Source organism: Ptychodera flava, chromosome 2, assembly GCF_041260155.1.
Source record: "Ptychodera flava strain L36383 chromosome 2, AS_Pfla_20210202, whole genome shotgun sequence".
In the NCBI taxonomy this organism is placed as follows: domain Eukaryota; kingdom Metazoa; phylum Hemichordata; class Enteropneusta; family Ptychoderidae; genus Ptychodera; species Ptychodera flava.
The window spans coordinates 9361149-9433237 of record NC_091929.1 but is presented as its reverse complement, the minus strand read 5'-3'; the positions used below and the strand labels follow the sequence as shown (position 1 = coordinate 9433237).

The 72089-nt window shown below is 37.4% G+C and overlaps 2 protein-coding genes and 1 long non-coding RNA gene across 4 annotated transcripts; 1 reads left to right on the top strand and 2 right to left on the bottom strand.

Annotated features, from left to right (window-relative positions):
- Positions 1 to 33206: 33206 nt before the first annotated feature.
- Positions 33207 to 44573, bottom strand: LOC139147102 (perlucin-like protein). Its single transcript, XM_070718006.1, has 5 exons — positions 44407 to 44573; positions 43916 to 44000; positions 34103 to 34445; positions 33674 to 33747; positions 33207 to 33408 (listed from the first exon to the last, which is right to left on the bottom strand). The coding sequence occupies exons 2-5, from the start codon at positions 43968 to 43970 to the stop codon at positions 33341 to 33343; spliced, it is 540 nt and encodes a 179-aa protein (XP_070574107.1). The 5' UTR covers positions 43971 to 44000; positions 44407 to 44573; the 3' UTR covers positions 33207 to 33340.
- A 2406-nt stretch (positions 44574 to 46979) lies between these two features.
- Positions 46980 to 51013, top strand: LOC139147101 (perlucin-like protein). 2 transcript variants are annotated; one of them, XM_070717984.1, is made up of 5 exons: positions 46980 to 47100; positions 47436 to 47531; positions 49352 to 49691; positions 50465 to 50538; positions 50783 to 51013. In XM_070717984.1, the coding sequence occupies exons 2-5, from the start codon at positions 47474 to 47476 to the stop codon at positions 50857 to 50859; spliced, it is 549 nt and encodes a 182-aa protein (XP_070574085.1). In that variant the 5' UTR covers positions 46980 to 47100; positions 47436 to 47473; the 3' UTR covers positions 50860 to 51013. The 2 variants fall into 2 exon arrangements, with proteins under 2 accessions (XP_070574085.1, XP_070574096.1); XM_070717995.1 differs by having other exon boundaries at positions 46999 to 47100; positions 47421 to 47531.
- A 4520-nt stretch (positions 51014 to 55533) lies between these two features.
- On the bottom strand, positions 55534 to 58983 carry LOC139152819 (uncharacterized). Its single transcript, XR_011556725.1, has 4 exons — positions 58409 to 58983; positions 57584 to 57793; positions 56926 to 57036; positions 55534 to 56493 (listed from the first exon to the last, which is right to left on the bottom strand). It is a non-coding gene; the product is annotated as an uncharacterized lncRNA (long non-coding RNA).
- Between the last annotated feature and the right edge of the window lie 13106 nt (positions 58984 to 72089).

Below are 72089 nucleotides of genomic sequence, written 5' to 3'. Positions count from 1 at the left end.
TTCATACATTTAGTCACTCAAGACACATATCCCAAAATATGCAAATATATGAATATGCAAATGAGCAGTTAACTGTCATGTCCCCCTTTAATATCTTTTATAGCTTATTTATCTTAGTGTGATCAGCATTTGTAGCATATCTCATTAAATCTTGTGCGGCCGAGGTCAATATATATCCGTTTTTTCTTAGTTTATTAATTATACGAATACACAGTGAATACGAAAGCCAAACTCCTTCTAAAAACTACATAGTTCTTGCCATTCCCTATGACAATATATGGACTAGATTTCATTTCGCTTATGTTGGCCTTTCTAGAGATATAGCATCAAAAGTCAGACGCGTAGACACACAGACAGACATCGCTGCGACATCAGCTCACGCTCACGCTCGTTAAGTGTTTGATATCGTACTCCACAGCAACAGCAACATCACATATACGGACAAAAATCAAAGAGGGAAGGCCGATTTGTATTTCACCTAAAAATATTCATTTAGATTTCTTATGGTAGTATACTAGTAAACTTATGAACATTTCCCCCTACAAAATTTGCTATTATCTGTGCATTTATATATATATATATATATATATATATATATATATATATATATATATATATATATATATTATAATATATATATATATAATATATATATATATATATAAATGATCTTGAATGTTGATTGGTAGGTTTTAGTAAGTCTTTGACAAACAATAACAATGTTTTCAAAAACTTGGAATGAAGGTGAACATAAATAATATTTCCCCTTTTGATGTTTGAATAGTCAATGCGATTTTTTACAACGGATTACTTCAAACCTTGCATAAAAGTGATTATATGAGAAGGTTAAAAGTACTTAATGAAAGTTCAAAGGTCAAATTAGAAATTACATGTTAATTAAGATATTATTGATGTGGACTGTGACACACAGGAAAAGCATCGATATTTTTTTTGTGCAGTGTCATATTGAAAAACACCGGCCCTCGTCCCTGTAATTCTGTCCAGTCCCTAAGTGATATATTCTGTTATTTTCTAGAGGACACTAAGATTAGCAGGAGTCGTAGAAGGTTATTGAAAAGTAAAATCCTTAAGATATTGTAGCTCTATGCGTATAACTAAATGAGAAATGACTCGAGCTAGCACGCTGTGGTCTTAAAAGGTTGCTTATGACCTTATCAACTCAATGAGATTCATTACAGTTTGACAACACACAGGGTAAATAGCGATAATTGCAAATTTTGTGCACTACACTCTTTCGTGGAAAAAAAACATATATAAGAGTTTAAATATCAAACAGAATCACAGACACACACATGTCGGGTATTGATGAAGCCCTACAATGTCACTTTGACAAGACTGGTTGTACTGTTTAATGCCTGGCACTCATTAAATTAATTATGGAATACTTAACTCTCCTCTGATAGGAAGGCAAAGGTACGACAGTATATTGCTAGAAAATAGTCTCTTTTATTACCTTCAACAGTTACGGTAAATGAACAATTTGCCATATTGTCAGAAGGATCCGAAGCCTGATAAGACACAACTGTACTGCCTATTGGAAAGTTGCTCCCAGGCTCATGGCTTCCACGTATGTGTACAGTGCCAGAATTATCAGTGGCATCAGGTATAGGCCATGTCACTGGCGTATTAGGGATATCGATGAAGGTCGATGTCGATAGGTCCAAAGGACAGTTGATAACAGGGTGCTCTGTGTCTGTGATTGGAAAAGAAAACCATTGAGGTAAAATTTTCTAAAATCACATTAGTTTAATAATACATTTTGAGGACAGACTGTACATTGTTTCACAGTCATGTAACATCATATGTGATTAATTGCCGTTTAACTGTCGTCATGCCGTTCATTATGTTATTAGTGAGGGAAAAACATTCTCTGAGATTATTACCAGAGTGCTGTCGACAAAATTCTCTTGGAGTCACGACGTAATATATTTTATCATACAACAATGCATCAATGCTGGACAGTATGCAATACCATCATATGTTTCAACTTGACAATTGCCAATGAATGAAAGTACCTATGAAGTTCAATGCGACGCATTGAGTTTCACATTTCATGGCCTAATTACCTAAATTTGTGAGGTGTTTGCTACATTGTGCCCATGAACGCTCGCAATGTTAAGGGGTTCTCAGTAAATTTAGTTCAGTAAGCTGTTATATATTAATTTGAGCAAAAATCTCTAATTTCACATATTTGTTCTAATTCTGTGAGCCATGGCCTCAAGAAAACTGACGCACGTCTTACTATGAACATATTTGATAGCAAAAGATATCAACTTTGACTTAAATGAAATGAGTTATGGATAGAGCTTAATTTTATCATTTACGCACACTACATGGATTTGATCGTCACTGTGAAATCATTAATTTGAAGAACTTTATTTTTTTTTCAAATGGGACATTGATTACTAAGATAATTGAAAAGGAAAATTCATCAAAAAGAAAAATCCGACAGAATAATAGTATGTGATGCGACATTTACATTGACAAATTATGGACAATTTGTCATCATGACCATTTGGCACACAGCATTACAGTAGTATTTTGACCTTGGCTGGTGCCAATGAATCCTACAGCTGGAGCCTCATCACGGTCATTTCACTGACAAGGCTTTCCCGACTTGTCCCTGAAGAACCCCTCTGTGTTTATTTCCGTTTTTCACCAGTGTTAACTATAATTTCTAAATGCAGTATCAGCAAGCAGTTTCAGAAAAAATCCATCAACTTTCCAATGCATTGTACACTAGTGAATGTTTTGCCCTTACTTAATAGCGGCCCTTGCGGGACAACTACTAAAGCCGTCCAAATTATGACTGCTTGACAAACCAAAAGGTAAACAAAACAAATATCTTAATCTTGGGTTAACAAAAAAATTTAAATTGAATGTGAATATTTGCAAAAAAAAAAACAAAAAAAAAAAAACAAAAAAAAAAACGATTTTGAGCAAAACACGCTGTGTTGGTTGCAGCGCCCCTAAAGTAAATTAATGTAGTATGCTGTACGTGACACATAAACTGATTGACGCATTTCTAAAGGGTTATTGCACGTGTTTATTAGCTCTCATTTGTTTATTCTTTCAAGTATTTTACCTATGCCCTACTCGAAGGGGTTTTCCTCAACGAATTCCCGATGATAGAGTATTAGGCTGCTACCAGTTAGATCTGTTTTGCTTTTTCACATTCTTTCACACCCATCTTATCCCAGGTACATTTGTATAGAGAGTAATCTTTGGCGACTACTGTTGTCAGAACCCTCTGAAAGGCAATTTTTAACACAATACAACAAGTAACAAAACATCGGCTACATTGCAAGGGGAGCTATGTCTGCAACACTGTTATTATAGGGCTGTTGCAATAGAAGTATTCATTATATTGGCCACCTTTCAGACATGATATAAGTGAGTTGAAGCGAATCCTCAAAAATGTAACAGAACTTCTAAATGTATTCTTTACCTTGTTTTACTATGTCTCTATTCATAATACTTGAATCAAAATTATACACAAAACCGATTGTCCTATAATATTTTACTTTACTACAAGCATTGATGCCTGAACACTTAATGTATATACTTTTACTACAGTGATAAAATATGGATAATCTATGTTACAATTTAATCAAATCAAATAACACGATGTGATTAAACGTCGGTAAGCGACTTTTGTTTAGAAAACAAACAAATTTTGCACTCAACAGGGAATAGGTCTCAATAACTAACTCATCAGGCAAATAGATCATCTAAGAAACGCTTGTATCTTCAATTTATCTGTATTGTTGCTGTTCGACAAGCGTTGTAATTATTTCACGAAAACTGTGCTCGCCCAAAGATCTTACCTATTTTATGACTTTTTAAAGGCTGTTCATAGTTATGTATTCCATTTTATATTATATTAGTAAATAGGGATCATACTGAATAAAACTGAAAATATTAATGAATAAACGAACACAGAGAGAAACAATTCAGTTGATTTATGTCACCCTTTCAGCAAGGTAGCTGACAACCACATACATAAGCTTACAGATCCATACTGCACACTCCGTACGTGTATGTGAATACAATGAAAGCAAAATGTGCCTTTTTGTTCGCCTTGCAATCTACTTCATGTTCACTACACTTTCAGATCATGAACTTGAGATTTTCCTAACATCACGCATCCTATTTAAGTTTCCTACATTGCAATATCACCTCATAATCGTAACACTGTCTACAATACAACATAAATACCTATCTTGCATCTTGATTCGGCCTTCAAGATTTCCGATGGCGACAATTCTCTGTTGTACACCTGCATACACGATATTATGGCTCCCAAATATCTAGTGTCACCGATACGTACACCCATCCTGACTTCATAATTGGTTGCCAGCTCAATTCTACCGATATCTTTCGATTTTTTCATCCGATCCATTACCCACAACTTGGCATGCCCGGTATTGTTGTTGTAACTTGCTCCGATGAAATTCCACTTGTTCTCCTCCAAAGCGTCTGGTATGAATAGGTGCTCAGTATCTGCTAGAGTGTTTCGTACAGGGAAATGCGCAAAGTGTTCTTTATTACCACCCTGCATGTGGACTCCATAACCGTCTCGTTTAAAGTTGAAAGTTGGCCCTAATGTTCCTTGAGGGTAGGTGTACATCAGCATGTGTATAGAGTATTTTGTGTCGTACGCACCGTTGTTTGGGAATTCAATGTACGAGCTAGCGTTGCCCGTGAACTGATAAGCCCCAGCTAGAGTGCCTTTTGCATCAGAAACAAGAATAGCGCCACCACCATTGGTGCCGTGATTACCGTTACCAGAAGCATCGCTGAGCAAGTCATCCTTGTCGAGTGGCCAAAATGCAACCTCTCCCGGTACTGCTGCAAATGTGACAAAATAAAAAGTCATTAATCGAAGTGTATTTCAAAAGCAAGTATATATCCTACAAAATGCATAAATATACACGCATATACATGCGTTCATATTTATGTGGAAAAGGTACGTACATCCATGTGCACATACATCGTGCACATATATGCATACATACATGCATGCGAGTGTGCAAGGGTGCGTATTTAGTGAGTGCGTACTAAAACGTGCATCCATCCATCCATCTACCGACATACACACAAACGCAAACTATTTAATATTTTCCGTGGCTAAACTTTCCTTATCAGACCATTCATAGGTACATTTTGCTGTAATACGTTTCGTGACAAACAATAGTTAATAATACTTTCCGTAACATTACAAGCCAGAGTATAAATGAAGATTAAAATTACAGGGATTTTCCCTTTTGATTTTAATAGCCAATTGTACTGCAAAACGTTTAATAGAATTATTTATTGTGAAATGCGATCTGTTTTTTAATCGAAATACTTAAAAGCTAAGAAAACCTTATTGGTAAGATTAAAAGTATTCCCTGAAAGTTCAAAGGTTTAATGAGAAATTATATGTCAATGAAAATATTATTGATATGGACGGTGTCACGCTGGGTTGGATCATGGGGTGATTGTGACTCCGAATTTTTAAGCCAATCATACGAAAATAACTGTTTTGAAAGGTAAAAGATCAGGTACAGTGTATTTATTTGTATGATCAGAGAAGGTGCGGCAATCGACACATCCTTTGATGTTGTGAGTTAGAGTATAACGACTTTTACTTCACAGTCAAGAAACCCTTGTGTGCTAAACACTAAAACTCCGAACTCAAACGACATTAAAATTTTACACTGCACCCCTCCGATCGACACGCGTACTATATCGATTTTGGCGTATTGATGTAATACAATATTACAACAATACTCGTCTGTCCCTGCTCATTATATTAGCATGTTGGTATAGCGACTAACAATGACGATAAATGCTATAATTCTTGCCGGCATCCTATAACTTCACTTTTCTTTCCTGTAACCGATTCAGAATTTACGGTACACAAATGTACGAAGTATAGTGCAGCCCTTCATTCTCACGTGTTCAAATTGTCACTTTACTTAAGTAGTCGGACTACATTAATTTGTATACATAATGAATCAAATAGCTATATTGCTGCATGACAAACGCCGATCAATCGCATTACTGTAGAAATCGAGCATGGAGAAATAGCCTACGACATGGATGGCTGACGTTGCGTCTCCACTCACGGAAACTAACACATTATTTCTGATCGAACAGTTTTGCCTGACCTATTGTTAGGTCAATAGCTCTCTGAGTTTGAAAACCTGAAATATAAAACTGCGTCCGAAAAATTAACAAGACATTCAATACTACTAAAAATAAATCGCGAAACGCCAGTTAATGGTACCGTAAAACCTTAAAAGGACTGTCGTAAAGTTTTGGCGACATTGGGACAGACAGCGCTAAACAACATTTTATTTTGCATGTCTGTCGTTAAATTGCACATATCCAAACAATTTGCAGTCCTTCTCTCGGCCTCCGAGAGTATACATGACTATCGACATACCTATTATGACAAGTTCGCTTTGTTTTATGAAATATAAGCTTGTTATCACGTCGATAGATCGCGGTAGCAATCGGCCTTGTGAATTTTGGTCGAAGAACAACGATCAAGCAGGATGTCTGTGGGGCTAGAAACTGCACGTCGACGATTGAGCTGCCGTGTTTTTTATATGTAGTATGTTTTCGATGAACAATATTGGTGCTCTCTGTACTATTTCAAGCCAAAATATTAATGAATATAAACATTACAGCTTTTCCATTTAGAGATCACATACGAAAAGTTTGGAAACAAGATGACTTCCCTCGTCTTTCAGGAAAACTGAACACAATGAAAATGTTTGTAAGGGGGATTTGGTTTAAATTTTGGCAAATCCAGTATGTTTTGTTCTGTGTATTGACTGCAGTTTCTTGTTCTACTCCCCACAACATGCTCGAATAACAAAATTCTGTCTGGCAAATACTCAGCATATACAAGTGCAAAGCCGTAACCATTTTTATTGATGATAAATGGATTTTAGTCCAAAATAGAATTCAATTTTCAACAATAACAATGCTGACTGTACACATATGACTGTGCTAGATTTTTCATCACGCTTCAGGGAGTAAAACAAGTCTGCAGTGGATACACAAAACAAAACCACGCCAAACGTTATAGCTTAAAATTGACAAACGTAACACAGCAGATATTTCATATCAATCAGAGACAGTTTTGTTTCGAGGCCCCTGTTAAGTCCCCACATACTTTCAATCGCCCTCAAAATATCCTTGATATTTTCAAGTACCCCATCAATGCTCTACCCATCAGAGATGATTGTGAATGCAGTCTAAATTATTCAAACAGGTTTGAATATGAATAAAATACGTTTTTGTTGCTTACTTGTAGTTTTATGTTTAGGTTTGTCTATGTGTTGTCATTGTGAAGGTATCATGATGTGCTCTGCTTGTCGAAATCATTGGTAAAAGATCCAAAATAAGAAACATGCGAGCAAATTGTGTTTAATAACATTTCCCTTCATTTATCTTTGCTACAACTGAAAAAAACGCCATTTTAATGTATTTGATAGGCCCTGGCTTTTTTCGATTTTCTGACACGGGCTTCTATTTATGGTCATGTGTACATGTTACATTTTTTCCCAATTTCTAAATTGTCGCCCAGGATTCTTTATCAGAAAAGTGAAACTCCCGTATAAGTTGAAATTCTGAGCACCCGCCTAATACTTTTACACATGGACCATTCCCCTTAGCCTCCGAGTCTATAGTTCTTGACAGAAAACTCCCAGTACCCTACTCATTGGCACCCAACAGCCAAATTCTAATGTAGGCTTAACATGCAAAGTTATTCAAAGTTGACCATTACAACTTCCCCGATGCTAACTTGACACCTATTAACGCCTGTTAATCAGATGCGAAAAGCGCCACCTGTATGCATTTCGCGGCGAAGTGTAAATGAAGTTAGTTTGCTCACAGTATTAGGTAATGAGGGGATTATTGACGATGAATTTTCTGGCCAGCATTATGGCAATGCGGACCATGATAATATGCTCATCCTCAATCCCTCAATCCCTCAACACGATACGGACTATGGCTGACCCTTACCTCCATTGGTTGACCCAGGGAGCTAGAAAAGGACGTCTCTTGCTTGGAGGAGGGACTGTCACGCGTTGATAAATCGATACCGGTTTTGGCCGGCAATGCAATGGTACATTGGCACCTGATTATGTGTACCTAGACGTGTATAAATCATCAGTGGTTTATACAGCGGTACAACGTATCGGTGTAAGCATGGAGCCAGATCCGTTTCTAGCTCCATGGTGTAAGACTACGACTTTATTTTTGGCTGACTGCACCAGCGATGGTCCGCATCAAACAGTACTACAGAAGAAAATTTACACCGCAAATTTCCATGGACTTTTTTTCCATTTTTTTTGAAATCACATTATACCTGCACTTATCGTGAAGGCTCACTTCTCAGCCGTAAAACATTAGTTAAAGCTAGGTTTTCATATCAGTGACGTGTGCATGTGCGCAATTTTACTGTTGCTAAAGAGTGTCGATCGACCTTCTGTGAATGCTAAAACACTTCTCCGAGCCATAGACCCTCGAGGGTCTATGTCCGAGCATAGCATCAATAACTTGCAATGTAGTAAAGTAACATCCCCGGAAGATTTTATTTTCTGACATTTTGATCCTGCATACCCTCTGCTTGTTGACAAGCAATGAAGCTAACGAGCGTCCTACTGTTCACCATATCCTTGCCCTGAAAACGACTACGAGGCAGATTATTTCAATTTTTCAAATTTCCATGGGAGAGAGTGGATGTAATCAGATAATTTTCTGGAACTCCCAGGCTATGATCACCTCATCCAATTATTACCCGTTTTCCGAACGATCATTTGATATTAATTTAGTGTGTGATGATCAAAGTTTCACTTTATTACAATGCTGAACTTCTTTCGAGAAACTTAGAAATAAAGATCGATTATTTTTACCATGTGTACACGCCAACGAGATGCTATTGTTTAGTAGGAGCGGAGATTAAACCCAGTGGGTCATGGATGCCTTCTGATCTGAATAAAACGTTGGGTATCTTTAGAGCGGCAGTGTTTCACCATGAAGTCGCGACTTTGCACAATTTTAAATATCGGATATTTACTATCTAGTATCGAAGTTTGACGATTTTGGGACAAGTATCGATACTAGACGATACTAGAATGAACTGCGGTTGTTCCATGGGAAGCCGCGTCTGTGAAATCGACGATATTTAGGATACCCGATATTTTTTCGGCGATTTGGGGACTCTAATATCGATACTAGAAGATACTAGAATTACTTGCCCTGTGCCTCGGCACGCTGGATCTGTGAAATCTCCGATATTTACCCGATATTTATCGGCGATTTGGGGACTCTAATATCGATACTATACTTGCATGACTTGCCTTGTGCCTCGGCACGCCGGATCTGTGAAATCTCCGATATTTATCCGATATTTTTCGGCGATTTGGGGACTCTAATATCGATACTAGACGATACTAGAATTACTTGCCCTGTGCCTCGGCACACCGGATCTGTGAAATCTCCGATATTTACCCGATATTTCTCGGCGATTTGGGGACTCTAACATCGATACCAGACGATACTAGAATGACTTGCCTCGTGCCTCGGCACGCCGGATCTGTGAAATCTCTGATATGTACCCGATATTTATCGGCGATTTGGTGACTCTAATATCGATACTAGTAACATAGGATGGGGATTACGATATTGGCGTTGGTTGCCTTTCAACGACAACTCGCAGTGAGAGACATCCTTGTTTTCGTGAAAATTGTCTTCCTTCAGTGACTGTCACTCTCACTGTGTTTTTATCTTAGGGGGACTTTTCAAAGTTTACATAATGTGTACCACCGGTAAATTGCAGTTTGTAAGCTCTGTTCAAAAAGGAACGCAGTCCTCGCTTCTAGCGTTTATGCGGCTTATGCTGGCATAATTATGTTTATCTAATTTGAATAGAAAAGGCTAACAACGTAAAAGCGAGTTCTGTAAAAAGCATGCGAATCACTACCAGAGGAATAATTTCGACACCTTTTCATGCTCCATGAATCCATCATGAATGTCCATCAAATGTTGTTTCAACAAATTTTGCAATGTTTTGATGCATTATTTAGACAAAACATGATCTAACCTTTCGCCAAGGGCATTTGGCGAGAGATAAGCAGCATGGACCACGTGATCCACTGCCGTCCGCAGATAGGATTCAAAATTATGGTGAAGTCACCGTGGTTAATGACCAGCTCGTAATTACCGTAGTCATGAGCGTTCATCTTACACTTTGCACACTTTGATGCAGCAAATACTGAGTCCAAATCACCACAAATTCAAGTAAATCAAAGTCCGAATCAAAAACCTTTATCTACGACTGAAACTTAACATCATTCTGTTCGAGGCCCGCGGCCCCCTCATTATCACCGGCATAAAAAAATCGGCGTCATCAAGGGACTCTCAATTTTGTATTTTTATATTTTTTTATTCGGATGTAGCTTTACCTACACTTGGCTATTTAAAAATTGAATTCGTTCTCCACTGCTTGATGCAAATGTTCTGCTGGGAGTGTTTGAAGACTGTGAGACAATCACAATTATCGCCTGTGTTGTTTGCTGAATTAGCAACCTCAAGAATGGTACAAATTTTCATTACGATTTTCTTCTGACGGAAGTCCTTGTCTGATTCAAAACGTTTGATAAAACGATTGTGACTGGCGAGGCTACATCAGGATGCAATGCACTCGAGTCGAATACATAGACAATGTCTCTGTTTTTTCTTGTGAGGTGGGATGAGGTAAGGTATACAGCTGCCGCTATGTCGTCATAAGTACTGACCGAAAGAAAGTAGGAGTTATACTTGTAAATGTGAACTTTAGTAGCAGTCAAGTCTACAAGCTGTAGAAGTCGAGCGAAGTCGGCACGCTACGGTCATTCCACTGGCTTTGTGGAGTGACCGTGCTTACGTCGTTCGACCATTTTCAGCTTTTGTGCTAGGTGTGGTACAATGATGAGTCTTTTCAGTTCTTTTGTACCGATGTCGCATCGCAATTGCCATGTGGTGTCAGAATTCGAAAATACCACGAAACCATAGTCCCTTGTAGAGAGACTGTGACGAAAATAATATTCAATCAAACTTTACAGGAGAAATAGTCGCGGTTTCCACACACTGCCTTGCATGCAAATGCTGTTCGAGTCGTTTGATTTTGGTATTATCGATGTGTACGTGATTCACACCTCCGACCGGCTTAGCATATTAACTAACCCCGAAATTTCGGGGTTGCATACATGGCTAGTTAGCATCGGCGAAGTTGTAATGCACTTAGCCAAAAATATTATACCCGCTACGATGAAAATGCCTTCACCAGGAGAAACCACCTACCAATAGACTTTTGTTTGTGTACAGCTAAGCTATGTTTCTCAATTTACTGTACTTCGTCCTACAGCTCAACGGAAATATAATGTAGCAGCGCATGATATATTTATTGAAAAAGATGATGTCATGTTACTCAGATATTGAATTACCAAGATAGGTAACGTTGTGCTTTTGGCCATAAATCATAAACAGCGTGATGCAAGGAGAAATATAGGATACACTCAATGTATTGTTCTCACATAAACGTTGATTTAATGACATTCTTCCCTAATATATTTCTTCGTACAGTAAAATAAATTACGAAGACGTAAGAACCGTGTCACCTCGAGTCGAAGACGAGAAGTGACTTGGATATTTCCTCACGAGTATTTTCCGAGCTGAACGATGAAAATATTAGGGAATAGTATACTCATCCGACGCATACGCCAATAATTCATTTTTTTTGAAAGTTAAAAGGGTTTTCGTCAACAATTCTGCGTTTAAACTTCAGAACTACTTTTGAATAATATTGATACCCCGGGGGAGTTGTCAATCATATGAACTGTCGTTGGTCGCGTGAGTAATGACAGAGAAACACGGCGCTTATAGAGTGTAAAAGTGTACGGAACAAATGCCTGGTAACCTCACACAACATGTACCCTCTGCAAAGGTATACACCATTTAAAATATATCATAGGCCTAGAAGTTTAACACGGACAAAGATACATCGTTATCGAGAACAAAAATCGACCGAATCTCGGCGTGAATACCGTGTAACGTCGCATGAATACCGTGTAACGTCGCGTCAACCCAACCGACTGTTCCCTGGTTGCAACACGAAACCCACGGCCTTGAGACCAGCTTCGGGTTCATTGTGTTGGAAAATTATTGACGTATTTTCTGTTCCGACACAAGCTTAGCTTGTGGTTAATAAACAAAATTAAATGTGTTTTTGACGTTAAACATACAACATTGTTTCCATATTCAATTTAACCCTGAAATAGGCAATTATTTGTTTTGACTTACTTAGGCAAGGGCTTGGAGATCGATTAAAAGTAAGTGCCTTGGCGGACATGAGTTCTTTTATCTGATTCTGAACGGTAAACTGACGTTTGACGTCGCCCTTTAGGACGGATTGTTCAAGTTGCCATTGCAATACTTTGAACGAAACGAGCCTTGCGAAAAATCAAAATGTAAAATCCCTATATTTCAAAAGCATATAATTTGAACCACACAATCTTTTATTCTGTCAGCCCATCTAAGGAGGTTAACATAAAATAAACCGTTTATCTACTGTGTCATTTCACAATATAGATTTGATTTATTATTTGTTTTACACAAGCTCTAAAAGCAACTTGAAACTGAACGAGGGTCTTTTTGGGAAACCACTTAACCAACTCGTAACAATTAGTTGTCGAATACTTACCTTCATTCGCTTCAACAGAGAAAATCTAAAAGAAAAAAGGAAAAAAATACAATACAAATTTTCCAAGATGACAGACTGAACTTGTTCGATAAAAATAGAGCGAAGATGACTCTTTGTTATGATAGCACCACAAGCGCAGGATAATTTTATTTCGTTAACTTAGGTAGATAGCGCCTGGGACAGACATTCCGATTCTCAAACTTTTACAATATTCGATCTACCACTTGTAGGTGCTCATTTAGAATCTTATGGTGTAAATAATGTAAACAACGAAGAAGGTTAAGGATGATCCGGCAACTTGCAATCAGCAGAATATGGTAATCTAAACAGATTTTTAGACGCAAATATGCTAATATATGGCATAATTGCAAACATCTAGCGGAAACGAAAATAATCCGCCTTAGTTATTGCGCCCTGAAACTGTCAAACTTTCCAGTAAACAGCATTTTAATAGGAAAATACAGTATGGTGAAAAAGCAGTATGGTATTTTTCTACATAGAAACTAAAGAGTATTCTAAGACTATCAATTAGGCACTTTTGTTACAATTTTGTCGATTGATTCCTCTTTGAAGGACTTGACAGTATGAATGATATTCGCATCATGGGAAAATAGTAATGTAAACAATAGTTTCTCTCTTTCTTTTAAAAATATGAAAAAAACCCGATTATTCCAATTGTTGAAATGAGAAAAAACACGGTGTAAGATTGCACATGATGTAAACATTTTTCTATAAATACAGTTTATATCAAATAAACAAATGGTGAAAAGTTCATTTAGGCTTTAGCCTTCAAAACAAGCTTACGAGTAATATAAACACTACAGTATTGGAGCGACCGAAAAAAATATACGCTGAATCGTTCTCCCTTACGTACTTATGTAAATACTCGAGGACAGACTCACTCTTCACTCAGCGTGTTATCTCAACGTATCTTGAGTTATTTTCCTGATCTATCACTGGTTAAGGTCTAAGTACTCTTGGAAGTAAAACTTTCACCGTTTCTTTGCGATGTTATTACATTCCCGATAGTTTAATGTCAAGTTTATGATCCAAAACTCCAAAGTGGTGAATTTACGTCACTGTTTCTTCAATTCCAAGCAAGGTCCAAGTAATGTGACGTGTTTCAAACAACGGTTTTAAAAAACAATTACTGTTCATAATAATTGAACACAGGAATTTTTGACACAATTAAGTTCCTTTACTTTCACCATCTTAGTTAACTGAAAATCGATCATTTAATTTTTCTCCATAGAGTGAACACAGGAATGGTTGCCCTTTCGAATGTCAACTGTCGCTAAATCTCGGCTATTTTGTTTCTCTATACCAGAATGTGCACAGTTATCCCCGATAGTTATTCTTGATTTTGAAAGTGAATGGCTGAAAGATTCCTTGAAGAAAATTTGAGCGAAAGAGTTAAGTCTTTGAATTTCGCGGCGCATACCACCTTGAGACAACGAATGCTGCATCGTACAAAACCAGCGAAGGGATGTATTTCTATACGATGTGCCTAAAAGTTATTTAAAAAGTTCTTGTTTTCTCATTTATCTTTCTGCTCTCCTCACTGTTACCTGGACTGTTACCTTCTAGTCACACATTTTGAGAGCGAATGATGTTCATACATGTAATATAGCACGGCCATTCCGTCAACTATAGTCTATATGTTGACATTAAAACTTTCCAGGCAGTGCAACAGTCAACCATAACCACAGTTCACTTTTACGTTGATTAGTTTGGCAATACATTTCATGACACATTCAGGAAACAGTCGTTGAAATATGGCCGGGAAACCGTTCCTATCGCCTCAATAACAAATACACATGGCTCTGTAACCGCGAAGAGACTAATTTCAATATGTGATGTGATGTTAGGAGATGTAAAAATTCACTGACGGTAGCTATAACCTTGCACTCATATGATCTTAAAGCTACATTCTAACATATTGAACATACAATTAAAATAATATTAAAATCTTACCTGCAAAAACGTTGCAATTAGTATTATAAGCTGCTTAATCATTATGGCCACTGAACGGACATGATCTATGATACCAGTTAAACTGTAATTTTGAAATGAAGGAGTTTTCTAAATGTTTCCATCAGATATCCGTCATGAATCAATGGCTCAGTAACTATGCAACCAATCGTCTTTATATTGCATTGTAATTAGGTATGTGTCTCTTTAAAGTTTTCTTAATGATTGATGACAGGTAAGCATTGATAGCAAACTCATTTCCTTGAGTTATCATTTATAATGAAACGACAGATCGAAAATCCTTGGTGATATATGTAGATTTTGCCGAAAAAGTTCGTGAAGCGGGCACGATCCGCCTTATCATGGACGATACTTAGCTATAGACTCTACGTTTTCAACCAAACCTAGTACCAGGTTATATATGTCGAAAGGTAATCGAATATTTTTTTTATTTCCCTCATTGGCAAAATGACACCAGTACTACTGACCTAAAATCCAGAAAGTTATCATGTGACTTTAGTTTAGTGGCATCTTTCAGTAAAATGACTACATTACAACGGATAATAAAACTACAACAATAAAAATCATTAAAAAAACTATAAAATATCAACGAGCACTAAATTCATCAGTGAGCCACACTAGTGACTACGTAGCTAATTAAGCATATGGGGGACTTATTTATCGTACATCATTATAAAAATTGAATGCGATAATTGATGATGACAGTGAAAACAGTGGTCTCGGCAGATATCCGATATCCAGACATTCAAAGCAAGTCCTATAGGTGTACTTACGGAGGCCAAAGTAGATGATTATTACGGCCTGAGGGTCAGAGGATTATCTCGAAAATCATAAATCGTTGTGTAGGCTGGTATTTTCTAACAGCTTAAGCTGGAGACCTAAAGATTGTCACAAGCCGCCACGATATCTGTTTTGTGCGTATCCGTCCGTCGGCCTGTCCATTCGTCCATAGAAAGAATTTGTTAACGTCACAAACTAAACCAGAGGCGTGGAATTTGGTACATAGCATCATCATGGGAAGATTAGATTAGAATTTTAGTGGATGTTGTCTGCATTTTAAACAATAATTTGCAATTGTGTCAAATAGGTAATTTGTGCACTGGGCTCTACTTCCGTTTGAAGATTTACTCAACCAAACATACGTAAGAAGGCAGACACTCAAAGTATGACGTTAAACTCGGCCAATAGTCATTTTTATTCAGTGTAATCATACATTACCAGGTCTATGGGACATTTGTGATTTACAAAGATAAAGTGACCATCCAGGACCACTCATAGTTAGTGGTAGTACCAAGTGTCCGAAATAGGTAAGCTTACCCTGCTCACATGGTACACCCTGTCAGAATTGTCCCAAAGTTGTCTAAACACTGTATGAAGTGCTACAGCATATGGATCACTGCAATACTTCAAAGCCGGGAATGCTGTCGCTAATCACTTGAGTGACCGAGGTGCCGTATTCGGCCACAATGTTGTCATATCGACCATAGAACTTTTTAGCTCTGCTGTCAGGGACGCGGAGATTATCAAATAGGCTGATATTCCGTCGTTGTCCGTTGTCGTCGTCCGTCCGTCCGTCGTCCGTCAACAATTGTCTTTTCCTTTGAAACGGCAAGTCCGATGGCATCGAAATTTTATATGCAGTTCACCTGGGCAGACCTTACTTAAGTTTGTTCAAATTGTGGTGAAATTTGCATATTAGTAATTTGGGGGCATTTTTTGCTGTTTTTGGTAAAAAGTCTTTTACTCTGAAACCGCATGTCTGATTGCTTTGAAATTTCATATGCGATTAATTTTGGATGACTTCAGTAAGATTTGTTCAAATTGTGGTGAAATTTGCATGTTTGTATTTCGAAGGCAATTTTTGTCATTTTTGGTCAAAAAACCTTTCAAAATCTTTTTCTTCAAAACTGCAGGTCAGATAGGGATGATCTATTTCAGATTTGTTCAAATTGTGCAGAAATATGCAAATTTGTATTTTAAGGCAATCTTAGCTGGCATTTGGTATATGTATCTATACCAAAGAGAACTTATCGTATAAGGTGAATCAGTTCACTTGCATCCCATTTGTCTGTCTGTCTGTCTGTCTGTCTGTCTGTATGTCTGTCTGTATGTCTGTATGTATGTATGTATGTATGTATGTATGTATGTATGTATGTATGTATGTATGTATGTATGTATGTATGTATGTATGTATGTTCGTCAACGTAAAAACTCCTAAACTGCAGTACCTACTGTCTTAGTATTTGGCGTACAGGTGCACCTAGGGGAGGAAATGTGAATTTGTTCAAATGAACTTGTCAATGTCAAAACTATGCAAATGTTGGGGAAATAGGAAAATCTTTTAAATTGCTAAAACTGTAACCGTTGGTCGGATTGGGTTGAAACTTGGCATGCACATTCCTTTAGGTATTCTTAATTAGGTCTGTACAAATTAGGACAATTTTCCCGATTTTTGGTCAATTGGTCAAAAACTACTGATCTGATAGCTTTACTATTTGGTATACAGGTCCCTAAGATTGATCAAATCTGATGAAATTTGCAATTTTGTATTTTTGGGGCAATTTTTCTTATTTTTGGTTAACAACTTGTTTCTAAAAATTACTTGTCTGATTGCTTTTTTTATTTGGTATACAGGTTCATAGGGTTAATTTTCATATGATATATATTGAAATAAGGTTGAAATAGGCAATTTTGTATTTTGGGGGCAATTTTTGCTATTTTGGCCAATAAATTTGTTTCTCTAAAATCGTCTTGTCTGATAGACAAGACATGGTAGACATTTTGTTGACATGTTCCTGCAGATGATTTCAATTAAATGAGTCTACTGTACAGTATTGATTTGAAATTTGTTTGTAAATCCCTACAAATGTTCTCCTACATATATATATATATATATATATATATATATATAACCATTACAGAATGAGATAAACAATTGCAATACTTTATTTTTCTTTGTTTTTGTTGGAAAAAATATTTTATAACAACCACTTCCAATGCTGGTTTGAAATTTAGCATCAAGGTAACAATGAGTAGTAGTAGTACCATAACTTATTCAGATTTTGTTGATATGAACAAAATCAAAAATGTTGAGAAGATATTTTCTTAATTTTTCCAAGTTTATACCTGCAGAAACTAGAGTACATGATGCGGTGATTTAGTTATTAGGTAAATTGTTTTGTAGTTGAAATGCAGTAAAAAGGTCTTTAGAAAGCAAAGGTGAAGGTGATTTTAGCTGGTTTGGTCTCCAACAAATATAGTCCATAATTTTTGCAATGTTGAAGAGTATCTAGGTTGTAAAAATTCAATTCCTGCCCCCTGGCCATGGAAGAAAACAATGTTTACCTTTCCCAGTAGGGTTTCTGAGTTAATGGTTGTATATAGGAATGTTAAATTTATTCTACATGCCTAATAGGACAGGTATGGGATCAATAATTAAAAAGTGTAGACTGGTATTGGACAACTCAGGAGCGATGAAGTAAATCTAGAGACTGAAGCAGAGACCATTTAGTAAACAAATTTTTGTTTTGTTTTTCTACAGAGTATGAGCTACGCATATTTTTTAAGTTTCTCTCCGCATAAACGTTATAAGCCGGATGTACAACATAGGACCAAGACCTGAAGGTGCCTATCAAGATATTTTTGTCCCAATGTGTCTAGCTGGACCACCTACATCGAAGAAGATGCTTATAGAACTTGTAATTTACGTAACCAGAAGAGACATATTTGTAAGTCATTCAACTGAATTTTTCAAAGAGGAAGTCATCGGTCCCGCTATGAATAACTGTATAGCCCAAACATGCGTCATTGACAACAGCAGCCCAAACTTGCTTAGTTGTGTACACTACATGTTGTCGAGTTTCAGTTTATGATCACCTGACCTGTAATGCTAAATTATGTAGTTCCACAACAGATCATCAGATCATTCTGCTATTTTCATGTCACTTATGCAGATAGACGACAACAGATGGAGGTAGCCAGGTAGCAAAATCTTTATTGGCTTGATAATCCATAGAGGTTCCGGTTGACTCCTCGGTCGAGCTTAGTATTGATCTGAAGGATGATTGCATTTTAACCACTGAAACACAATAGATAACATGTCTTAAAGCCTTCATTTTAAGATCTAGGACTGCCCTTTCGAGTGATGGCCGAATTCCTGCTAAACACGAAAAAGAGGGTGGGATATTTTAGAACTAAAATAAAAGATGACAATGGAGATTACGTCAATGAGCCAACTGAAACAAAAAGTGACAATGTGGGCTTACGTCAATGAGCCAACTGGAACCAAAATAAACAATGTGGGCTCCGTCAGCGGCACAGCAGATAAAAAAAATATTATATTAAAGAAGCAAAGACATCCAATTTAGATTGCAGTCGATAAGAAATCGGCAGAAACAGTTGCCAACAGAAATTACAGAAGAAACGGCAGAGAACTGGAAACTGCAGAGACCAAGCCCCGACGGGCACCGGTGACTCTGTCAGAGACTGCGCAGAAAAGAGTTTGTACGATAATTCTAAGCAGCTGCTCTACATTCTCATTTATATGGTACGTCCTACCAAGGCCCAAATTAAATCTCTAAAATTAATATAGAATATTACCAAAACGGCAATAGTTCAGGTAATTTATGTTCCATGCGTCAGCAAATATTTTATTTATCAATTTTGAGGGTGAGTTCTAAAGCGCTGTGTGAAAAAAATTCACTGCCTTATTTTTTTCGAAAATTGCATTTTTCCCGTAGAGTTAAAACAGGGGTGGCGGCCAGTATAAATTTCAAATATCGTTAAATGTTTGGAAATTTGCCTCGCTTGTATCAAACCTTGCAAGGTGACACCTGATTCGTTTTCTTTTTTTTTGCTAAAGTTTGCGAAAGCTTGAGAAAGGTTTAACGCCTTTCAATGTCGAGGCGCACAATACCTTACGTATGTGAATACAATAGTTAAAAACATGGTAACGTGTTTGATGCCATGGGCAGTAAAAATTGTTTGTGTCAGAAGTTCACAGATGATAAATTGCAGTAAATTTCCCTAATTAATCCGGCAGTTTAATCTTCGGGGTTGAAACTTTAGTAGATGTGCCCAAACATTCATAATTAAAGACATTTCATTAGTTGATTGGGTTTTGGGGTGTATTGACAACAGCGGCTGCACAGTTAACAAATACTGGTGAGGACGGGCCTGGAGGAATTCAGGGGAACTGAAAGTTCCGGGCTAGTCTATGTGGACTTGAAATTGTTGGTCTGCGTCGAGAGGGAGGGGTCTAAAATATTTTGGTTCCCTTTTATTTTTCACACTTCGAGATTGCATTTTTTGGGATGCAACTCAACAAAAAAGAATAAACTTTTAATGCCATCCAATAGTTCTAATGTTAAAATAATTAAGCAAACTCTAGAACCATTTTGTTACATTTCGTGATACACAAAAAAGATTATAACTCATTGAATGTAATGGTACATTTTACTTCTTTTTCGATTGGCTACCTGTAAGTGTCATTTCACAGTGAATACATTGTCCATAGTGTACAACAAAGATGAGATGATCAGTAGGTGTGTTTAACGCTGACAAGAATTTTTGTCCCCACAGACACCGTCCGGGGGACTTATAGGTTTGGTCATGTCATGCGTTCGTCCGTCCGTTAACGCTAATGTCTTAGAGATGCCTGCACTGATTTCATTCAAACTTGGTACAAGGATTATCCCTTATGTCATACATGCACGTCGTTTTACTTTTTGATACAATCCAATATGGCTGGACAGCGGCCATTTTATAACGATTCTTTCACGTACGGAGCCATAACCCAGGCACATCTCAACCGATTTTATTGTAAGCTGGTACAAGGACATCAACCTATGTCATACATGTGCACGCCAATTGTTTGCGGTTTTTTTTGTCATTTCATCAAATATGGCTGCATGGCCGCCATTTTGTTACAATTTTTTCATGTCAAGAGCCATAACTCAGGCACATCTCGACCGACTTTATTAAAAGTTGGTACAAGGACATTGACCTATGTCATACATATGCACGTGGTTTTTTTTACGGTAAGATCAGATACATTGTTGCGTGGCGGCCATTATATTATGATTTTTTATGTCCGCAGCATCCGATTTTTTTCAAGGTTGGTACAAGGTCATTGACTATTGTAATATATATGCATGTCAATTGGTTTCACAATCCGAAGCTATATGGTTGCCTGGCGGACATTTATTATGACTTGTTCTTGTCCAGTGCCATAACTCAGATATTTATCAACCGATTTTATTCAAAGTTGGTAGAGGACATTGACCTATATCATAAGTATGCATGTCTATTGGTTTCACAGTCCAATGCAAAATGGCGCTGCCTGGTGACCATTTTTATGTACAGAGCCATAACTCAGACAATTTGCACCAATATTATTCAAAGAAGTGTACACGGACATTGACCTATGTCATAAATATACATATCAATTTGTTCCACGACATAAAGAACTATCGTGTCAACTACTCAATTCTCGTAATTAGGCTTATATGTCAAATAATGCTGCATCAAAGTTCATGAAACTTGGTACAGATGTTAAGCTCACATTGTTTTAACAGTGTCAATTTAATGAATTTGCAATTGCACATGTAATGAACTTTCCTAATTAGAGTGATATGTCCACAAATACTGCATCAAATTTGATGAATCATTTGCATCATTCTATATTTGCAATATTGTTTGCTTAAGTCTGTATAATAATAAAATTGTAGCTGATGTTATACTTTTGCATTAATTTTTTGATATCTGCTAGATTAGAAGCATCATATTTAAAAGAAAGAAAAGAGATGGGGTTGCTTTTTTACAAAACGTCTAGTGGAAAGTCATTGTTTTTACGAAATTAACATTCAATCAATAAATTAAATCATTTCTTTCAACTTCACGCAGTTAATGACATTTTACATTCTCGTTGTGTAAAAATCGTGAACAGTAAAGTTTCTAGATTAAAGTAAAAAATGTATGGCTGACTGGATTTTTTTTCTATTTGTCACCGCATTTGGCATTGATATACCAACAATGTCAGAGATTGAAGTTTTATTTGATGTAATATTTAAAAACTGACATTATTGTCGATTATGTTTAATTTTACAAGTAGCATCTATGTCATGTATGTCTTGTACTTTTTATAATTTTCTTTTTTGGAAGTCACCGTGCTCAGATTTTCAATAGTTGGCAAAGTGTAACTTTATTTTTTCACATATTACTTAAAGATCTGGCAATCTTCTGAAAGGTTAAGCCTTGAAAAGTCTAGTGGCCACACAACAATAATCCAAATATTATTGCAAACTCTGCACAGTGTAGTTACATATACTATTATACCCACGCGACCGTTCTTGACCTGCTCCACTTATGCGTAAATTCAAATAATTCACTTTTCTCTCACAAGTAGTGACATTTACACAAAAATATACTTCAGTCATCATTTGTATCATATACACGGCAATACTCTGTCACAAGGCATTGTATTGGCCTAGTGTACAGGTTTAAAGGCAAATTTTGGTGAACAATTGAAATTATCTTAATTTTAATCTCGATTACAAACTACTTTCTTATTGTAATTATAGTTTAACTTCACGGCATATGTATATAGATACCATTATTTGCAACTTTATTGCAAAACGTAATATTGATTGTAATCCAATTCGAAAGCGCGATGATACGGAATGTTCAGCAGGTGTTTTGGCTGACTGCAGGTATTCTTAATTGGCCATGGGAAGACAGCCTATTGTTTGAAAATATTGTCTGTCTGCTATGTCTCTTTTGCTAGTAACTAGATATTGATATTAGTTTTCATATTCGTTTGGAAATCGTGGTGAGACTAAAAGTAATGCCAATGTTCCTTGTCAAGAGGTTAGCACACTGTCTAGAAACTCATACATTAAACCAAACTGTATTTGTTATAACGCAAACCGTAATTTTTTAAAATAAAGATCATTAGAAGACGAGAGTACTGTTTGAACTGCCTTTTTATTAATTTATCTAAGCCATGATCTTGGTGTGTTCCCACACTGTACGTGTTGCTTCTATGGTTGTAATTGGACTGACTCTTTTTAGAACGCAAGCTGTAAAACAAAACAACTTTTTCGGTGCCCCTTAATTTCCATACAGAGATATATTGCATACGGTATGTCGCTATCTACCATCTCAATTTCGTGAGATAGTAGCCCTCCGTTCCATGTACATACAATATCATGTAATTATGAAAGTCTAGATTGATTGATATCCCTATTTCAGACAAAAAACTACTTCTACGAAGATATTGATTGAACGAGGTGAAAAGCTCATCTAGCAAGCGTTTTTGGATCTTTGTAAGTAATGGGATTCAAGATCGAAAGCAGTATTAATTGGTAACAGTAGATAGAGTGTATCGATTCCATAGACAGTCAGCTGCGTATTCAATTAATTGATCAGTAAGTCGATAGTTAAACGGTTGATTGATCGACGGTTTTCACTGAGTTTCCTCTCGAGTCGGCCCTGTTAAGATCAAATTGTAAAAAAAAACATTCTTTTGTCTCTTAACATAAGCTTTCGAAGGAAAATTCCCAGAAGAGTGCTCCAGAAGATAAAATATTTTAACAAATCCTAGTAAGGACTATATGTCTGATTCTTGATAACATTATTGTAACATTGCAAATGAACATTAATGAATATAGTCATAATTTATTTTAGCAGACTCTTTTAAAGTAAGCGTGGACAGATAACAAGCTTTTTCACCGATAAGATGATAATAATGTTTTTCAATTGGGTTCGAACTCATAACATGTGGCGGCAATAAAACCACCTTATCTCAAGGATCGGAAAGCTGCTGTAAAGGGCATCAAATGTAACAGCACACTTCAAGCATTTCATCAATCTCTCAAAAGTGTGGTCATACAACATAAGTAAGTCGAAAGAGAAGGCTTTCAAAATCCTGTGAAAAAAAAAACCTTTCTTTTGGATTGACTATAGAAGTACATCGTTACTATAATGTGTACGTACGATCGAGAACAGTCGAGCAATTGTCATCGCTCGATCGACAACCTGCGTCACACACTCGTCGTTGTGTTTTTAATGCGTTTACATTTCAACAATTACCATCGCTCCATTGCAGAAGGATCATACGAACTGGAGATTGATATTTTGAAAATGATATCATTGTTTAATTTATTCTTTCGACGATTGAAATCCACGCAATAGGACAATGGAAGGTATGTTGCTTATATTTAATACTTTGATAAGGAATATGGCTGTGAAACATCGGAAAACAATTCTTTTGGCTCGGTAATAGAAACGTGTGGCATAATAGAGACAACGAAAACATTTCTTTTGACTCGGTAATAGAAACGTCTGGCATAAAAATAGAGAATCAACTTATTTTGATTGGTTATTTTCTGTAATCAGTCAAACAATATTACCTAAACGACAATATTTCAGGCAAATTTGTGATTCACGTGTCAGCAAATATCTAACTCACCACTTTTGAGGACTACTTTTTAGGTACAACGTACCTCAGGGCAGATTGTCGCACTCTCAAATTTCTACAATTCAATTCATTTCTGATCTACCACTTGTGGGCGCTCATTTTACATCTCTTTGAGAAAGAAAAACTTTCACCCATGCCGGAAAATGCCGAGAGAGTTTGACCGGTTAAGAAGGGCTTGACTACGCAGTTTCTGCGTAGTGAAGCGTCATTACGTATTCATGGTGACCCCTGGCCAGCTGTCAATATCTTTGGGGGCTTTTGTCTTTTGGCCTGCTTTGCATAGGCGTCGTTGGACACGACCTGCCAATCACCCAGGTAGTCAATTAAACTATTAATTGACTGTTTACCGACCCAATTAACACTATCCAGCAGTATCAGTCATATTTAATCGCTTGGCCCGGGTGGGCACAACGTAGGAACGCGTGTATTTCTATGTGTACGTTTCACTTATGGTGTTGTTTGTACCATGGAGGTAGGAATGTTTGTACCATCGTGCGTTTGAAGTAAGCTTACTTGTTTCACCTACAGCATTACCTTCAAGGTGACAGGCTTACTATTAATGTTCAGTATCATTGCACCGAGTTCTGCCCACGGTGAAAACCACCTGTTTTGCCACGGTCCCTCTGTGGAGGGACCGTGGTTTTGCCTACTAATTACTGCCCGTCGCTGCCCGTCCTGAATGTAGCCTATCTATAGCTACAGTAATCAGTCAATATATAATACCCCGCGCCTTATAATTTTTATATAAACCACAGTCTCTCTATCCACGAGGGACTGTGTATAAACTTATAAAATCATAGTCCGTGCCGTAAAATTGTTGACTTTCGATGCGATATACAGGTTGATCGTTGAATCGCACCGGCGCATCCATATTTACTTGCCCCATAAGCTTACTACTCTGTAAAGGGTGGGTAGATGGAATTCCTGGGCCAAAAATGAACACCGGGGCGAAACTTTTGTGAACCCATGTGAAAACATAGATCATTTATCAGTTTTGATATATACTCCTAAATTGTAAGTTTGATCATGGAGGTACCTCCATGGTTTGATCAAAATCGAGACCACATTCAAGGGCTATGCAGACTGTCCATGTACGCACACACAGTGACAAGAAGGCGGCAAACACCTACTTACCAAGCACATCGAATCGGCGAAAGAAGCATAAAAAAGCTATAGGCTCATCGCCAAAATAAACGCGCCAAGCGCTAACAAAAACCCATACCGAGCGGCCCTTTCAGGGCCACCAAACACTCCAAAAAGAGAACTACCTAAAAACCCCATAAAATGACATAGAACACACAAACACTTAAAAGAAATAACAAAAATCGTACACATAAAATAACGTGACAGAAAAAATGGCCGTGGAAATAAATCAGCTATTTCCAAAGAAAAGCCGACAACAACATGAAATTCAACAACAACCTATCATCGCTCAAACTATGAAACTCCGAAAAATAGTACTAGGCAAAGGCCTTAAAATTAATTCGGACGCGAACAAAACCAAACAGAATGAAACCACCTCAGGATTTCAACAAATAAAGTCGTAAAATGTGACTACGCTACATCGTGAGACACAAACAATCGCAACAACACAAATTCAAAGAAAAGTCAAATTGGGCTCCACAAACAACAAACACCAAAAACTTGAAAGCTATCTGAAGCTGCTAAACTCGCACTTCTAGAGATACCCTTTCAAACAAGGAAACAAAACATGTCGCGTGCTAAAAGAATCGCGATAAACCAGCTTGCAAACAATAGACAAATTTCGGGAAAAAAACCCCCTCGACAAGGGTCGGGTTTTCGTCATTGTCAACACAAACGATTACGTACTCGAATGCGAAAGACAATTACGCAACACTCAGTATTATACACAACAAGCCAGAACATACAGTAAACAAAGTAAACGAACTATGAATCAAAATGTACGAGAACAAGCACATCAACCAGGATACTTGTGAGTATCTTGATCCAATAAACATAAAATCCGTACCCCCAGTGGTACTTATTGCCTAAAAATTCACAAACCTCCGCAAAAATCTAAAAGACACACCAGTCAAAACAAAATTTACCGAAGTAAAGAAACATAGAACAAACAAACCGAACCACCAAACGGACTCACAACGTGACCAAAAATTAATATACTTGCCTCGCTAATCGAAAAGCAAGACCACTAAAATGCATTAAAATAAATTTTCACAAACACAAACTAAGGAAAGAATCTACACCGCGACTGATGAGAAACCACACCCGGGTTTCGAAACGCAAGCGTCAAAGGGCGACTCTATCAACTTTTGTAACAACATAGGTCCGGCTGCGTCTCGCCATAAGCTTTCCCCACACAAACAAAACATTACCGTACACACTAATCCAAACTTCTCTACAAATATCCAAAGCGAAACAAACATTTTTATTAACACACACAATCGGATAAGAATGTAGGAACACATTTTCGAAACGAATCAAACACAAACTCGACACATAAACATTTAGGATAGTTAGATGGGGAGCCTCTTTCACATTTTTTACATCTCGCTATACTGTCTATGATTCTAAAAATAAAGTCATCTGCCACTTTTTCTGTATACGCGGTTTGGCAAAACTCATCTCTTCAATCGAAAGTCGGGCGATTTCATGGTTCTTTGGGTACGTCGAGCTTAAGGAATGTGGTTATATTCGCGATGTTTTATTCGAAATTATTTATTTCTTCTAGGGCAAATGCACGTAATTCATGCTGTTGGAAATACTGGCCGCTCATAAACAAGACAATAAACTCGATATCTGTGCATCTTTACTTTTATTGTCAAAGTACCATCGACACCCAAAAAAAACAAATGGTTCAGTCCACGTGTGGGTTCTGTCCAGGTATTTGCAACGCCAGTCACCTAGGCGACGGTAATCCGCACCACTTATCACCATCGGGAAGGTACTCCTCCCCTATACCACTGACGATCCCACCCTCAAGGCACTGCGTCATTCGACCAAGCATTGTTATTGTAATTTCCTGCATAAAATTAACAGCGAGGTCAACCGGTCAAACTCTCTCGGCATTTTCTCTCATGACCGTCTTAGATTTCGAAAGTCCAAAATTTTATTCTTCCCCCTATAGATTTGACGTGGATGGTGGACATTTTGAATTTCAAATATCGCAAAATGTTTGGTGACTTGTTTCGCTATTCCAAACACTGCAAGGTGACCCCTGATTTTTGTTATTGATTTGGTAAGAGAATAATGGAAAGTTTCATTTAGGAAAGTTTGAGCAAAAGTTTAAGTCTTGTACTTTCGAGGTTAATACTACCTTAAGGTGGTTCGTGAAACAAACATTTTCACTGTGGCATTTTTTCGAAAATCGTATTTTCCTCAAAGAGCTAACACAGGGGTGACGACCAGTTTGAGTTTCAAATATCGGAAAATGTTAGGAAATTTGCATCTGTACGATAATAACTTACGTTTGTGAACACTATAGTTAAAAACAAGGTACCAAGTTAACGCCGTGGGCAGGAAGAATTGTTTGTGAGAGAAGTTCACCGGATGATAAATTGCAGTAAATTCCCCTAATTTCTAACAAGAGTTAAATCGTCGAGGCTTAAACTTTAATAGACATACGAACACACTCCATTAACGAGGTTCCATTAGTTAATGGAGTTTGGTATGTATTGACAACAACGGCTGCACAGTTCACAAATATTGGTGAAATTGGGGCCAAGAGAAATTAAGGGGGATTTAAAAATTATGGGGCTAGTCGACGGGGACTTGAACGTTTCGCGCTGCGTCGGGGAGGGGGGTGTGAAAACATTTTGACTCTCTATTATTTCCTCATTTACAGATTCCATAGTTTGGGTGCAAATCAATGAAAAATGAATAATATTCTTATGCTATCCAATATTTCTTATGTTGGTAAAAATTAAACAAAATCTAGAACCATTTTGTCGCATTTAATGACTAAGGTACACATCTCATTGAATGCAACAATACACTTTCCTTCTACTTCCATGTGGCTACCGGTATTTCTCATTTTACAATAAATAGATTGTCCATAGAATGCAATACAGATGGGGAATGATCGGCAGGATGTTAACGTGATATAAATTTTTAACACTGTATTGTGTATCAACAACATTTTTATGTAGTAAATTTGAAAATATGTTGAAATGCTGTCCCAAATGACCTGCGTCCATCCCAAAGTGTTGCGACGTAGCGACTACGTTTATCTGACAATCGTTCTTTCAGAGAGTTAGGTTAACTTCTTTACACATCCTGACTATTATTGTGCAACAGTCTCATGTTACATTGACACTTCGATGTATAGGAAATGCAACTGACGGCAAGTGTACATGTAGATTGTATTTGTATGCTTTAATAATGATTTTTTCAAAATAATAAGATGTAAAATAAAAAAAGAGATCAGAGATAATACAAGGCGCAAAAAATATTGAAAAGTATGAACAATTTATTTATACGTTTACCTAGCAACCGTTCTTTGAGAAAATCAGGTTAACTGAGAATAGTGTCAGGGAGTCCACAGCTCAGATAACATGCTAGACATACACCCTTCACAGTAACGTCATGTACACAGCAATGCCTCAGGTGCTGTCTGGCGGTGACCCGCTGCAGAACTTCCACCGAAAAGCAATGATGTCACCTTCTCTGTCTTGAAAACATGATTTTTCCAAGGGATGAATTCAAAGAATATCCTACGTACAGTTGGCATTATGTACTACGCATGGCGACGGGCACGTAGACAAGTGTTCATGATGCGCCGGCGGTCCCCTTGCTCCATATGGCCTGCCTATCCAAACACAGCGATGCCTCAGTTACGGGTCTGTATGTAGTTTTGTTTGTTTCTCTATGAATATAGAGGACTTTCATCTATCCTCAAAGGTCACCTAAATCATTGTAAAATGAATAGTTTATTCTGTTAGGGACACCATAGCCTATGCCACACACAATTCATACACGTACAGTCATTCTATCGAACGCTGCCATCCGCAGAAAGGAAGCCCAACCCTAATAAAATACTAACTTGGCTTTAGTAATATCAATATCGCATAAAATTATGACTTATTTTTTAATAATGTAGAAAATAATATCATACTTATAGACTATTTACTCCTAGTTCCTATGCAGCAGTGGGACCGCCTGCCATCGGCGCACCACGACGAGTGCTCGCCCACCTGTAAACTGTCATGTACTGTTGTACTACAAGTGCCACTAAAAGAATGGCAGGTCTCGTAAAATTGGACGTCCATGAGATGATATTTCACAGTGGTTTGGTTTGAAGCATTTGCATTATGCGAAGTAGACATATTGTATCCAGGGGTCGAATTTAACTTTTTCCCCTGGTAGTCCACTTGGGCTACCATTTTCTGAAGTTGGTAGCCCAGTGACAATGGCTGGTAGCCCATACATTTTTTAGTTTAGGGATATTTTTTTCCGTATAACCAGGCCCCTGGGAAAAGTTGGTAGTCTATGGACGCGGGACTACCACTTATTTCCAGCCCTGGTATGCTGTGCCTATATTACCTCTCTCCTATTGTTTAGATGGAAATGATATGAAACTGTATTTTAACATGTTAAAATACGAATTATATTTTTACTGTAACCGAATTACTTACAGCTACAGCTACGCGTACGTCTTACCTTCGTTGGTATGTTCATATACATATAAAACAGCTGCGCGAATAAGGCAAATGACTATCCGAAACGTCATTATGATTATGGTCAAAATTTTGTCGTTTGCAGTCAGTTCATGGGCATTGCTTATGTACAAGTACAATTGTACCAAAAATATACAAGCGATTGCATTGCAAATTTGTATCTTTTGCCGACACCTGTTATCGTTCACGGCCGGTCCCATACGGTGCAGTATTTCATGTCGTCTATGCTGCTGAAGATTGAGATACCGGATGACAGTGTATCATCATAGAACCGCTTTACGACAAGTTTACTTTTGGTGAGCTTAAGTATCTTCGAATTACATCGTTTACAACCATAAATGAGCCACAAAAATCCAAACACACTGGAAATACTCGCGACAGACAAGGTGCACATGTTATATTTCCGTTTTGTACCCGTCAGTGAGATTCACAGGCCATGATCGTGTCCTGTGGTACCCGGGTTTCAGATACAATGTAAGATACTAGGGAAAGTCAAACTTTCGTTTAGGTTGTAAAATGAATTTAGTTCTATTTAGGCAAGCCAGGAACGAAAATATACAAGCAGACGACGCAAATACCTTTAAAATGTTTTATTCGTACAGCAACAAAATCACGAACGAGTTATGAAGTTACCGCTTACAGTGTACTCACTTCATGTTTTCCCTAATCAGCTCACAAATTCCTTTCTAAGATGGTTAATTCCGCTTATTTGACGTCTGGGGCCATGTATAATTCTTCGAGATAAAGTGGCTGGTACGAGTATTATACCCACTGTGCATTCATAGATGTCGTTGAGCTATTTGCCCTATACTCTCAGCTGTTCATACTCGATCGAATTTGAAATCGAACCCCGGCGTGGCACGAATATTTTGACCCGATTTGTGCGGCCTCATAACTTTCACGAAGGTATGAGGTTATTTATCAAAACACGAAAACACACTCATTTTACACACTCCAGCTTATGGTTTACGTCCATCGTCATTTTAAACTCAAAATAAATTCTTAAAAACCTTTGTCGACATCGTAATATTTAAATTGTTCGTTTTAAAAGTGCTCAATAAACCCCCCCCCCCCTGCAGTGGAATGGCTCAATAGCGGAATAATATCAAGAAGTGATACGGTTGTCATTACTCCTTAGCAACCAACTTTTTATACGTGCAGCGAGGAGCAAGCAAGGTCGATTTCGGTTGATTTCGTCGCTTATTTCGGAACTTCCGTAGGAAAACAGTCATTAACCAAAGCATGCATGTATGATAAGAGTATTATTACCCTAAGTTTTGGCGATACCACGTCGTATTCTCGTGATGTGTCCGCATTTTGACTCGTTGCTGCGCAACTCGTCAAAATACGGACAGATCACTCGAATACGACGCGGTATCGCCCAAACTTCGCGTAATAACCCCTAAATAGTGAATAATACGAGATGAAAGTCATTACTCTACTTCAAACGCATGTATCTTGTCCAACACCAGAGTATCATGCTGTAAGGTATTCTTCGATTGAAGAACATCACGTACGCGAAAAGAAAGTATGACGTTTTAAATTATTCACTTAGCATGTTGGGTTTTCCTATTGGGTGTATGTTTCTGTTTTTTCGAATTATTTTCCGTGCACTCTTTTGGTGTTTTATGACTCACGGTCACGAGTTTGGGTAGATGATACCCAGTGACACTTTTATCTAGTCTTGTTCCCTGTCCCATTTCTACCGCTGGCTGCGCTGCTAACGATAATAGGGTCTGGTAAGGGCTAATCGTGGGCCACCATTTTGTCAGAATATTGACTGCACGTTAATGAGCACAGTCATGTGATCAGCATATCTGTATAGTGGCAAGCTTGGAAATTTAATGACGAAACATTAAACGTTGAAGTTATTTGCACTGCTTCGCTTTAAGTCTCCGATGTTGCACTTCCCATATTGTGGTGGAATGACCATTATCGTATATGTTTTTTCTCACACGTGAAAAACTGTCCCTCCTCTCGCATGTACTGCTAGTGACTAAAAAGTAGGTGAATTTTCGTTTTTCATTCAATGTCGACATGGGATGCCTGGTTTGGGGAACCATAGAGGTAAACATTACTCCAAGGACAAACAAAATTTCAATTTGAAGGCAACTCAAATTTACATTCATTGCAATCGCTGCCCTCGTTCTATTCACCAATGATAGCCATACTTGCAATAGCCCATAGCTGACCCTATTTTCATTAGTAGTATAGCAAGGGGTAGAAATGGGTCAGGGAATCTATATATATATGTATATATATACGCACAAAATGTATACAATGTACCCTCCCGGTTATCACCATAATGGCTTTATGGCAACCTCTGAACTTGGGCACAGAGAGTACGGTTAGAGCACTCTGGTGAGTCCATATTTTCAATCCTCAACAATGTGTAACCGTACACTCTGTGCCCAAGTTCAGAAGTTGCCATAAAGCCATTATGGTGATAACCGGAAGGGCACATTGTATACATTTTGTGTATTTCGCTCACTGCTTTAATAGTAGTTATAGCACTCTGAGATTGTTGGTCAGCCTCTTGCGTAATATAAGGGGCGTTCACTGTTGGCACTATGCTTCGCTCATGGTACGTTTTGCCATTAGAGCACTCTGGTGAGTCCATATTTTCAATCCTCAACAATGTGTAACAGTACTCTCTGTGCCCAAGTTCAGAGGTTGCCATAAAGCCATTATGGTGTTAACCGGGAGGGCACATTGTATACATTTTGTGTATTTCGCTTACTGCTTTAATAGTAGTTAGAGCACTCTGAGATTGTTGGGCAGCCTCTTGCGTAATATAAGGGGCGTTCACTGTTGGCACTATGCTTCGCTCATGGTACGTTTTGCCGTTAGAGCACTCTGGTGAGTCCATATTTTCAATCCTCAACAATGTGTAACCGAAACTCTCTGTGCCCAAGTTCAGAGGTTGCCATAAAGCCATTACGGTGATAACCGGGAGGGCACATTGTATACATTTTGTATATATATATATATATATATATATATATATATATATATATATATATATATATATATATATATATATGTATGTGTATGTATGTATGTATGTATGTATGTATGTATGATGTAGATTATATATATATATATATATATATATATATATATATATATATATATATGTGTGTGTGTGTGTGTGTGTATGTGTGTGACGTGTGTGTGTGCGCGTGTGTTTGTGATATCGTGACTAGATGGCACAGAGAGGTTTCGAAGCTATGGTTAGCCAAAGGAGAAAGATAAAGGTTGAATTTTTGGATGGCCACATAGGTATATCAAACATACAAATGAAAAGGTTTACAAATCGATAGAATTATTCAGGTATTTAATTACTAATAAGCAATGTACACAATTTGAAAGAATAAGCGTTGGAAGACAGGCGACTTTCACGTGATTTGTTCGGATTCATATAACTGCCATGGTATCGACATGTCGAGCTCATTCCAAGGTCGGGGCCGATGTGGTTTCTTCAATTCCAGCACAACGTAGACATTCTGGGCCGCATTCTGAAAAGGGAAACAGAAGGAAAAACTTAAACTGAAAAGAAGTTACGGACAGACATCCCTTATAGGGAACATCATAAAATTACTGCTGTTTTGATACGATAACAATAATTCACGTCAGACAGGGTTAACTTCACCTAATGAAATACTGACAAGTTTAGGAATATGTTTTGAAGCGCTCTTACTAATGACAGCGATCTACGTCACAGAATGGAAAGGTAAAGGAGATTGACAAGTTTGTTTACATTGGGCTCTGCTATGAACCTACCATAAAACATGCAGACATATCCCTTTTTACGATACTCGCAATATTCATCGTCCCACATCAAGTTCCTCCTTTTCCTGCAAGTATAATTAAAATAGAATTATAATTACGACAGTAAGTTGAATACAATCATTGTAATAACAAAATGAAGCAAGTGTGAAAATTTTCGACGATAGAGAGCACAAGATGTGGTGGAATCGATTGAAGATCTGTCTTTGTCGAAGATCAATAAACATCCTAATATCGCCGAGAAATCTAATTTTGTTTTTAAAACGCAACAACAAGCCATATGGCAAATTCCTGAGGGTCATTTCCGCGGCAAATAAAGATAAAACCATATTCAGTATTCTTTTAATGGAAAGATACAACACACTGTGATCTTTAATTTCCTTAAAGGTAATTAGTTATGGATGAGTTTCATGCTTTGTTTACCATAGCTGAACGCAGTCCTGACCATCTTCGTTTTTCTTGACGTTGTTGTTGGGTTCACCAGGTGACCAGTTGGAATAGCTACCGCAATCCAATAACTTCTCACCATCCCCCCACTTGAAAGTGTCTTCTGTTCGCCAGTCGGTTAAACCAATCCAAAGACCTGTTTTAATCTCGTCGATGATACCAGTCTCTTGGATATAGTTTTTGATCATTTCGTCTGTCTCCCGATCGGTGATTTTCGCCAATTCACCACCTTTGCTTTCGCATGAAGCCTTCGCGTCTTTCCAGAACACGTGGTCGGTGTATACCATGAATCTTTTGCCAGCACAAAGTGGACCATACTCTGAATGACGTGGTAAAAAATAACGAATTCAGACTCCACGACGACCGACAGAGTTTCATGCCTCGAACTCTCCTGTGTACCCCCTCCACAGCCGAAATGAACCTTCGTTGTATCATGTTTTGTCTTCTGGCAAGGTACTTGAATTCTTGTACAAATTGGAAGGCGTTGAGAACATACGTATTTTTATTGAAGTATTTTAATGAAGGCTCTGACTTAAACTAGGCTGTATTTTGTCTTATTTGACATTTTCTTGTCATCCAATTCATATTTTGTTTTGCTTATTTAACGACTTGTTAGTGTAATTTTTGTCTCTTTACTCAGGAGGGATCTGATGGAAATTACATTTATTGTATTGTAATCAGGTTATCTTCTTTAAATAAAGTGTAGTAGTAGTAGTAGTAGTAGTAGTAGTAGTAGTAGTAGTAGTAGTAGTAGTAGTAGTAGTAGTAGTAGTAATACATAATTGACATGATTGACATGCGAATGCGACAGAGTTCATCAGAGACATGACAAGAATACTTTCTAAATCGTGAGGGAGCACTCGCTTTTTTACGGGGAGGGGGTGATGGAATTTGATCGACAAATGAAATGTAAAAGGCGACCCCCCGTCCAAATCAAATTTCTAAAATTTGACCCCCCTCAATTCATCAATTGTAAAATGTGACCCCCCCCCCCCCCCCATGCCAAAAAAAATCATCAGATTTGATTCATTAACCCTTCGCACCCTGTGGCTCCGGGCTGAAAAAGTTTCCTCGCATACTAGAGAATCAACATTTTTGGTGAAATTCCAAAATCAAATTTTTTGCACAAACATGAACTTGTAATTGCGCTTGTCTAATCAGGTACACTAATATCAATAATCAAGAGTACATAAATATACAGATTTACCAAGTTTTATTTTGGAAAAAAATTATTCATAGTTTCCTCATAGACAAGATAGTGAATCAACATTTCGGTGGCATTCCAAAATCAAATTTCTTGTACAAACATCCACTTGTAACCATCCTAGTCTAATCAAGTACATTAATATCAATAATCAAGCGTACATAAATACTCCGATTTAACAAGTTTTGTATTGGAAAAAAATTATTCATAGCTTCCTCTGACAAGATAGTGAATTAACAATTCGGTGAAATTCCAAAATCAAATTTTTTGCTCACACATACGCTAGTAATTAGCCTAGTCCGACCAAGTACATTAATATCAATAATCAAGAGTCTATAAATACACAGATTTAGCTAGTTTTGTTTTTAAAAGAAATTATTCATAGCTTCTCAAAGGTTATGTATGGAGGACCTGTATATTTTCTATTTTGCCTGGGAGTTCTTGTGTGTTATCACTGTATACCTAGGGAGTCCAAGACGGGAACTTTCCAGACGTTGCATGCTGCACTGGAAGGTTTGAGTGTCAGCGTGTGCTTTTTCAAAGGGAAACCTAAGTCCAGCGACTTTGACCGTTTATCTCTTCCAAAATCACCCTTGAATAAAATGCAGCTCAAATTTTCAACATAATTGCACGCGCCGACGACTACGGAGCGACGATAAGAGACTTTGAAGTAGACGACATTTATGGAAATGAGCTCGGCATCCCATGGGCGCGAAAGGGCTCATGGGAGGAGCGTGCGTGACGTCATCGGCGATACACGATCGTGTGTGACAGCCTACCAAGCATTGGAGTCTATGACTGCAGGAGTGCAGTTCTGCACGTTACGACTCTTTAATGCTCAGTAGCATAAAAAATAATTAACTGTTGTTCAGTTGAGTGCAAAAATCACTCAAGGAAGAACAAACGGAGTCAGCTTTTACCGTCTTCCCACAGAACAGCTTTTTCGAAGAAAGTGGCTAAAGAAAGTCGGGCGAGTTTAAAAATCTGTAAAAGATACAACGTTATGTTCTAATTCTTTCAGGATGATTGTTTCATAAGGGATTTTGGGACTCTGATACCGATACAAGACGATACCACACAATGCGGTTCGTATCTTGACATGCTGAGTCAGCCTACTATCGCCGGTTTTAACCAGATAAATATTAATATTGGCGATTTCGGGACTCTAAAATCCGAAGACGAAACTACACAAAGAGTCTCTTATCTTGACATCCCGGGTCTGCCAAATCTCCGATATATAACCAATAAATATAGGCAATTTCGGGACTATACCTGGTAATATTGATATTACAAGCTACCGGATCTGAGAAATCGCCGATATTATATTTACCCGATAAACATCAATTGCGCCGGAACTCCTAGGCTAATATCGATACCAGACGATCCTAGATTTACTTGCACTGTGTTGTGTTGGCATGCGGGGTCTACGAAATCACGGATATTTATCCGATAAATATCTACGACTTAGGACTTTAACTCTGATACTAGACGATACTTTGTCAAATCGTGGGTAAATATCCGATGTATATCATAGATTTCACCACCTAACAGATCTGACCACCCGAATACCTCTGTCCGACTCTTAGTTCAAAAATAGCATCATGGCCGGAAGTCAAGAATACTGTATGTTTTACATTATTAGATTTATTAATGCACGAAATACATTTTTTACATGTAAAGCATTTTTTTTCATTAAATGTCCACACGGGACTTCGTCTAGAGGACCGATCGGATATCATCGGGACTCGGGAGGCCCTTGCACAAATTACATTCTTTACATGTAAACATTTTTACTTGGCTATCGGGACTTGAACAGAGGACATATCGGAAATCATCGGGACTTTGGGCTGGTCTTGTATGAAACACATTCCTTACAACAAGCTTTAAGACGATACTATCTTTTTAAACAGCGGGCAAATATTCATTATATCGGCGATTTCATCACTTTGTAGATCTGTGTAAGCCCGACTTCCTAAGTTCGACACCAGCTTCGAAAAATAGACGGCACTATAATAGATTTGTCAAATCGCGTATAAATATTTTCCGATACATATCGGAGATTTCGCAACCTTAAGCCAAGCTCGACTTATACGGCAACACATACAATCAGTCAATCATTCCGTATCATTCACGAACCAAAAATTAATTTTAAGCGACTGATACAGAAAAATCTGTTTTAGAAACGTAGCGTTGAAGGATCGCAGAGTCACGCAGTCTCTCCAATCCAGTTCGGGGTCTGTACAAGCACAGTGACTCCCTCCGCTGAATCAGAGGGACTGTGGCTGAATCATACACAAAACGCAAGCAAACAAGATATGAACGATGTTTTGAGATGCTTTCTAATTATTACATATCTTGGTTCAATTAGTATGGTTTGATTTCAGTCAGGGAAAAGTAATACTCGATGTCAGAAATATCGCTGTCCGAACTCTCCAGAGTCGTCTAACGAACGCGCTGAACTGTTCACAGTACTCCTCCAGCTGCAAGCTACAATCGTCTGTATCGCCGATGACGTCACGCACGCTTCTCCCATGAGCCCTTTCGCGCCCATGGAATTCCGAGCTCATTTCCATAAATGTCGTCTACTTCAAAGTCTCTTATCGTCGCGCCGTAGTCGTCAGCGCGTGCAATCATGTTGCAAATTTGAACTGCATTTTACTCAAGGGTGATTTTGGAAGGGATAAACTGTCAAAGTCGCTGGACTTAGGTTTCCCTTTAAGTCAGATATTTCTCTATTTTGAGTTTTACTCAAGTCAGCAGATATGTAAAGAAACCGGTGAGTGGCAGATATCGAACTTTATGCGGATCGGACTGTTTATTTAAACCCTACGTCATCCTCTACTCAGTCGATCAAACAAACATTGCATTCCAACTTTTCCCCACAAAGAAACTGGGCAGTTTGGATTATTCATACCAATCTTAATCCTACTGTTCGTAATGTTTATGTCGTAAACACATCTATCGCACACTTTTAACACCTTTCCCGGGTTCTTGAACCCGGTTGGTCAAAATTGGCTGTTCTGGCCTTTTTGATCACCCCTCTTAAAATGCTTGGATAGTTGACTTGGAAAACAATTAACATTAAAAGTTTCATTAGCAATTAAGCCAAACACCGGAAAACACAGAAAACATGGCTCATTACGCGTTCTCAGTAGGTGAAAAAGTTGAGGCCCTCGATGACTGTTACGGTGGACAAAGGGTGTAGACAAATTACCATAAAAATCCTTCGACAAGGGTCGGGTTTTGTCTTTGTCAACACAAAAGATTACGTACACGAATGCAAAAGGCAATTACGCAACACTAAGTATTATACACAACTAGCCAGTGACGACACAGAACAAACAGTAAATAAAGTACACGAACTATTAAACAAAATGTACGAGAACAAACACATCGATCATGATACTTGTAAGTATCTTGATCCGTACCCCGCAGTGGTACTTATTGCCTAAAAATTCACAAACCTCGGCAAAATTCTAAAACCACACTATTCAAAACAAAATTTACTGAAGTAAAGAAACATAGAACAAACAAACTGAACCACCAGACGGACTCACAACGAGACCCAAACATTAATATACTTGCCTCGCTACTCGAAGAGCCAGACCACTAAAGTGCATTAAAATAATTTTTCACAAACACAAACTAAGGAAAGAATCTACACTGCGACTGATGAGAAACCACACTCGGGTTACGAAACGCAAGCGTTAAAATGCCACTCTATCAACTCTGTAACACAATAGGTCCGGCTGCGTCTCGCCATAAGCTTTCCCAACACAAACAATACATTACCGTACACACTAATCAAAGCTTCCCTACAAATATCCGAGGGGAAACAAAAATTTTTATTAACACAAATAATCGGATAAGAATGTAGGAACACATTTTTGAAACGAATCAAACACAAACTCGACACAAAACATTTTGGATAGTTAGGTGGGGAGCCTCTTTCACACTTTTTACACTAGTAACATTGAATCTCAAGCAGGTTTTTATGTTTTCGTTTCCGGCCCAACGGCCAGTACAGGGCAGATAGGCCTATTCTCTTCCGGACCACCCCGGCCGCTTCCGCGGACACACGGTGCCTTGGGGCAGCTTCTTCTACGTTGCACGTTGCACACCCTCTCAAAACCTTGTCACTCACCTATATATTTTTATTGAGTAAATGCGAATGTATTTTCAAAGAGGAGACTCGCAGTCCAGTTGCTGTGATGTACTTTAAGAAAAATTAAGACGTTTAGGCCAAAAAAAAGCTGTTCAACGGGCGGGATGACTTCAAAGTTGGGTAGGTAGGTCGGATTTTTTTTTTTTGGTTTTTCTTAAACAGAATATATAATATAAACACTTTTTGTGTGTTTCATGCTTTTTCTTAGTCACATAACATATACTATATATGTTGTTTAGTACGTTCATGATTTTTTCAATTTTTTGTTGACATGGGTTGGTTGTGTCAGAACAGTTTCTTTGCCTTCACTTCTACAGGTCAATCTACAGGTGCCGCCAACTGGTAAATTTCATGAATTTCTCAAAATCATCACAAAACCTGTTTTGAAGGCTGATATACCGATTTTTCTTTTTTGACCCTGACCTAAAACTTGGAGGGGAAAGTGAGAGCTGTTCGTAACTGCCCTCCCACTGGTATGCAGTGAAAATGTGCCTTCCCACTGAATTTTGACGCCCACTGCCCTCCGGTATCTACAGTCTGCCCGCTCCCCACTCCCCACAACAATTCAAGCTCCCCGCTGCCCTCTCCCTACTACTGAAATTCCCCATTGCCAACTAGATGCCCACTATGCAACCCAGATCAACACAAAACCATGCAAGCAGTTAGCAGTATACATTGGAACATTGCTCCCCTCTAAGTTAGATAAAGCACGCCGCTTTCCCCTCCCTCTACGTATTTTTCGGTGCCCACTGTCAAAAGTTTTCTCCCCGCCTGCTGAAAGTAATGAAATTTCTTCCCCGCCCACAGTAAATATCGATATTTTCTCCCCGCCCGCTGATTAGTTTTGAAATCTGCCTGCCCGCTGAAAAACTTCGCACGAACACCTTTTTGCTTCATTGGCGGCACCTGAATCTAACAGAGCTAATTTCTGTGTTGGTGTCACCAGCCATATGAGCACGGTGCATTCCAACCAAAACTCGCGACTCAGAAACTGACGGGTCAGCCCCGGGGATGTCCAGGGTGACGTCGTCGAGCGAGGGAGCGAAATTAGACCATTCGTCCTGTGTCCAGTCAAACAAATGTCACAAGGTTGACTCCTTGTGCATTCTCGACAACGGAAACACAAATGAGTTCAGTCAGATGTCAGAGATTGTCATGAGAACATTATTTATGATTGTTCCACTGAACTTTTGTCGATGCGCGGAGTTAGCAGCGGAAGACTTCAATTAGTTCAGCACATGGAGGCTCCATGGTTCGGCATTTCCCCGCCGAAGAGCCGACCGTAAGTAAACAAAGATCTAAGATGGCTGCGCCCGTGGTAGCTGAACTGGACGCTGCTTAGCTGTGAATTGCGTGTGTTGTCGCCGACTTTCATGTGCGGACAATATACCGGACTTACAATTGTGCTCATCATCGAATATTAGTTAAAGTCGCGCAGTGATCTCCCCAGGATTTCCTGATAGAGTGGTGACTAATTTGCATAACAATGAATGTAATTGTTATGGTAATGAGTTTCTATTGTTTACCAAAAATTATAGAGTGGCGGCCACCACTCTATAATAGCTCTGGGGAGAACACTGGTCGCGTGTGAACTATTTGTGTTTCCGAGCCGCGTGGTCAAGTCCAAGGTACCTCTGCGGTAACGTTAAGTTTTCCATAGAAATTGTTAAGCATTTAGAAAGGGTTTGAACAGAGTTTTTGTTCTGAAAGTGTGTTCGACTCCTGCCGTCGGGAGGTCGATTAGTACGGTTATTGTTACCATGGAGTAATATTCATAGTTTTGAAGTACGGTTTTCCAATTTTATATGTAGACCCCGATATTTGACACAATATAGTAATATACAGTAGTTGTTTGTTACATTATTATACATGCTATGCCTGTATTGCCATTCTTCTATTGTTCAGACGGTACTGATATGAACCCATATTTTAACTAGTGAAAATACGAATTATATTTTCAATGTAACCGAACTACTTTAACAGCGACGCGTACGCGTGACCTTCGCTGTTATGCATGACCTTCGTTGGTATATGTACATATAAAACAGCTGATCGAATAAGACAAATGACAATCCGAAACGTCATTATGATTATGGTTAATATTCTGTTGTTTGCAATCATTTCATGGGCATTGCACTTAGGCACAAGTACAGTTGTACCAAAAACATGCAAAGAAACGTATTGAAAATTTGTATAATTTGCCGACACCTGTCAATTCACGGCCGGTCCCGTGGCTGTGCACGGTGCAGTGTTTTCGTGTCGTCTACGCTGCTGAAGATTACTCCATGGATGTATGATTACATGTTCATAATATAACCGCTTTACGACAAGTTTCCTGTTGATGAGCTTAAAGTATCTGGGCGGTGAATTACATCGTTTACAGCCATAAATGAGTCACGAAAATCCAACCGCACTGAAAATACTCGCGAAAGGCAAGGTTGAAGGTGCACATGATGTTTCCGATTTGTACCTGTCAGTGCACAGGTCATGATCGTGTCTGGTGGCACCGATGCGGTGCGGGTTTCAGATACAATAAGATCTAGGGAAAGTCAAACTTTCGCTTAGGTTGTTAAAGGAAGTTTAGTTCTATTTAGGCAAGCCAGGTACGAAAATATACGAGCAGACGACGGAAATACCTTTTAAATGTTTTATTCGTACAGCAACAAAATCACGAACGAGTTACGACACTACAGCTTACAGTGTACGCACTTCATGTTTTCCCTAATCCGCTTACTAAGAAGGTATATTCGGCATATTTGACGTCTGGGGACATGTATAATTCTTCGAGATAAACTGCCTGGTACGGGTATTATATCCGCTATATGTGCATTCATAGATGTCGCAAAGCTGCTTGCTCCGTGCTCTCAGCTGTTCATACTCGATAGAGTTTGAGCGTGGCGCGAGTATTTTGACCCGATTTTGGCGGCCTCACAACTTTCACGCAGGGATGAGGTTATGTATCAAAACACGAAAACACACCCATTTTACAAACTCCCGCCTATGTTTTACATCCACCGTCATTTTAAACTAAAAATGAATCTTCCTCAAAGTGTGAAAACCTGTGTCGACATCGTAATATTTAAATTGTTCGCTTTAAAAGTGCTCCATAAACCCTCCTTTGAAGTGAAATGGCCAAATAGCGGAATAATATCAAGAAGTGATACGGTTGTCATCACTCCTTAGCAACCAACTTTTGATAAGTACAGCCTGGAGGAAGCAAGGTCGATTTCAAGTTGATTCCGTCGCTAATTTCGGAGCGTCTGTAGGAAAACAGTCATAAGCAAAGCATGCATGTATGATAAAGGGGTTATTACACGAAGTTTGGGCGATACCGCGTCGGTATCGCCCAAACTTCGTGTAATAACCCCTAATTATATGACTGTTAGTTCCTCATTTCATGCCTCACGTGTGTTCCCAGCATTATATGGCCTCTACCACAGCCCTGCAATGGTCTATGAAAAGAAATGAGGTCTCTGCGGCCTGCATCTGGACCGTAATGAAGAAACGGTCTTTTTGGCCAAAATTCTGCTCTTTTGGGGCAAAATCCTTTCCCTGCCTACCTTTGCTTCCTAACCCATCCCAGAAAAGATGCGATTAACTTCTTCTAACATCCAAAACCGCTCATTTTCTGAAACATAACGTACTCGACAAGTTGTTTACCCATGGAGATCCCATTTTGAATCTCGCTGCAGAGACCCCAGTTATCTCCACAGACCGTTGCAGGGCTGTGTGGAGGCCGTATAACGCACGGAACACACAGACCTGTACTCAGGGCTACATGCTCTGTTGCTGCTCTAGAGAGGTTATAACGCCAGTCTGGGACTTGTTGGCCCTGCTAGAGAAATACATTTGGCTGAGCTTCGGTCGGTTATTATTCTGCCGTCTCGAAACATCGGTTACACAAGCAACATTTCGGTGAAATTCCAAAGTCAATTGTTTTTTTCATAACTCAATACAAACCTTTGTAAAATTTGACCCCTTAAATCATTGATTGTAAAATTTGACCCCCCCCCTAGAAAGCGGTTTTGTAAAAGTCAACCCCCCCCCAGATTTCCATCGACCCCCTCCCTGTAAAGAACGAATGCTCCCTAATTGAAGGCTGCAGATTTGACCTGCTTTCAATCGGTTACATATGAGAATCTGCAATTTCTGAGTCGATGCCAACGTTTTCATCAGGATATCGAATAGTATAAATGAATAAAGTACTTGTGGCAATGCATTGTGTGAAATCAGATTTTCATCTCACAGTAAATACTTTGTACTGTATTACGAAATGCCAAGTAGTAGTTCTGCAAGCGTACAATCATGTCACAGCAAATGGTAGCTCGAGTAACAATCCCTGGAATATAAAGTTAGGGCGATTATATAAATAGCTTTTAGATTAAATTCTCATGAATATATATGATCACAACTGGCTTACCGTTACACTCTGCAATAGCGAATAGAGACAACACAGCTACAGCAGCAAGAATCATCTTGACAGTGGGAAATTGTACAGATTTGAACTGAAATAATAAAACGTTTTATAGGTGAGTTGAAATATTCAGGGGAGAAGAATTAGTCTCCTGGAAACGAGCAAAAGCACTCATTGTTATTAAATTTGACAATAATTTTGTTTGTTTGTTTCACTGTTACACGTCTATTTTTCCAATAAAAGACAGAACAGACAGCTAAGTTATTTTTTCATTTTATGATTCAAAATATATGTCCAATCTTGTCAAGCTAAATTTTCAGTATGATACATTTCGGGGAATCAATATTTATACCACTGTGTAGACATTTCTTGATTTTCACAAAGTGGCTTTGCAGCTTTTATAGCTGCCGAGTATCAAATGGTGTGCATAATGTGAGCCGGAACTATCGCTGTAAATGTACAATGTTTTTGAAGTTGGTCGTCAATATGTGACTTACCTGTTGAAGTAAAACCAGAGGGTCACCTTCCACCTCTGAAATCTTCCTTTGGCTAACTGATGAAATTTTTAAGGGCTGGAGTTTTTATAGGATTCAAATGGTGTATTTTATGATTATGATTGGGTTGAGCAGATGGCTTAGTTACGCAATAGTCCGAGCAATGGAAGCTATTAGTGAGAAAATTAGACAAATTTCCACCCCATTAATTATGTTTTGAAAGTATCAGTGAGAGCATACATTTACAAACATTATGTTGCCAACATTGATAGATTTTATAAATACATATCAAGATTAAAATGAATGATTATCTGATTGAAAACAGAAATACCAATGATAGTTTGTCATGAGATGCATCCATGATGCACAACTCTTGCAGATATTAGGCTTTATGTGTAAGGTGGTGTCATGTACATTACTCACAAGTCGAGTGAAAGGTTTAGTGAATTACTGTGAACAAGTTTCAAATATTGCTTGAATTTGGTGTATTTTACTGATCACAACACCGTCTGTTCCCGTCACCCTAAAGCGTAATGCATATACCATCAACCTTCAGCCGCTCCATGTATGATCATATGTTCGTTGTGTCCGATATATAGTCGCCATCGACTTAGGGACAGGGCGGCGCTTTTTAAAGTCAAAATCTCCAAGGTATTGCGGTCCCGCCTGCGTATTACAGAATTTGTCTTTTAAACTGCTCTGACAACCATCAGTTCCTTCAATGTTGGCGGGATTTTGATATTTCAAATTGTCAACACATTCACATCTTTTACCATGTTTGGGTCTTTTACGCATGTCATTCAGAATTGCTGAACCAAAGGAAGATTTATTGGCATCATCAACGACGAAATACAAAATAATTACGTGTTTTGAATAACTTTAGGTCATTCTTTTATTATTATAATGTGCAATATGTCAGATTTATATTCGGCCCATTTGACTTTACTCTTTCTGTTAGTTTTAAGCAAGAAAGATTTCGTGAAATATTCGTAATCTGACTACTACTACTACATGCAAGCCTTGCTTCCTCGAACTACCTTGCTCAAACCACACTGTCGTTAATTAGTCTCATTAGTGTCAGTATGTTTTTTCAGTTTCTGGCGCTGAAATGTGGTCTCCGCGTATTCGCTCATTACCGACCAATTAACCGATTAACCATTCACTCCATCATAAATGACAGATTGTGCAGAAACAACGATCATCAATCAATTAAGCAAGAAAAACATTTCCACCATATGCTTTGATATCTCCCTAACAATATGATAGGAAAGGCTTTGTAATAAACGACAGTGGGTACCATCTGATAATTATACACAAATGACAATAGAAGGTAGAACAGTTGTGGCTATTCGTCAAACTTACCAGTTACAATCAACTAACTGCCGTATTGTATTAAAGTTACATTATGATTCAAAAAGTTTGAACGACAATGTAATTCCATTCCCAACCATAAGTATCTTTCCGTGAAATCCTTAAACTTTGTATTTTATAGCTTATAACGATGGTTATTTGTCTTTTCCTGATTGAAAATTGGGAAGAAATCTACATATAAGGGCCAATCGTCTCAAAGAATGGTAATCTTACCTACATTAAGGATTATTGGCAAACAGCGTTTCAAAGGCACTAGAAGAATTCAAGCTTCATGGGTACTTATTTGACGAAATAAAAATGTTTCGCCGCCAGCCCCATCGTAGAGAAATTCAGCATGAGTGTTTTTTCTGTGAAAGTTAAATTTACGAACAATTGTAAGTTACTTACTGACGGTATTGTAATGGGCTTACAAGTTGTAAATTATGGTTCAATAATTTTATTAAAGGGACATAAGCTGTAACTTGCGGCAAGTTTTTCAGTATTATGCTTCTGTATATCAACTATACCGTGTCTGACCCTAATCCGGTTGTCATGCTGAAATTCCAAGTATTATTTTTGTCAACACAGCTTGTATGTGTGTAGTGATCATTGTTTATTGTTTACAAATGAATTCTAGCGCGGACTTGAATACAATTTTCAACAATAACACATTAAATGTAGATTATATTCGTATAGGTTGTGTTGATATGTTAAATACGTTGTATTAAATTAAGGTTCAATGCAGAAAGTGTAGGGAAACCACAAAACAAAAGTTCTGAAAAAATAGCCAAAAGATACAGCTTATGGAGCTTTACAGAAAAGAAGGTTTCTTTTTAATATTTGTGAGATGAATAAATGCTTAAAACGGTGACAATCAAGTTTTTCTGTTCATCATTCTGCAGGCATTGTTTCATGAACACACCCCTAAATAGAAGGCGAATTCAATATTTTTGTCTTTGTTTTACCAGTCGTCTCAGCGCAGAATTTATAACAGATGCGACACTGTTATACTTTATGATAATTTCATCAGGAACGAAGACGCTTCTACCGCATGTTTTCCAGTACCACAGTTCGCACATTAATTAGATAATTATAGTTGATATTTTTCGGTTAGTAATTAGTTGAGATGTCCATATTGTTTGTGACTAATTGATTGAGCTCAATATGGTGCAGCAAGTTAGAGCAAACAAATAATTAACGACAAGAGAAATCATACAATATTGTGAGATCACGCCACCTCAAACTTGGTGATGATTGGATTGCTTGATATAATATAAATTGGTATGATTACTGGAAATGACCAGATGAAGACTAGTTGACAGACGTTTGGGAACCTAGTTAAGTCAGGTGTGTAAAATTTTGTACAGTATTTTAATCGATTTACAACAGGTTTCGACTGTTTCTTTACGTTCATTCGGCATTTTTCTAGTTTCTCTCATTGAAATCATAAAAGAGAGTTGTCGGATCACGAACATGGTTGATTAAGTTGATTCTGATAAAATTGATAGGGAGAATAGCGACTTTACCACTCAAAGCATTTATTTCAGCAGGAGCTCGTGTATTTGTAAACTGGCATTACTTTCATGCCTATACATGGTAATATCCTCTCCAAGTTCACAACTGTGGACTGAAATACCGGATATTTTATGGTTAACTCTGATTTCCAGTATATTTCATTGCAGGCAAGGCTGAGTGAATGGTACCTGGCTTCACGTAAACAATGCGGATCTATCTTTTTTTACTTGAATTCTCCTTTCTGTCTCTCAGTTTGGCTGCAGGTGAGTTTACTCTGGTAGAAAAGATTGTTAATGACTAGAATATTGACCTATATAGAAAGCCTGTGTTTTAAATGTCTGATTGTGACTATCACCATGACTGCCTTTGCCGTGACTGCTCTTCGGCTCCGTCCCAAAATTTAAACCAAGCATGAGTAGAACATTTACAAAACAAACACATTCGTAAACGCTCTGAAATATAATCTTTTGAAGATTATTCTCAAATTAACAATAGTTAATAGTAATTGAACACAGACAGTTGCTAATGTGACTGACTCTTTCTTTCTTTCATTGTTGTCAAATTTCACTGTAAGGTGCACAAGTCCTATCGCACCCAAATTCTAAGATGCATTTCATTTAGGATTACCCTAATAACGAAAGTAAAATATTATAAAAGAGGGACTGACCCAAAAATCTTGCAAGGTATTCTTTCTAAAAATACTGTACATTGACATTTTCGTCTCTATAAGGCCAAGAAAAATGAAAAGTTTGTTTCTCATCCTAGACATATTGCAAAAATGATGCGGTGACGCGGGTTTTTTCTTCTTCAATTTTTTTTATTCTTCAACCAACAAGAACGCGCAAAGAACATGAAAACAACATAGGAATGCACGCAGAGATAAATGCACAGCAGTGTTGCTTTAGTATTTTTGTACAGCAACAGTTCTGTGGTTTGACTTTTAGTTCAGCAATGCACAATTTTGACAGCTTAATTAATATAACAGTGACATACGGTATGTGTACAGTTCTGAATGGAATGTTAGTGTCAGTTATTTTGTTTACAGTTCTGTTTTATACAGCACTGTGTTAAGTGCTATCGTCGCGTATTATTTTAGTTCTTTTTTTTATTTTATTTCCTCATGAGCAGAAAAAAGGTTGACACGACGGGTCTGAGAAATGAGATAAAATGAGGATGAGAAACAAACTTTTTATTCTTTTGCCTAACAAATATAAGGACGTAACCAATTTAGTTACACCTTGGGCTGTCAATAATATGAGGTCTGCTACCTTTCTTTCAGGCAATCTTTTCCAAAATATTTACAGCGATTTATTCTTCCGCTACACCCTCTAAGGTATTGTCTTGGTAAAACAGAGCGTAGATTGATGTCATTTCGTACACTAATTGGGTTCTGATGGATTGTTTTACTTTACATTTCATTGATCCGGTCATAACCGGGCTGGTACAGTCAATCTCTTTTGAATATTGATATAAGAGAGGCAATCACAAGTAATATAGCGATATTAAAATTGCATATACCAGTAATACCACGAGTCGTGGTATTCTGGGAAAAGTGGGAGACTAGTCAATAAAGGAAAGACTCGGTCATATATGGGATGGTTTATTTTCAATTTGGCTTCAAAATGTGACGTTGATGATGTAAGTGGAATTCCGTCTTGCTAGACGCAGGCGTACGACACACAATAACATTTTTAAAATCAAAGTAGCAAAGCCTGTCAAACTAAGCATGCCTAAGTCGGAATCATGTTGTCTGCCTGTTAATGTTGATATCTATATAGTCATAAGTTGAACGGATACAGTCGTCGGAACTGCCCTCAAAGGTCGTATGGGATCCTTACGACTAATGTATACGCTGCATCCAAGGTACGATGGTGATTGATGAAAGTTAAAACATGTCTACATCATAATCTACATCGTAAAATTTAAATGTTGCAGCTATGTTGATGAGGTGCATTTAGATATATTGTAAACAAGAAATTCGCACAGGCGCAGTTCCGACGACTGTTTCCCTTTAAGAAAATCATCTTTGTGATTCGGAAAAGCTATAAGCATTAGAATTCTTACAATACGATTGCTCTCGCAGAATACGGTCCTATTTGCAACTGTCGCCATTTTAAGGTGTTTACCAATGAGCTGACGTGGGTGAAAGCTAAGGATGCATGTGAAGGTCTGGGAGGACGTCTGGCAAAGATACCAAACCAGGATATTGGTGAAATGATTCACCATTATATCCTTGAAAGTGGCATCGGAGATGAAGTATCCACCGGATTTTGGATTGGTCTACAGGATATCGCGACAGAGGATACATTCCGGTGGCCTGATTTGGATAGAATTGGTTGTAGTATGTACCAAAACTGGAAGCCAAGGGAACCTAACAATAATACGAAAAAGGACCAAAAAGGACAAGATTGTGTTCAAATGTGGTTAGTACCTCTCTTTGTCAACTGTCAATGTCTATGCTCTGTATATGTTTACAACATGTGTGTTGTGTCAAATGTATATTGTTGACCAGTATATTTTACTGCAGATATTACATATTGTAAACGATGCATTACTTTGGCAAGGCGTATACTTTGTATGCTAACATTCTTTAAAAGGAAATGAAAAAATATATCCGTTTTTATGGCTAAATGAAAATAATATCTATCAAAGTATCCAGCTATTGCCACATGTTTAGGGAAAGAACACTTTGAAGTCGCTGATATTCACATGTTACATCGGAGTTACCTTTCATACGAATCATTTTATACGTACATCGGCATCATTTGAAAATATGATAATGTTTCCAATATACTTGCTCTTGTCATTAAAATGCATGCCATGTGAAATACAGATGCTCTTTACAAATAAAAACGTGACGTTAAAATGTAAATATAACTTTGTTCATATGAATATATATATTTAGATAGTGTGTATATACGTGTATAGGCATCTATCTAACTATCTATCAATCTATTAATTATATTTATAAATTTATAAATTACAAATTTAAATTTATGATTAATATATATATATATATATATATATATATATATATATATATATATATATATATATATATAAATATATCTATGTATATATAAATCGGTATTTATCTGTCTCTGTCTGTCTATCTGTGTCTCTGTCTGTCTCTTCTATCTGTCTGTCTGTCTCTGTCTCTCTTCTCTGTCTCTCTGTCTCTCTCTCAATGTTACAGGAAGAGACATTATTATCGTTGGGATGATGACTATTGTGATTTTCGAAAAAAAGGATACGTATGCGAGTTTCTCAGTAAGTAAACGTTTACATGAATAGTTAGTACATTTTACTTTGATGAAAATTTGCCCTAAATCAGTGAATTATTTGGGTTTACAAAAATGGAGAACAAAGTGTGTTCCATATGAAATTATTAGTCGTAGAATGCATTACTGTAATTACTGTTAAACGTTTAAGTTACAACATCAGAAAAGGATTCCATCGTAACGTGTCATCATCTCTTCTAATTTGTTCGTTTGTTTGCTTGTGTTTACTCCAGATTTCGATCCTCGCTGCGAACGTCATGCAAGCGTCAGTCTTTTCGTGGAGGAAGATGAATTCATACCAAATTACTAAAGTCAACCGTCGATTATGATGCTACCTTGATCCTGATTTTCCCTGGCAATGTACACGTAATATTTTCAGTTGGACGACAGGTCTTTCACGTGTAAATACTGTTTTTCTCCTTAACTTGATTATATTAAATATCAGAAAGAGCAATAAACTGAAATACGTGTCAGTGTTTTTCTTTGTTACGTCTTTGATGATAAAGACACCGACCAATGGCTGACGATTATTCGTATTAACAAACCACACTGAGACTCATTATATAAGATAATACGGTATTTCTTAAAATTAAGAATTGTGATACAAAACACAGAATAATATAAACGGGACAAGGCAGCATTTTTAACACATTCTTGTCAATTTTGCAATACATGAGAAGTCAGTGAAATTCGAGTCTTAATTCATTCTTAAAGAGTGGTCAACGATTTAATTTACCTTTTTTATTATTATTATTATTATTATTATTATTATTATTATTATTATTATTATTATTATACTTTATTTAACGAGGGTAGTCTGATTTACAAAATGAATTGTAATTTCCATCAGAGCCCTCTAAAATAAGTCCATTGTCATACAAAGAGAAAGCATACATGGAAAGTATTGAATTGGGGACATTTCGATAAATAAACAGATTATAAATAAATATGCGAAACTAAAATGTAACAAAGGTCCAACAAGACACAATCAATCCAAATCAGAGCCCTCGTCCATGAACTTAGCATACAGATAATTACGTAATGTGGATTTAAAGGATAACAAAGTTTCACAGCTACGAACGGACGGGGGAATAGCGTTCCAAATTTTAACTGCTCGATAAGCGAATGATCTTTGACCCATAGCCGTTTTAAATGACGGCGTGTATAAATTACCATGACTAGTGTTGCGCGTATTTAAATGATGCATTTCTGTGAGAGGACGGAACAGATTACATAAGGTGGAGGTCTACTCAAAATTAAAAGTATTGTCAATTTCCTGATTTTTGCATATGTTGTGGCCTGATCAATTATATTAACAAAATAAACAGAAAAAGGGGGGTTCCCGTGCTACTTTTTGAGTTAGGGGGTCCTAAAGTACCCCTAACCTATGCTATTTTAAGTGTTAAGGGGCCTTTTCTCACATTTTGATACTTTCAGCAAAGAAATGCGCAAATCTTGTCAGGGAATATTGTCATTTTTCTGATTTTTTCATACATTGTGCTCTGATCAGTTATATCAACAAATATCAACAGAAAAAGGGGGGTTTCCCATGCTACTTTTTGAGTTAGGGGCTCGTAAGGCACCCTAACCCCATGCTTTTTCAACTACTGACAGGCCTGTTGTTCGTATGTTTTGCTGGTTTCACTAAAGATCTGGCTCAAAACCTATCAGGGAATATTGTCATTTTTCTGTATTTTGAATATATTGTGCTCTGAACAATTATGTCAACAAAAATAAACAGAAAAAGGGGGGTCCCCGTGCTACTTTTTGAGTTAGGGGTCCTATATTACCCCTTACCCATGCTATTTTCAACTACAAAGTGGCCTTTTTCTCCCATTTTGATAATTTCAGCAAGGATCATGCTCAAACCTGTCAGGGAATATTGTCATTTTTCTGATTTTTGAATATATTGTGCTCTGAACAATTATGTCAACAAAAATAAACAAAAAAAGGGGGGTCCCCATGCTACTTTTTGAGTTAGGGGGTCCTATATTACCCCTATCCCATGCTATTTCAACTACAAAGGGGCCTTTTTCTCCCATTTTGATAATTTCAGCAAGGATCATGCTCAAAACCTGTCAGGGAATATTGTCATTTTTCTGGTTTTTGAATATATTGTGCTCTGAACAATTATGTCAACAAAATAAACAGAAAAAGGGGGGGTCCCCGTGCTACTTTTTGAGTTAGGGGGTCCTATATTACCCCTTACCCATGCTATTTCAACTACAAAGGGGCCTTTTTCTCCCATTTTGATAATTTCAGCAAGGATCATGCTCAAAACCTATCAGGGAATATTGTCATTTTTCTGAATTTTGAATATATTGTGCTCTGAACAATTATGTCAACAAAAATAAACAGAAAAAGGGGGGTCCCCATGCTACTTTTTGAGTTAGGGGGTCCTATATTACCCCTATCCCATGCTATTTCAACTACAAAGGGGCCTTTTTCTCCCATTTTGATAATTTCAGCAAGGATCATGCTCAAAACCTGTCAGGGAATATTGTCATTTTTCTGGTTTTTGAATATATTGTGCTCTGAACAATTATGTCAACAAAAATAAACAGAAACAGTGGGGTCCCCGCGCTACTTTTTGAGTTAGGGGGTCCTATATTACCCCTAACCCATGCTTTTTCAACTACAAAGGGGCCTATTCCTCCAAATTGGATACTTTCAGCAAAGAACATGCTAAAAACCTGTCAGGGAATATTGTCATTTTTCTGGTTTTTGAATATATTGTGCTCTGAACAATTATGTCAACAAAATAAACAGAAAAAGGGGTTCCCATGCTACTTTTGAAGTTAGAGGGTCCCTAAAATACCCCTACCCCATGTTTTTCCCACAGCTGAATAGGGGCCTTTTTCACATTTTGATAATTTCAGCAAGAAATATGCTCAAAACCTGTCAGGGAATATCGTCATTTTTCTTATTTTTGAATATAATATGCTCTGATCAATTATGTCAATAAATATCAACAGAAAAAGTGGAGTTCCCATGCTACTTTTGAAGTTTGAGGGTCCCTAAAGTAACCCTACCCCATGTTTTTTTTAACCAAAAAGGGCCTTTTTCTCACATTTTGACACTTTCAGCAAAGGAACATGCTCAAAACCTGTCATGGAATATTGTCATTTTTCTGATTTTTGAATATATAGTTTCTTTGATCAATTATGTCAACAAAAACAAGAGGGAAAAAAGGGTTTAGCAAAGTACATGCTCAAAAATTATCAGAGAATATTGTCATTTTTCTGATTTTTGCTTATGTTGTTGCATTGGTTATATGTCAACAAATATTGAGGAAGTTTCAAGTGTTATTTTTTGAGTTACAGGGTGTCCTTTACACAAGTGTAGAAAAAAGAGCATAAGCAGGGTTTGACTGATTGATAATGTTGCTTTATTGCTTACTTCATATATACTTACATCATAGTATGATATCTTCTTATATAATCAATATTATATGATAAATATTTTATATCAATATTTTATAAATATTATGCTGTATTTACTTATTTGCTCTGGAGTGATTAAAAGATGGAGAATGAATCACCAAGCCAACTGTGCATACACACTAAAAGTATTTCAAGATACATAGATTGTTAAGTAAGGCATAGTTAGATGCCATAATACAAGCATAGTATGTACAATAAATATTCTACAAAATCTTTCAGTATTGTCTCAACAGCTCTGCATGACCTGTAAATGACCTCAAAATGACTGGTTTATATGCAAATAGATATTCCAATGTGTAAAATGATTTGAAGTTATAAGAAAAATTTGTAATTTGAATACCGGAATGACTACGTTAGTGAACAGAGTGTTGACATGAGTGACATTTCCAAACCAGCTGAGGATAACATAGGACCAAAGTCTCTGAAGCTACTATAGACATTGATACAAAATTTAGTATTTCCTGACTGTATGAAATTATCTCACTAAGGTCATCCTAGGGACCTGTTAACCGAATATTTATACCAGCGGTTGACACAGCTCTGGTGTGTTCTGTAGAGAATAACTTTTTGTGACACATGTATTGATGGAGAAGGTTGATATCTTTGATAGCTCATTTCAGGATGGCCTGACAAAAATGGTAAAATTAGCTGTAAAAATAAAAAAATTGAAGATTTCGTCATAATTTCAATATATTACATTAAGATAAATATCAAATCAGTAAGTACTGCGGTTCTCAAGATATTTGAGTGGACGGACGCATCACAAACGGACATACATACATACATACAGACTGACACCGGACGGATACCCATCCCAATAGCTTCTATAGACTATAGTCTATAGTAGTTAAAAATGGGACAGCAATAACTTCTAAGTAAATATCACAGATTGACAGCAAATGACACCCTATAAGCCTGCAAGAGAAAGTAGCTCAGTAGACGAGCAAAATTTCATTTGAGGCTGCTTGCTCAGCCATTCTCGTGTATGGGTGATTTTTAGTGTTTTTCATTTTGCGAAGTTTTGCAAAAATATTCAACATGTTTTGTGTTTTGCCTCACAAGGCAAATTCCTAACCATGAGAATGGCAGAAAGTATTTGAATCCTAGTACTATAGCTTTCACTGTTTCAGATCTGGTGCAGATTTGGAAGCAGCAGCCTCAAATGCATGATCACTGCATGCACAACACAAGTTGCGGGTACTGGATAGGTGTCCAGTTCTGCTTCAGGCACTGCACTTGCAACCCAGATTTCAAATAATCCTGGTCTTTGAAACTGAAGTAATGAAACACAATCACTTGGAAACATTTAGCACTCTGCTGCGATACATATACAGCAATTTGGCATGTCAGAACTTTTTGAACATGATAATCTTCCAAATTCTAGGGACGTCTACAGTCTTGCCTAGGCTCAGCGGTACTGTGTTTGTATTTGCGTCACTTCCGTATTTGTAAGATCACCAAAACAGCACTTCAGGTCTTTAGGTGTGTTCTTTCAAATCGCTGTGATTGGGTGAAAAGTGTTTATTCTAGGGTCAACGATACAGTTTTCAACAGTAATGAATTTATTTCACCTATTATTTATACTTAAGTTTGCTAATGCAATTGAGATGGGTTTGTCATGTCAGGAGAACTTTAACAGTTAAAGTTATCAAATATCTAACACAAGTCAGCATGGAGTTTTCCATAAATTTCAAAGTTATGATGCTAGACATACAGTATTGCTTCTGTGAGAGAAAAATTTACAAATATTATTGATAACTTGTTTTGATTTTGTCACCCTTTCTTTTCTATTTTGATTTTTCACTTTCAACAACAATTCAATGCCTTCTTCACCTTTCCTGTGGAATGCAAGCTCTAAATGGCCCATAGCAAGGCCACTTCTCGCAATTTTCTTACACATGCATTTACTTATACACCCTTTGAGTACAAGAGTATGTAAGGTTTGCATGTTTAGGCTTGTTGCCTTTGCATGCTCTACAGACTCCCTCACAAACTCCCATGTAAATGTAAACTCATCAAAAGATGGCTGTACCTTTTCAATAAGTTTTTTAAACCTTTCACATCTGCTAAAGCATCATGTGCACTGTAACTTTCTCCTACAAATTTTGAACAAGCTCAACTTGTGAGTACTTTTCACAATCAGGATATGAGGTCTTAAAGACTTTATACAAATCAACAAAGCCAGCAATGTGTGAAGACAATTGATCAACCATATCTGTTGCTACAGCAGCATTATATAAAACTCTACAATCAAATGACTTGATGTTATGTCCAACCAGAATACAAGGTTCTGGTCCAAGAAAGTCACACAATGTCAACAATGCTTGTTTTACAGGTACTGCACTGACAGGTTTTCCATTCTGTGTTAGGATTCCATTTTTCATTGCCAAGACCGGTCACTCTTGATGCTGGTTCACTTATTGGAATCCTAGGTATCACATACACATTCAGACACCCTTTTGGTCCAACAGCTGCAAGCTGTGTTATGTGTGATGTTCTTGCTGAAAAAGAAAAAAACTCATGACAAATGGCAAGATAATTTGTTTATGTTATTTTGGATTACAGTAAATTTCAATGAAAATTTCATTTGCTGAGTCAGACTTGCCCTGGGAGATGAGTAATAAACTGAAACTGACACTTGAGGCATTGATTGTCTTGTTGGTATGAAAATAATGTCATCTAACTATTGTCTGTAAACCATTGCTGATTTTGATAAGCAAGTCATGATCATTAAAATAATGCTGTCAGAAATTTGAATCATGGATGAACTTGTTCTGTTTCCAGTAAAAATTTGCTTCAGTTTAATGATTGATCATTGTGTGTACAGTTCAATTGCCTTTGTAGCCTCTAAAGGTATTAAGATGAAGTAGTGAAATGATTGCAATATCAGATTAAACAACACGTATTATCACATTGATAACAACAACACCTACCTGATCCAGTAGTCTCCAGGTCAAAATACACTACAGGTTGATCACTCAATTCTATTGGTTGTGGAACAGGTTCTGTAGAGAGGGAAGGTATCTCCTGTATATCTTGGGTTTCTGAATAAAAATAGAAACAGATACAGATAAAATATATGAGAATGAATGATTCAGTTTTTACTTCTAATGAAACAGAATATTCACAAAATAGTACAGCCTATGGTCCATGGCTAAATGTTTTAGGTATTTGGCAAATCACAAACTTTAAGCAGACATGAACTGAGTAACTAGTTCTACAATTATGCAAATAAAAAATTGCCATCCAGCAAATGATAGAGTACATCAGGTCACTCAATGACTATGTGCACACTTGTAGATGAAATGGTACATGTCATAATGTAAGCATTAGTTTTTGTGTGTTCATTTACAATATTACCACATCAATAAATGTCAAACTTACTACAAACCTTCATGCACATGTTTCATCAGTTTTATGACATTGAGTTGAAAGGTAAGTCAGTATATGCAGGGAGCCATATCAATACAAGCATTCAACTATTAGCAATTTAGAGTCATTTTACATTGATTCTAAAATCATTCATCTACATCTATCTGAATCCAAACTTTCATTCAAATCAATTATAAACAAGATTAAACAAGTAATTACTTTGAACAAGGTCAATTCCTGTTGTGTATGTGTCACCTTCACGGAGTTCTTGGACACTCTGTTGTAAACACTTGTTTGCCTTCAGCTTGATACGATGTTTTTGGCACACCGGGTCTGGCTCTTCATCCGTCTCTTTCTTTCTTGATTATCCAGATAGGACGCACGTGACACACAATACTTCCCTGGAGACATGACAATCCGTTCATTTACCTATGGCAAAACAATGACAAGTTTACAATGACATCAGTATAAATTTTTGAAATATTTTTGTTGTATTGTTAACTGAATGGGCTGTCTCGACTCCAGTTTGAAATTATTTATGGTCATAAGATACAATTTCTTGTATTTACCAAAATCTCAGAGAATAGAAGTAATTATACTTCATGTCCAGGGAAAGTGTGAGAATACAACTTCAAAAGCCAACACTTCAGGGTACATTTGTGATAAGAAGAACTACATAAATAGCTTCCTAGAGTGGCTAGACAGATCCAAATTGATGACACTATGAAAGGAAGTAACGGTAGTCTCATTGTCCCTGAAAAATCTATAAAATATGTGCAATGACCATAAGCAATGTGTAGATTGATGCTAACTCGATCCACATCACATGGTCACTGGGCTGGTTTGAAAAATGTTTGTAATTCTGGCATAAATATAACACTTGAGTCGCATTATGACCAGTCCAGTGTTACTGTCAGCTTATGGAAAACTAGCGTTTCTGTGCACTGACTATATTATCAAGCCATCTGTTCGCTTTGAGGTAAACGTGAGACTTGGCACTCGCGCGCGTGCATGAAACAAAAAAAGTAAAACATTCGTACTTACCAATTGCAAGTTTGGTATTTACATCCAAAATCGTTTTATTTGGTCCGTGTCTCAGGCCAAGGGAATAACGTTGACAAAATTACAAATGGGGTTGCAACACCTGACAAGCAGCCAGCTACCCAGTTTTTCCATGCCCAGACCATGACGAGTCTCGCTGATAGTGTCGGTCATCCGTAACGCCAGGCTGCATTGCTTGCAGCCAGATAAACCATCTGCAAGGATACCAAGATCAATAATTCGCCTACCATCTCTCCTCGTGGCACTGTAGGTTGTTGGCCGCCACGGATCGTAGACTTCATCATATTCACATATGACTACTTCATATGGGGGCCCGAACCGAGTTGCACGAGCAAACATAGACAATGGTCGTCAGCCGTTGTGGCCGCAGTCGACTCGACAAGAGTATCAGATTTTAAATTTTCATGACTAGCTAGGATTGCCATTTATCCTTGAGGGCCTCACAAACTCTTCTGGCTCTGTTTTGTGTTCGCTTGTGGTAGTGAATCTACCTGTGACTTTCAGCTGACTGGCACGACCAAACGACAGAGTTTCACTGATAGCGCGACGTAGTTTGATGGCTAATGGCGGTATGATACGCAGGGTCCAGTCCATTTACGGTACCTTCTTAAATCGATCACATCGATGCCAATATCAGTGGAAATTTACAATATTTTATCGTCACATAATTAATTTGATCATTCATAACAAACATCATCAAGTTAATACGTTTACCTTCATTTATGCGTAACACAGCCTAAATTTAAGATGTCGCAAATAATCTCCTTTTGCGATATTTAGCTCACTCTGTTACGACATAAATATTGCGCAACACCTGCGCAGACGTCGATTTTCGTACATAGTCCCCGTCCATAAATAGGAAGGTGCAGATTGTGTAGAGCTTTAAAAGTCATTACAGCAGTAAAATAAGTAATACGAAAGTCTATGGGCAACCAATGGAGACTAGTGAAAACAATTCGAGAGGAAACAGATGTATCGACACCTAAAATGACCCTGCCAGCTCTTTTCTGGAGTTTATACAATTTCTGGAGATTTGTTTTGGAAGTGCTACCCCAGACAGTGCAACAGTAATCGACTACAGAAAGAAATAACGCATTGTAAACCAAGAGTAGTACATTTCTCTGAGTAAAAGGGCGCAGTTTACGCAAAATTCCAATTCTCATAGACAAATTCTTACATAGCTTATTAATGTGATCATCCCAACTTAAGATGTTGTCAATTTGCACACCTAGAAGTGTGTGAGTCAAAACATTTACAATTGGAGTGTTGTTGATTTGAATAGTGAAAGGGGCATCAGAATCAGTAAAAAGCTTGATTTTAGGACGTGATGCAACAACCATACATTTTGTTTTAGTGGTATTAATTGACATAGCATTGTTGGAAACCCAGTTTGAAACCGGTATAAGATCCTCATTCAAACTGAAGTTGACATTTTCTATGGTAGCCCCGGAAACACACATGGTCTGGTCATCTGCAAACATTTCCAAATTGCTCCCATTGAGACACAGTGGAAGATCATTTATGAAAATTAAAAACAGAAGTGGTCCTAGTATAGAGCCCTGTGGGACTCCACAAGTAACTGGTAACACGTCAGAGTTTTCAGACATATAACTGACAAGCTGGTTTCTACCGGTCATGTAGGAGCGGAACCAATTTAAAGATGACCCAGTTACACCATAAGTAAAAAGTTTCTTAAGCAACATGTCATGATCAACAAGATCGAAAGCTTTACACAAGTCTAAAAACATTAAGCCACTGTACAAACCCTGATCCATATTGCTGAGAAGTTGATCGGTTAACTTAAGCAGAGCAGTATGACATGAGTGTAACTTTCTAAAACCAGATTGAGAGTCAACAATTAAGTTATTACTATGCAAAAAATTGTACAAACTATTATAAACTATTATAAACCTTTCAACTCACCAGCAAAATGAACGGTTACAAATGAATATTATGAGATCTCTGAGACACTATCAGAACAGTATGCAAACTTAAAGCTGATTTCAGAAACTTTAAACCTAAACTTGTATCTGACATCTATCACACATCGTCATTTCATTCGGTTCACACGACTGACTGTGGCTAAGTATTGGGGTTTCTGGATTTGTAGATCACAGTGAGCAGTGACTTCATGTCATCGCCGGACGCTTCTCTCTTCATGTCAATTTCCTTACAGTATATTCACTCAAATTCAAAACATTACCTAATATCTCATTATTTTCTGTATTGTTTTGTGTCAGATCTTCTAAAACTCAATTGATTTTTCAAAAGACGTCATCCTGTTTTACTCGCACTTCATTTAGAGTTCAAATCCCGGGTTAAAATACAAACCTAAGACCAGTTGAAACTGCATGTCGCCCTCTCTTGGTAAATCGGTAGATTAAGCATCGGGCGAATTCGCATTCTTCCATTCCTGTCATTTTTGAAGAATCATCATCACAGCACAGCTACGTTGATGTCGTCAAATAGCAACGTCGTAAGATGTAACTACGCAGTGTTCAGACGAGACTATATTAAGCTATCAAGTGCAAAGTTTGTAACATGTTCATACACAATACATATGTCGTCCAAAGGTTTTGTTAAATGTTGACTTCGATGGTAGGGGAATAAAATTTATGAAAATGGTTGGCTTGTCAATGCATATTGTATTCCTTGTGGATCCTTGGATGCTGGTGTATGTCTTGAATGATTACAAGAACATAACAGAACTGTTTTGAAAGTAATATCATGAAAACAATAGGAAAATGTTTCAGCTCTTGGGGATTTCATTTTTGTGTGCTTAACCAAGTTTATCCTGACATAGAACAGTTGCCTGTGGGAAATCCAGAAGCAAATTTCAGATGCAATACAATTCTCTCAGTGTATAGATACCTTGACCAACACCCCTGTCAGTGCATGGTGGCGCTATATATGAAATCTTACAACGCTACAGCGGCCGACCTTTCGGCATTCATTAAAAGTTGTACGATAAGTACTTGCGGTAATCATCCTTAAATGATTAAGAACACTTTGGACTACAATTTATGCAAAATCGCTATCTCATCAAAATAAAACATGTTGTTTTGCATTTTTTGGTGTTTTTGTTATCATTATTTAATTCTTAGGAAAAGAGTGCATTACACATACGTCACATGATATACAAAGGGAGAACACGATAAAAGAACAAAAACAGTTCGATGCAATACACACACACACACACACACACACACACACACACACACACACACACACATATATATATATATATATATATATATATATATATATATATATATTATATAAAGCATAGAACAGTTTCTGAAAACGATAAACTGCAACATTATAAAATAAAATTAATACATAAGTGGTTGAAATTTGAGTACAAAAGCAATATTGAGTAATCGTTCCTTATCAATGTCACTTGATTTACGAAACTTTGGAGAATTTATACCACATCCTTCTCAGAGCGCCACTCCCGCTTGGAACGGGACTTTAAGGTCAGGTGGGACATTCGCGCATTGGTTATATCTACATATATGATCTACAGTCACGTGTACCTTCAGTTGACATATTAACACTAATCTGCTGGCATCTGATACACATTTACCGAAATTTAAGGTATGGAATAAGGTTAAAGAGTTCATTCAATTCGACAGTCACTTATTGTTTTGTAAATGCCAATCAGTGTGCAAGTATCAGCCATCGTCTACCTGTAACTACGTATCCTAGGACCGCGTTGTCATGGTTATAATGAGTTGCTATAATTCCCATTGATACCTACAATTAACATTTAGTATGTGCTGAGACATTTCTGAGATTCACATTTTAGAAAACTGTGCCGAGAGAGAGGGTTATCTTTTACAAACCGAACTCAGTGAGGGGTGTCAATGTTTACAGAATGTAGTGGCTCAATAATTTTGGATTGAGTAGTTCCCCTCATTAGACATAAAATCCGATTATATTTAGCCCATGCCCTGCATTTACTTCTTCAACGAATATGTTGCCAATTCTGTTATACAATGCTGCTAAAGGGATCAAAATAAAAAAACAGTCGAATATGCAGCAGTCAGCCTAATTTCAGACAGCGCCCTCAACACTCTTCACTGTCATCATCATCATCATCATCATCATCATCATCATCATCATCATCATCGTCGTCGTCGTCGTCGTCATTGTCGTCGTCGTGGTCATTGTTATCATCATTGTCGAAACGATCATATAATTGTTATTTCTTTTATCCCTTTTTGTATCATGCATAAATCAATTTAAATTTACTTTTGGTACCGTGGGAGAAATGTACAATTATTCGTCATGTTTACAATGACTTTCGTTGAAGTAAATTTGTGTAACATAAAAGCAACCGGTATTTTTAGTTATTATTGTGTGTTTCAATTAATTTGATTTAAGCAGTATACCATATGCATAGCATAAATACAGTTACCATACATTTGTCATTTTATAGACACATGGCAGGATGGAGTTATCGCATAATATAACATCTGAGCTTAATCGTGGTTTCTAGAAAAAGCCCCCGGAAGGTGAACTTGGAGCTCATGCAAACAAAGTACGGCATATAATGATTTTTCTCGACTGAACAGAATCAGTTTTTATTTCTCATTTCAACTGTGAAGCACATTTGAAGGTAAAGGCACATCCTCATGCTTTAGTGAAGAAACTGGTTTTATCATGATATTCCATTAAGAGTCTCAGTACCCTTTAGACCATAGCTTAAAGATCACTCCTTTCTCCGTTTGTCTGAGTGCTGAAATTTCCAGCAAATCATGTTGTTTATCATGTTAGCTATATTTATATGAACGATATTCCGTGTTATATTCAGTCGCAAAATGTGAACTCCGAAAAGTACACTCTAAGGTGAAACGTTTGCCAATATGTTCGAACCGTAAATTGAGGCATAAATTATAAATTAATAATAGCATGTATACCTGACACCGATTATATCATGTTTTCAAGGTAAACTTTTCGACATAATTGACTACATTTACCGACATCTCAAGATGATGTTTAAGATCATTATACACCCGATGCTTCCATTCATAAACCATGTTTATTTGCTGTTTAAATTTGTTCACCTGGCGCTTACTGGGGTCCGTACGTTATAACTGTAATAAATAATTCACAAGACAGAGGGAGACTTCACCAGCTCGTACGACATGTGGCTTACAAAGTGTCATGATAGGATGAACAAATGGATTTTGCACTTTGCAATCAAATGAAAAAGTGTGAACAAACCAATCCAAAACTACTAATTAACTGTAACGGTTTTGCTCCCTGTGCCATGTTTCTTCCACAGCAAGCTCCGTGTTCAAACAGAAAAAGACATTCGTACTTTTGTTTTAGAGAGGGCAACATAGGCGTGCTGCCCGCTCATAGTCCTTCAATTTCACGGACCTTAGGTACGATAGATTGTCAATCATTTTTCGGGTAAAGCTTTCGCTGACTGCCCGCAATTTTCAACCTTTTCCCAGCATACCTGTCCCCGGTAGCCCATTGAATGAAAATCCAATCGTCGCACTTTAAGTACGCGAAATTGGTCGCCCCATTATCAGAGCACCTGTCGTCCAATCGCCGCCATAAGACATTATACCCGTACTTGTGGTATCGAAGATTGTCAGTCTTTTACCGGACACTTCTGTTACACTGCTCCCACCGCCTGACTTCCTTATTCACGCTCGTTATGTCCGGAAAATTGTCAACTCTTTATCGGATACACCTGTCGCCAATTACCGCCACCCGAGTTTCTAGACCTTGGCAATTTTAGTGGTCGGTATTGCCAAACCTTTACCGAGCACATTTGTCGCCTAATTCCCAGTACTCGACAACATTAGCTTACATCCGTTTTTGTCAAGACTTGGTTTGACCACTCAGGATCAGTACCGTGCAGACTTTCTTACATGTAAGCTTCTATCAGCCGTGGGCGGAGGGGGGGGGGGGGGGGGGGGGGGGGGGGGGGGGGGGGGGGGGGGGGGGGGGGGTATCAAAATCCCCGTAGAACCACAGGTTAATCAGACATAATTACTTTTAATTTTTTTTATTTAACAATTAATCAGAAACAAAAAGAACATAGCAATCAAACGAAGACAGAACAAAAATAAACATTTACAAAGCAAAACTATGAGGCAAAATGTGTACTAAATGTCCCCCACTTTTGTGTTTGTTTTTCCAGTGATGTCATTTGACAATGCTATACATTTTTCTGTATTGTACACTGACCTTGCATAATGTTTAAAATTAACAAAACTTGGAACAAAATTCGTGTATCTACATTTGAATATATAAAATTGTAAGTAAAACAAAGTTAATAATTGAGCTAGCCAATAGAATCTATGTCACCAAGAACACAATTTATAGCATTCAACAATAATTTTGTCTTGTGATGTCGTAACTCCAGTTCTTTACAGAGTTCCAATGTTGAGTTGTGTGTACACAATCCCAAACAAATGATAATAATCTTCTTCTACTTGTTCAGAAAATGAACAGATTGGCGATTCAATCAATCCCCAAGTGTGTAATAAGCGATTTGTTGGTAACATCTTCATAATAAGTTTGTATTGAAATTTCCTTAATTTAGTGTCAATGGTTATTTTGAAAAGAAGCAAAAAACTTTGTCAACTGGAATAACAATATCCAGAATATTATGCCAGTACATTAAGATGTTAGAAGGAATACCGATAGGTGTTTCTAAATTGATAAAATAAATGTACATATCTCTATTAATCTTTTCACCTGACATCCATTTATCATTTCGAAGGTCTGGTTTACAAACTAATAACTTTGATGAATTTGACTTTGTGATCATCGTAGTTAGGTTTCAAACCAGAAACTGTTGAAAAATCATTTCAAATATCAAGTAAAGCATTAAATGAATCTGACGTTGGCTTGACTGGAAAGTTCGTGTCATCAGCATATTATGATATTTTGTTCTCTGTTAAGGTAGCTTAATACCTTTTAGCCACTTTCAGATTTTTATTTTTTTCTCAATTGAACACGTCCCAAACCCCAATAAAGTATACATTTTCTGAAAGCCCTGATATAGAGCTATCCGACCAAGCACAGTACACGGTCATTATTTGCATAAGAGTCACGTGACAAGCGTTTTGCTGAAGCTTCAAAAAACCGGTTTTTCCCGCTTTATGCAAACACGCTGCAAGATTTCCGGTTAGAATTTCTTCATTGACAAGCCTTGACAATATCCTTCAAAACTGTGTCTGCGATTTTTTCCCGGAGGCTCCATTCAAATTATATGGCGTGATAATTAAAATTCCTTGAAAAGCACCTTCATCTAACACCTTTAAGAGCGCATTAAAAAAAACAAAGACATATAAAGAAATCCCAGACACGGTTTTGAAGGATATTGTCAAGGCTTGTCAATGAAGAAATTCCAACCGGAATCTTGCAGCGTGTTCGCATAAGGCGGGAAAAACCGGTTTTTGAAGGTTCAGCAAAACGCTTGTCACGTGACTCCTATGCAAATAATGACCGTGTACTGTGCTCGGTCGGATAGCTCTATATCAGGGCTTTCAGAAAATGTATAATTTATTGGGATTTGGGTCGTGTTCAATTGAGAAAAAAATAAAAATCTGAAAGTGTCTAAAAGGTATGTAGCTACCTTAAACCCATAGTTAAACCTTTCACAGCCTAACAGTTTCTCACTCGGATTGCCAACAATTCTACAGCAATGACAAGTAAATATGGTGATAAAGGACAACCCAGACGAACGCCCCGGGAGAGAGTAAATTTATCAGAAATGTGACCATAGTTAATTATACGACTAGATATATTATTGTACATTACTTTCACACATGATACAAAGGATGAACCAAAATTGAACAACTCCAAACTCTTTTAATAAAGTCCCATCTCACTTCGTCAAATGCTTTCTCAAAACCGGAGATAAAAATCAGGCCAGGTTCTTTTTCATTTTCATAAAGCTCTATAATTTCTAATAGTCTACGGATATTATCAGCAATAAATCTACCATGCATGAAACCAGTTTGGTCTTCATTAATAATATCTGAAATAACATGTTTGACACGTAAGGCAAGACACTTCGCTAAAATGCAAGTATCGCAACAGAGCAGGGTCAAACGTCTCCAAGTTTTGAGAAAAATTGGGTCTTTATAATTACCCAGTGCATCCTGTTTTAAGAGAAGTGATAATAAACCTTCCCCTTGAGACAAAGATAACATTCCATTATCAAAAGAATAATTGAAACACTAAAGCATAGGGGTACATAACTGTGGAAATAAAGTCTTATACACTTCAACCGAAATACCATCTAAACCTGGAGATTTGCCGACAGGAAAAGCATTGCATGCCACAATTCATTGGCGATAATTAAACCTTCACATGTTCTTTGTTTCGAGGTGCTCAAAAGATAATAAAGTTTTCAAGGAAGAAAATATGACAATTGTCATGATTGAGAGGAGGCGGCGTATTATCAAATGAATACAAATTGCTATAAAATGCAACTTCTTCATTCAAAACCTCACTTGGCTCAGACAACACCGTGCCATCTGCACGCACGCATTAATTTTAAAATATTTTACGGGAATAATTTCTAAGAACAAGATTAAGGAAACACCTTGTAGGACGTTCTCATAAAGACATCTACCTTGCTTTGGCACCAATCGTGAGGGCGGCGGTTCTTTCTAAAGTTCTGCTTGTTAACATTTGATGATGTGTATCGGCTGTGACTTGATTATTTGAATCAATAATAGTCTGTAATTCATTTATTTTAATTTCATTTATGAGACACTTTTCTTTTTCTTTATAATTTTTGTGTCTTATCGAGATTGAAAGTTTATACAATGTCCCTTAAAAGCACACTTAAAAGCATCCCAAATGAAACGAGGATTAGCAGACCCGTTTTTACAATAAAAAATCAGAAATGAAAGTCTTGGATTGATAAATTGACAAAATGCTAATCATTAAGAAGAGAATTATTAAAATGCCAATAACCTTTGCCACGAACAGTGTCACTGGTTTCCAAACAAACGCCAATCAAATGATGATCAGACCGATACCTCTCATTAATTGTAATTTTCAAAACTTTCGGAACAACAGAGAATGGAACAAAAAATAATCGATTCTGCTCACCAGATGACCTCTACGCCTGGTGTTGTGTCTATTAAACACGTTATGTAACCGCCAATATCTCGCATCTCTCAAGTCACACGACTGCATTATCTGCTCGATACTGGCGGGGGCTCTCCGATGATAATTCGTCATGATACTACCTCTCTATCTAAAGACTCATTTTGAACCGTGTTAAAGTCACACACAAACACTAACATTCGTTAAGTCTTCACAAACACTAAGAAGATTCGACTGAATATTGTCAAAGAAAAGAGTATTATCATCGTCCAGAGCATACAAGCACAAAAGAAAAAAACGATACGTATCTACATTGTGATGTCAACCATAACCCATCGACCCTCTGGGTCAGATCTAGTCTTACGAGCGGTATATGCAAATTGTTTTTAAAATAATAGCAATCCCCTTTGATTACTAGTGCCATGATTGAAAATGATATCACCTCCCCACTCTGCTTATGAACAGTTCATTACAAGAGATAGAGTGAGTTTCTTGTAAACAATAATATTGTACGATTTGTCACGTAACCAAGTGAAAATTTCACATCTTTTAGCCGATTTCGCCGCCCATTAGAATTATATGAAGCAATTTTAATTTTTTAAGTAGATGCCATTTACTTTGAATAATAATAAAAGTAAATAAAAAGTGAATTGTACACATTTTTCTGGAAAATTAATAAAGCATACAACGCACAAAACGCAGTGTCAGAATAGTCGCCAGGGCCTTTGGTTCAGGTGAAGTAAGTGGAGGAAAATTGTCTTCACGTTCAGCAATGTCTTCCGTAACGATTTCACCGTTGTTAGTACTCACGTTTTCAGAGGAAACCATGTCTGCACTGCCGGCGGAGTTCGCTGAAGATTTCTGACGTCTTCTCTTCTTACTTTTTGGGCCATATGAGTTCAATTTTCTTATACCTGCGCCCAGTGTTGATCTCATGCAAGAAATATTCACAGCAGGTTGTTGCAGCAGCACGAAAAGTGTGTGTTCCTCGGTATATGTGGAGGTCAGAAAGCACACGTCCTACTAGGCAGTAATTGTAAACAATTATACATTATTTGTGTTGATTTTTTCCAGTATGATAAAAAATCAATTATGAATATTAATAAATTATTAATATGAATGTTACACAATAATAAAATCTTGCTTTTTTCCAAACAATGTCGTCTATTTTGTGTAAATACCTTCTGGAAACCCTAGTGTTTTTGTAATTATGATTATCAATAAATCATGTTTATGATTGATCTACATTGGTTACAAGTTGTCTACAGAATCCAGTACTAGACTATACTCATCACCTACAAGGCACTTCATGACAGCACTCCAACATATATATCAGACTTAATCCATCGTAAACCTATATCCCGTACTCTCCGGTCAAATGACATGGATCTTCTTCATGTTCCACGATGCAGACTGAAAACTTATGGTGAACATGCCTTCTCGCGTGCTGCTCGACTTAGCTGGAATAATTTACCCTTAGAAATACGGCAGTCTTCCAGTTTGGACAATTTCAAGAAGAACATCAAGACCCATCTCTTCGAAAGAGCCTACTGACACCTTGCCATAACTTTGTACAGCGCCATTGAACACTACTTCATAGTGGATACTGGCGCTTTATAAATTCTTCTGATTGATTGATTGATTGATTGATAAAATCATATTTTACATCGAAATATCCTTATGTAAACAATCCTCTGGAAACCCTTTTTAGTTCACAATCTATGCCAAAATATAAAAGTGACACCAATATGCATGTTCAGTCTACGGCGAAAGTTACACTGTTCATGGAAGTCAAGTCCCTCTACACAGAGTTGTAAATACGGCTAGTTTTCAATCGGGTTCGAACCCACAACATACAGCATCAGTCGCCTAGCAGAGAGGCCACAGAGAGAACCGCTCGGCTAAATCTCCACTCCCCAAAAAAGTGTGGTTCAATAGCCGGCTAAATTGTTACATTTTTCTGACTGAGACCGCTCCACACGTTGTAGAGTTCGTGAAGCACTCACGCACGCATGCTCACTATCATACATCGCAAATACAAACTGTAGCGAAGCGAAGAAATTCGATACTAAAAGTAACCCTCAGAAGCCAATGATTAATTCTAGACAAGCCGTCATAACTAGAAACGTGTATAATCCGTGTAAAATTAATCATGTTGTAAAACTACCCCCACTATGATCTACCGACCCCCCCCCAAAATGAAAGTTCCCTAAGTTGCAACCAAGTGCTGCAAATTTCTAAATTCTAAGTTCGATTTGCTGTCAACACTGCACAACTATATAGAAGTTTCGTCATTAATGTCGCTATTCGTAATCAGGAAAACCAACTACAATTTAGCATTTTACCCCATTCGTAATTTCTATTTGCATTAAGTGATTAAAAATAAGGTTGGCCGATAAAAATACCGCGCAGAACGTGTTATTCCTAATTGAGAAATACATCACTAAGAAAACACATTTGAGATCGAAATTTGGTTCAACTTTAATGTAAATGGTAATGTGAACCGGTGATATAATGAAATTGACCCATATTTCGACTTCCATTCCTTGTTTTAAGGGTGAAAAAAGATTGGTCGAATAACGTCACGTATTATTTAACCCCTTTTCTGGCTTTTAATACGATTAGTCGAAAATTAGGATTAATGGAGAGATAAACGCTGGACGCATGACTAAATCAGACTCACATGCTTTTATAATGGCAGTCTGTTCAAGCACTCATTGAGAAGAATTATAAAGAACGACGATTCTGATATTTTTCAAAACCAATCGACAATCGGATTACAACCTTGTCTTAGAAAAAAAGGCTTTTGTTCAATCGTGACTTTCTAGGTAAAGGGAAGATTAAGGTTGACCAATAAGTGTTTGACCATAGACACATTGAAGTGGTCGTGTCACACTCTGGTATTAGTAATCATTTGTCAAGGCTCGCAGTTGGGACGCACGCTTTTTACAAAGGTAACCGGTCGAGAGCTGGTTCGGAACAGAAGAAAAGTTACACTTAAACCTGTAGCGATGGCAAATTTGTTCCACATTGAAGATCAGACAACACGACTGGAACTAATTTGGGATACTTGGATGGTGAAGTAATGTCTGTTTAATCTGCAAATGTGAGCCTGTCTGATTTTCTTTTTTAATTTATACACTTGTTTGTATGAGTAATTTGTAATATTGTAACATTCAGCGATATGGCTTCTAACATTTTTTAGAAATTTGAAAAATATGAAGATCCAATTATCCCAAATTAGTTCCAATCTTGCTATAAGTGCTCCTAAGGTCTGTAACCTCCATAAATGTAATAATCTCCACAAATGTAATATCAACCACAATTGTAATAAGATCAACCACAAATGTAATAAAACAGTCAACCATTAATGTAACAACCCGCAACCACAAATGTAATAAACAAATTAACCATAAATGTAATAAAACTCAACCATAAATGTAATAAACTTAAACTTGTATATGTGATCATTTGTTTATCAATGCCCTGAGTAAATATTAACTTTAATAAGACTAGTGTAATGTTATTGCATACTTTCCTGAAACTAGGTTTTTTCCTTTCCAAAATACAGAATTCGACTTTTGAGAACACCATCAGAAAACGGCGAAATGCCGATCTAAGCGTTAGATAATTGAAGTGGAACAGCAGTTCTAGACACTGATAATTACATGATAAGGATGCGTCCAAATAACTTGTCAACTAGTGATACCACACAAAGTTTATGACAGATGACTCAGAACAAATTACAGAGAAATATACAACCTTATAACAGAAACTTACAACACAAACCATGTTGGCGAGAACATATAACCTTATCCATATTTCAATCAAGAAAAAAAAACAATACGAACACTACCTTGAAAACAGTAGACAAATTAGACATCCTAACATTCCCAGTGAAGGAACAAACTTCAAGTGGGACAACATAGGAATACAGACAATCTATCGATTATTCCACACAATTTATCCATTGAAGACGAATTTGAGGCGACTGATTAAGAAAGTACGGCAAATTTCGAAAAAACGGCGTTAAAGGATCGTAGTGTTATACAGTCTCCTCCACTCTGGAGTAGAGACTGCACTGACGTTCTTATTACGGCTGTGTCTCGCCATGGCCAATCAGTTCTGTACACAAAATAGGGAAACATAAAATACACTTTCAAATATACAAAACACACTAAACGCAAACAATTAAGATATGAATAATGTGTGGAGTTGCTTTCCTTATTACATAGATAAATATTGAAGGGCTAATTCCTTAATTGCAACAACAGAAATATATTTATTACATTTATGGTTGACAAGTATTACATTTATGGGTGATTTTTTATTACATTTATGGTTACCATTTATTACAATTGTGGTTGGTGTTTTTATTACATTTATGGTTGATTTTTGTTACATTTATGGGTGATATTACATTCATGGGGCATTTTATTACAATTATGGTTAATGTTACATTTATGGATATTATTACATTTGTGGCGGTTACAATGTCAGAAGTACGATCAATGACACCGTCTCGGAAAATTACTGTAACAGAGAAATCGTGCGCTAACTCGACATTGCA

Bases quoted from the DNA above. Each gene is read 5' to 3' on its own strand.
- LOC139147102 (XM_070718006.1), bottom strand. From the start codon at position 43,970: ATGATTCTTGCTGCTGTAGCTGTGTTGTCTCTATTCGCTATTGCAGAG. The intron at 34,446-43,915 runs GTAAGCCAGTTG...CACGTCATTCAG, and splicing joins CGCTATTGCAGAGTGTAACG to AGTATGGTCCACTTTGTGCT. The intron at 33,409-33,673 runs GTAGGTTCATAG...TTCCCTTTTCAG, and splicing joins ATATGTCTGCATGTTTTATG to AATGCGGCCCAGAATGTCTA.
- LOC139147101 (XM_070717984.1), top strand. From the start codon at position 47,474: ATGCGGATCTATCTTTTTTTACTTGAATTCTCCTTTCTGTCTCTCAGT. The intron at 47,532-49,351 runs GTGAGTTTACTC...TTGCTCTCGCAG, and splicing joins GTCTCTCAGTTTGGCTGCAG to AATACGGTCCTATTTGCAAC. The intron at 50,539-50,782 runs GTAAGTAAACGT...TGTTTACTCCAG, and splicing joins ATACGTATGCGAGTTTCTCA to ATTTCGATCCTCGCTGCGAA.